Genomic DNA, 67,889 nt, shown 5'->3' on the forward strand with positions numbered 1-67,889 from the left:
TTTAAAAATACATACGATTCGTTTGATGTGACTAAATCCACGGGACTGGATGGAATTAGTGCTAAATTTCTTAAAACTGCTTCATCTGTTATATGTAAACCCTTAAGTACAATTATTAATTAAGTATCCAGACACAAAAATTTCCTTCAAAGTTAAAAGGGTCAAATATCGCACCTTTTTATAAACAAGAGGGTCATGATGACCCTGGGTCGCTCACCTGAGTAATATGAGCTACATGTTTCAAATGTCAAGCTGATGATTTTAAGAAATTTTTTGGAAGATTTTCCGATGAACAATCAAGTAACCCCTGGGGCAGGGCCAATTTTACCCCGGGGGTCATGATTTGAACAAAGTTTGTAGAAGTCTACTAGGCAATGTTACATATCAAATACCTAAGATCTATGCCTTCTGGTTTATTTTTAGCAAATTTGTGAAGATGTACAATCAAGTAACCCCTGGGGCTGGGTCAGTTTGATCCTTGGGGGTCAAGATTTGAATAAATTTTGTAGAGGTCCATTAGGCAATGCTACATGTCAAATATCTAAGCTCTAGGCCTTCTGGTTTATTTTTAGAAAAATTTGAAGTTTTTTTCTATGTACAATCAATTTGACCCCGGGGGCATGATTTTAACAAATTTTGTAGAGGTCTACTAGGCAATGCTACATGTCAAATATCTAAGATCTAGACCTTCTGGTGTAGTTTTAGAATTTTTTTTAAGATTTTCTTATGTAAAATCAAGTGACCCCTGGGGCGGGGTCAATTTTGACCCCAGGGTCATGATTTGAATAAATTTTGTAGAGATCCACCAGGCAATGCTACATGTCAAATATCTAAGCTCTAAGCCTTCTGGTTTATTTTTAAAATATTTTTGAAGATTTTCCTTTAGAAGTCTCTGTAAAATCAAGTGACCCATGGGGCGGGGTTGGTGCTCAGATCAAATACGTTTTTGCCTTGTTTTTATTATATTGTATTGTTTTAATGAATATTGACCAGCAAGCCATTCAGTAAGTGATTTATTACATGACATCAGACATTAAGTTTGATAGTTTTATTTTAAAATTTTCGACAATATACCTTATACCCAGTAAACATTTGTCAAATATGGACTGGTCATGTAGCATGAACTACAAATTGGTGATTAATATAAGGAGTTGTGTAATAATATTTAAAACATAACCCTTATCCTGCTGAATTTCTATAATGTACTTGCCCATCATTCAATTTGGACAGTACCAGTATGATTACCAAAAGAATACTGACTGAATAGCGAACATTGCAGATCATGATCAGACTGCATGGATGTATAGGCTGATCATGATCTACGCTAGACACAACAGATGAATCAATTGTGTCCAGCATGATTGGGGTTAATATTTAAAAACAACAAACAAGCTGCTTATTAATGGTATATCAATATTGTTGCATTATTTCAGTAGTGACCTCTGCTTGGACCTGCTTCCCAGGGATTTTTTACGAAGTCATTGGCTATCAACATGGCATGGAGACAGAGTGCCCTGATCAAACCAAGTTTCTCACCAATTTCTTGCAACCAATGGAAAAGCTAAGAACACTGTCGAGAATTGCCAACACTTGCACCATCAGTGTTGAGTCTTCGAGACTCCGAGCATTGCTTCTCTCTGGTTAGAAACATGCAGAGAGGTAACGGAAGTAACTTATCAACTATTTCCTGTCTGTCAGTAATACATGGACAGTAACTGAATGTTACCATGGATATGCTGAAAGCTTGGAAGTGTAATACAGAGATACATATTATGCTTACTAAACATGACATTAAAGAATGTTGAATTCAGTTGTGACTGTGTGAATAAACATCAAAATAACCATTAAAAATATTCAAATCAATGGTTCAAGTTCAAGATATACGTTAAAACTTACTGAATGTAACATTAAAGGATTTTCAAATGTGACAGTGAAATAGACATACAACATGAAAGATCAAGTTCAATAATGAAAGTTTTACTGAAAAGATCAACGCCAGCATGATATTAAAAATAATTTTAGTTTGTTTTATTTTTTTATGATAAACAAGTAAAATGGAAATTATGTAACATCAGAAAGATATAACATTAAATGTCATATTCATAGATGTGATAATGCAAAATATTGCATGGTCAGCAAAACAAAAACAAACCCTGAGGCATTTTAAATTTGCTGTTAAGTGTAAGATCAAGTACATGTGAGAGTTGATTATATTTAAAAAGGGTTAAATATGTGCATTGGTTATTAAATGTAGTGAGGAAGCCATCCAGCTGGCTTGCGGAAGGTTGGTGGTTCTACCCAGGTGCCCGATTGTAATGAAATAGTGCACGGAGGGGCACCTGGGGTCTTCGTCCACCATCAAAGCTGGAGAGTCGCCATATGACCTATAACTGTGTTTAGTGCGGCGTTAAACCCAGCAAAAAAGTTAAATGGAGGGTATAACATGTGCTTAGGTATTTTTTTAATGTTGTTAAATGACAGAAAAGTTGTTATCCCTTTTGGTAAAAAGAACTCTTTTAGAAGTCTGCAGTCCCCGTTGTGTCCTCTTAAAGGTTTACATGTATGCTCAACTTTGATTACAATATTTATGCAGTTTGCACTATAAGCAGGCAAATCGGTTGACCCATTGTAAATTTATTAACATCTGAAGTTACAGAATTTCTCCAAAAATAGCTATTTTTGTGTGACATGGATTTTTTTTTTAATTATTTAGAAAATATTCTGTATTAACTGTTTTACACATTTATGATATTTATACAATATGTTGATGATAAGTCTATAAATGTAAACCATTGAAAAATTTAGATTTATTCCCCAAACATTTTTGAACATATTTTGAAAAGTCACCCAAATGAAGCCAAACACCTTAATTTATACCTTTCTCATATATTTATGTGTTAAAACGAAATGAGTAAAAACATTACAAAATAAAAGGTTCTTTTTGATAGCTAATAAAATGCATTTTAACACTAAAATTTCAGTTTTTACACACGTGTATGTCACGGCACAGCATGTTCCATTTTAAGCAACCCTTATGGTTAGCTTGTTCCTTTGCATGCAGAATGTTGTTTTAGTGAGTGTTGCATACTCATCTTGTCTCATAATGTTCCTTAAGACTTATGTTTGCACATATATTTCAGGTATGGGTGTGTTTCTACTCGGCCCACCATAACGGCATCCATAATTTTGTCCAAACCTCATTGCCTTTTGTACCAACCCTAACATGTTTTTCTAAACTTGTTTACTATTAATAAAAGAACAGGCCTTCTGGCGTTACTACTTTTTCCTAGTTTTTAAAATGCCTCCTATTTTTTCCTACTTTTTGATGAAAACCTACTTCTCCAAATTTTTGCTTGACAGAAAAAAGGAAAAAAAAATATACAGCCTTTTCGGTAGTTATATTTGCAGATGATGGACTCTTGATGTGTTGCTAGCAGTTTCTTGAGCCATTTCAAGATGAAATACTCTGTATAGATACACTCCTACAAGAACCTCAAAAAAGTATTTGTATGGCTGTGAAATTAGTAGAATTTCGCAGCTTACGCGGCCCTCTGGACCTCTTACTAGGGCTTTGCCCTGGACCAACCAGTCCCCAGCAATATTTTCAGATTTTTCAAACTTTTCTACTTGAACCAAGGCATTTGGTGCCTACTGCAATACATTGCCTCTTATCAACGTACCTATAATAAGCATAGTTGTTTTATACTGTGATGCTCTGCTGAGGGTGCTTGGTAGCATTTGAGTGCTTAAATAGCACAGTTTATTAGTGTTCTGGTTTGGGTTTGGAATGCATTTCATGTTAATATCCTCCTACTTTTCCTACCTTTTTATCCCCGCAAACCTCCTGCTTTTTCCTACTTTTTTGTGTTTTCTCCTACTTTTTGGCAAGGCCATGCTGGAAGGCCTGCGAGAATTTCTGTTAAAGTGTTGTTTAGACATTAAAGCCTTTTCATATAAAATTTCACTACAATGTGTATGTACATGTCCTTCTATTGTTTTGCATCATATAAGCTGAAAATTCCAGGAAATGAAAAGTAAAGTACATGACATGACAAAATAGTGGAAGTTTTCTCCTGAAATTAATCTAAATCTAGTTAAAGTGGGAAACATTAAAAATAAAAATTCATTTTAACAAATGGAGAAAAAGAAACCTTTAAGCTGAGAGCAAATCAAAGGCTTAGCATACAGATGAAATTTAATGACAGTGAAATTGAACTGTGCCGGAAATATGTAGAGTACATTAAATAAAGAAGGATTAGAATTAGGCCAAACAAATACAGTGAAACCCGTTTTTAAGAGACCACTTAATGGAGAGCAAAAATGTGTTCTCATAAGACAGGTGACCTTTTAATACAGACTCAATCTATATGAAATGCACTATAAAGGGACCTAACATTAATGGTCTTATAACACAGGTTTTTAGCTCGACTATTCGAAGAATATGGGAGCTATCCTACTCGCCCCGGCGTCGGCGTGAGCGTGGGCGTCACACAAATGTTAAAGTTTTCGTACCACCCCAAATATTTTCAAAGTCCATTGAGATATTGCTTTCATATTTTGCATACTTGTTTACCATCATGACCCAAGTCTGTAAAAAGGAGGAGGCAACTCTATCAAGCATTTTGGCTGAATTATGGCCTCTGTATTAAAGTATGTTTTAAATGTTGCATTGTTCATTTAATATGTCATGTTGAAATATTTTGTTCTTTTGACAGTTCTTAAAGGTAAAGAAATAATTCTATTTTAAGCTCATCTGATGTTTTGGAAAAAAATGATGAGTTATTGTCATCACTTGATAGGTGTCGGCGTCGGCGTCGGCGTTGCCTGGTTAAGTTTTATGTTTAGGTCAGCTTTTCTCCTAAACTATCAAAGGTGACGAAATGTCCCAGAAATATATAAATTTTATTACACATATCTACTGTGCCATCTTGATTTTGAATACTTTGTCATCTGATGCCACGGTGTTGTTTATATTTGGCATGAACATTAACCTCAGTGAGAGAGTGTCATGGGCAAACCCTAGGTTTCTATCTCAAAGGTCAAAGTCACAGTTGCAGGTCAAATGTCATATCAGATCTTGTCCGGCCCATAACTTTGACATGCATTTTGGATTTTTGTTTATATTTGGCATGAATGTTAACCTCGGTGAGACAGAGTGTCGTAAACCCCAATAATTTTGATATACATGATTTAAATCCAAATCATGTACTTGGTTAAAACTGAAACAGCAAGCAAATGTTTTACCATTATTACTGCTTTTTGAAGCAATTGTGGAAGCGAGATAACAATACCATAAACTGAACAGGATTTTATTCAAAATTGTTGATGCACTAAGCTGTATTCCCTGTGAGGATATATATTCAGTTCAGAATACAGTTAATTTTACTTTGATAACAGTACAAATTTCTTCAGATCTACAGACCAGTTAGGCAATGAATAAGACCAGACTGCTCTGTGATTGATATTTTAGCTCACCTGTCACATTGTGACAAGATGAGCTTTGAAATACTGTTGAAAAACGGCGTTAAACCCAAAAACAAATAAATAAATAAATTTTGGTCGCTGTCGAACGTCCGTCCACAGTTTCTTGTGAAATAAGAGACTACATTTTGCAATCAATTTTAATCAAACTTGGACACAACTTATATTGGCATAATATCTCGGTAACCCGCCCGCTTAGCTCAGTAGGTAGAGCGTTGGTCTACGGATTGCGGGGTCGTGCGTTCGATCCTCGGGCTGGGCGTATGTTCTCCGTGACTATTTGATAAACGACATTGTCTGAAATCATTAGTCCTCCACCTCTAATTCATGTGGGGAAGTTGGCAGTTACTTGCGGAGAACAGGTCTGTACTGGTACAGAATCCAGGAACACTGGTTAGGTTAACTGCCCGCCGTTACATGATGAAATACTGTTGAAAAACGGCGTTAAACCCAAAACAGACAAACAAAACCTTTCCAAACTTGCCTCATCTCATCATGGGTTCCAGAGTTATAGCCCCTTAAAGGGCTAAAATTTGATAGTTTGGCTTTGCAGCCAGATATAGAGACTTTATTCATGGTTTGATTTGATACAAACTTGCAAAATATCTTTAACAACAATATGTCTTGAATTTCAAGATAAAGCCATTACATCCAATCATATATTCCAGAGTTATTGCCCCTGATTGACCCCTGAAAGAGCCCAAAGTTGTTAATTTTTAGCTTGAATATACGAAGTATATGGAGAACTATCCTACTCACCCTGGTGTTGTGACACAAGGGCCATAACTCTCACACTAACATGTCATGACTTATCCCCCTTTTTTATCTAGAATTTCAGGTTAAAATTTTGATGCACTTTCACTCTATCTCAGTTATTCCTAAATGGATTTGATTCAAACTGAAAGTAGTTGTTCCACATCATCTCTCACATCATATGACACAAAGGCCATAACTCTGGTACCAATATTTAATGAATTATTCCCCCTTTTACTTAGAATTTCAGGTAAAAATTTTGATGCACTTTCACTCTTTCTCAGTTATTTATAAATGGATTTGAATCAAACTGAAAGTAGTTGTTCCATTTCATCTCCTACTTCATATGACACAAGGGCCATAACTCTGGTATCAATATTTAATGAATTATCCCCCCTTTTACTTAGAATTTCAGATCAAAGTTTTGATGCACTTTCAATATATCTCAGTTTTTACTAAATTTTAAAAAAGTTGCTGTTTTACACAACTAAAAAATGTAGCATCAGCATTGCCGTCATTGTTGGTGATAAAACAGTTATTTACTATCAAAGTCTGCACCGGGAAAGATAATCCCCATAACTCTGTCTCTGATTGAATTGTGACAGGTATTCCCCTTTATAACTAAAATTGTTTTTGTTAAAAGTTTTTGATAAAGTCAAATATCTCTGTTACTGTCAAAGCTTTTGACTTGAACTAAAAACAGTTATTAACTATCAAAGTCTGCACCAGGAGAAATAATCCCCGTAACTCTTGTTTGAATTTTGACAGAGCTATGACCCGTTCTCACTTAGATTTTTTTGTTGATATTTGATAAAGTATTTACTGGCAAAGCTTTAATTCAGAGTCAAGCACTGAGAAAAGTCGAGTGTACTGTCATAAGGACAGCTCTTGTTTGCCTTACCTCCCTTTGTCATTTTTTCTATATACTAGATAATTCAAGAATTATAAACAGTTATTGATTGAAACATTACATAATAATTTGGGATAATGAGATGAAATACAGAATGTAGAAAACTGTTAAAACGTGTTATTACGTGTTTGTCTCGAAGATCTCTAGGTCAAGTTCGAAACTGGGTCATGTTGGTCAAAAACTAGATAAGTAGGTCAGATCAAATGAAAAGCTTGTGAACACTCTATATGGCCACACTTGTGACTCAATCTTTATGAAACTTGGTCAGAATATTTGTATTGATGATCTCTAGGTCAAGTATGAATCTGGATCATGTGGGGTCAAAACCTAGGTCATCCGGTCAAATCAGTGGAAAAGCATGTGAACACTGTAGAAGCAACAGCTGTGACTCTGTCTTTATGAAACTTGGTCAGAATGTTTGTTTTAATGATTTCTAGGTAAGTTTGAAATTGGATCATAGTGGGTCAAAAACTAGGTCACTAGCCCAGATCAGTGGAAAATCTTGCACTCTGGATTGAAACTCATTAGAATAAGTCAGAATGTTTGTCTTGATAACCTCTAGATCAAATTCCAATCTGGGTCATGTGGGATCAAAAACTAGGCCACCCAGTCAAATCAAAGGAAAACACTAGAGACAACAGTTGTGACCTTATTGTTCTGAAACTTGGTCGAAATGTTTGTCTTTATGATTTCTAAGTCAAGTTTGAAATTGGGTCATGAGGGGACAAAAACTTGGTCAGTAGGCCAGATATAGGGCCATCATGGCCTGCTTGTCTTGTCTTGAGTATTGCTTAATATATATTGAATGAAATAATTAAACTGTATACAAAATACAACCATAACTCAAGCTAGTTCTGATTTTAGCCTGAATATATGGAGAGCTATCCTACTCAACGTGGTGTCAGTGTTTGCATCCACACAATGGTACACCCTGTTTAAAGTTTTGATCTACTTTCTTTTTATCTCTGTTGTGATGTGATGGATTTGCTTCAAGGTTATTCCTCATCATCATCCACATCATATGAAACAAGGGCCATAATTCTGGCACTAATATTAAATTAAGAATGCCCCCTATTTATGTAGAATGTCAGGTTAAAGTTTTGACACAGTTTCACTGTATCTGTATTATTAGGAAATGGATTATTTTAAACTTAAACATATTGTTCCTGATCATCATCCACATCATGACACAAGAGCCATAACTCTGGTATGAATATTGCATGAATTATACCCCCATTTTACTTAGAATTTCTGGTTTTGATGCATTTACACTATTACACATTATTACCAACATCATATGACACAAGGTACATTACTCATTTATGTCCTTTTATACTTAGGAATTTAAGTTAACTTTTTTTGGATAACATTCTGTCTATTTATTTCACATTTCACTGACATTTGACTTAAACTGTTAATCTCTATCAATATCCACATTTTGTGGCATTAATAACTTCAGTGATAACTCTAGTTTTCTCAGATATGCCGTTTTTCAATATCCAGAATCAAAATAGCCAAGCACCTTGTCCCCTCAGACAGCTCCACTGGCACCAGAACAGAAAGAAAATGCCTCTGTACATGTTATACCTTACCCATAGGTATTCTATAAGAACCATGGTCATGAAGGGGAAAATTTACTAACCCATTTCAATCGCGCATTTCATACTTAAAACACGTAGTTCGGTAAATGTGTACTATGGCTATCAAACAAGTGGTAATTTATCTTCCATTGTGTACCGGTCACATTTCTTCAATACATCTTATCTTAGAAAAACAACGCGTAGTTTATAGTTATTTCAACGTTACACAAAAATCTCGCTTGACCTTCCCTACTGAAGTTCCGTTCTAGATTACAGAACCATTCTGATTGGCTGTTGTGAAAATGTGTCAATAGTCATTTTACTACACGTGTTCGCTAAAATGTGAAAATGCAGCATAAATGTGCAAAATGAATAAAACAAGTGAATGACGTATTGCCATGCAATACAAAGTCCCCTACTGGAAGGCACCTTATTGTTTCTACTGCAGTATAACATAATGAATTGATATATTTCAATGATGTTTAAACAATATTGTATTATATATACAACATGTTATAACAAAACACTTGGATTATGATTTGCATATATGAAAAACCTATAGTTGCTTTCATATGTATTTATTTTGGCCAATTATGAAAAAGTTATCATATAAGTTATCTATAGTAACAACAAAGAGAAATCAATAAAAAAAAATATCTATTAGAAAAAAATATATTACAAGTCCACACAAAACTCTTTACCAGGTAGAGAGAGGTCAAAATACATCTAAAAATTCAATGTAACATGCATGTTGTTCCACAGAAAAGTGGTCTCGATTTTTCCCTACGACCAGTAATAAAAAAGTAACAATATAATCTATTTATAGTAACAACAAAGGGAGGTAATTCTTAAAAAAGGGTGCCTCATGGCAATGAACATTTGTGCCAAGTTACATCAAAATCTCTCCATGCATGGAGAAGAAATGCTCTGGACAAAGTCATTCTTAAATTTAACCTTTGACCTCTAAGTATGACCTTGACCTTAAATCTAGAGACCTGGTCCTTGCACAAGACAATCCGTCTCATAGTGGTGAACATTTGTGCCAAGTTTCATCAAAATCCCTCCATGCATGAAGAAGAAATGCTCCAGACATAGTCATTTTTGTATCTGACCTTTGGCCTCTAAGTGTGACCTTGACCTTAGACTTAGGGCCCGGATTTTGCGCATGACATGTTGTCTCATCCAGGAAATATTTGTGCCAACTGATATTTAAATCATGCCTTGAATGACAAAGTTATAGTCCAGACAGGTAAAAAATCCTATTGACCTTTGATCTCAAAGTGTGACCTTGACCTTTAAGCCAGGGTTCTGGATGTTGCGCATGACATGTCATCTCATCATAGGGAACATTTGTGCCAAGTAATATTAAAATCCCTACATGTATGACAGAGTTATGGACCGGACAGGAAAAAAGCCCTGTTGACATTTGACCTTCAATTGTGACCTTGACCTTTGAGCTAGGGGTCCAGGTCTTATGCATGGCACGTCGTCTCCTCATGGGGAACATTTGTACCAAGTGATATTAAAATCCTTTAATGAATGACCGTACACGAAGCAGACCCTGTTCATGCCATGTTAACATAAGACTGCTAAGTGTGACCTTGACCTTTGAGGTGGGTCTGAAAGTTGGGCATGACACATCGCCTTATTATGAGGTACAGTTGTGCCAAGTAATATTAAAATCCCTTCATGGATGGGAGAGTTATGGACCGGCAGAAGAAAAGCCCTGTTGACCTTTGACCTCCAATTGTGACCTTGACCTTTGAGCTAGGGGTCCGGGACTCTGACACGTCGTCGCCTCATGTGGAATATTTGTGCCAAGTGATATTAAAATCCCTTAATGAATGACAGAGTTATGGACCGGACACGAAGCAGACCCTTTTCATGCCATGCTTACATTTGACTGCTAAGTGTGACCTTGACCTTTGAGCTAGGGGTCTGAAAGTTGAACATGACATATCATCTTATTATGAGGTTCATTTGTGCCAAGTAATATTAAAATCCCTTCATGGATGGAAGAGTTATGGACCGGACAGGAGAAAAGCCCTGTTGACCTTTGACCTCCAATTGTGACCTTGACCTTTGAGGTAGGGGTCCGGGTCTTGCACATGACACGTCGACTCATCATGGGGAACATTTTTGCCAAGTAATATTAAAATCCCTTCATGGATGACAGAGTTATTGACCGGACAAGAAATTGCGGACGGACGGACGGAACGGACGGAATGACGGAAAAGCGCATTCCTATAGCCCCCGAAACTGGGTTTCAACCAGTAGGGGACTAATAAACAGAAAATGTACGATTTCAAATTAAAGATCATATACAAGATGAATTTCATTCATCATTTCCAGTTTTAGTGTTAAATTGTATAATTTTCTTTTTAATTCTGTTTTTGTTTGTTTACATTTCGCCAAACATGTGCACACTGCCGTGACCTCTAGACCGGATGTTCATTAGGGAAGGTCAAGCAAGTTTTTTCTGTAACGTTGACGAAAGCATAAAATATGTTGATAATCTCAGCAATATGGAATATTGAGACAAGTTGACTGGTGCACGATGGAAGATAAATTATCGCTTGTTCAATATATTAGGTACCCATTCACCGAACTGCGCGTTTAAGATGAGAAATTTACGAATGAAATGGGTTAGTATATTTTCCCGTTCATGACCATGGTTCTTATAGAATACCTAGGGGTAGGGTATAACATAGGTACAGAGGCATTTTCTTTATGATCTGGCGCCAGTGGACAGCTCTTGTTCAATTACCCCTCTTTTTTCTCGTCCAAATCCTCAAGTGGTAGAGCCTTGATATCTGGCATGTGATATCATCTAATGGTCTTCTATGAAAATGTTTCAAATTATGCCACTGGGGCGAAAAGAGGCCCCACACCGGGTCCCAAGCTTTACATAGATCTATATAGGATTTTTTTTTAAAAAAATCATCTTGTCTGAAACCACAAGACCTAGGCCTTTGATATTTGGTATGTAACATTGCCTTAAGGTCCTCTAGCAAGATTGGTCAAATTATGCCTCTGAGTTGAAAAGATGCCCCACCCGGTGGGTCGCAATTTTACATAGACTTATATATGAAAAAAACTTTAAAAATCTTCTTGTCTGAAACTGAAAGGCCTAGGCTTTTAATAATTGGTATGTTGCATTGTCTTGTGGTCCTCTACCAAAATTGTTCAAATTATACCCCTGGGATGAAAAGAGGCGCTGCACTGGGGGTTCTCAGTTTTACATAGACTTATATAGGAAAAGGTTTTAAAAATATTTTTATCTGAATGTTCAAGAACTTTGGTATTTGGTACGTAGCATTGCCTAGTGGATCTCTTAACAGGATTGTTCAAATTGTACCCCTGGGGTGAAAAGAGGACCCGCCCCATGTGTCACTTGTTATATGAGTTATATAGGAAAAATACTTCAAAAATAATCAAATCATATTTCCTAGAATGTTTGATTATAATTACCTGATGACCGCAATTGATTAAGGGTCACCACCTAATTGTGACCGTGACCTACTGACCTACTTTTTGGCCTTTTAAAGATACAGCCTTGAATGCTTATACGGAATGTCGGTGGTTCTACCCAGGTGCCTTCTCGTGATGAAATAATGCACGGAGGGTCACCAGGGTTCTTCCTCTACTACACAAAGCTGGAAGTCGCCATATGACCTAAAATTGTATCGGTGCAACGCAAACCCACCTCCAAAAAGGAAAAAACGGCCTTGAAATTTGGATGACATGTACAGTTTTGCACACCGATCTTAAAACTGACTTTCAGTGAGCATAAATGTGACATACTGACCTATTTTCTTAACATTTTAGCATCAGTTTGAAATTTGAAACATGTAGCATATATTACTAAGGCGAGCGATTCAGGGTCATCATGACCCTATCGTTAAATTTTTTGAAGTTGTATGAACATCGGCAAACAGTATTCTACCCTGTATTATGAATAGGAGAAACAACTAGTAAATGTAGTCCAAATAATTTGACGTCAAAAGTGATTCTGAGATATTTTCGTGATAGGTCATAATCCCTCTCTTTGGGAGGAAAGATATTGACCTATGCAAAAATTATCACAATATCGTGGTTCACGTACAATTAGTTGGACTACTAGTAAATGTAGATTCATGAAAAATAATGGATGAGACTCGAAGGGTAAATGTGTGTATTGCTTGGGCCGGTGGTCTATTGGTAACACGCTAGATTGTCAATCCAGAGGTCCGGGGTTCGAAATTTCTGAAAGGCTCTTGAGTGTCTCCCACCTAACTACAAGCCTGTACTGGTTTGAACGTGTTTATCATGAAAAGGGCGCTATATAAATCTGGTATAATAATAATGATGATTACGAATGCGTTCTCTGACTTAAACCATTAATGTAATTGTTTGAATTATGAAAAAAAAAACAAAAAAAACAGAAATACTTATGTTAAAAACTGGGCCATACAAACCCATTCATAACACAAACTGTCGACCACTGGAAAATCCGCTTGGTATTTGTTGATTCGTAACAAATAGCTTGTTTACAAAATAATCTGTTTTCAAATTTAAATTTATGTGATGCTGCATTTTTATCATACAAAGTTTTGATCTCTAACCGCCTCGGTAGCCTAGTGGTAGAGCGTCCGCTTCGAGTGCGGGAGGTTGTTGGTTCGATCCCCGGCCGCGTCATATCAAAGACGTAAATAAATGGTACTAGCAGCTTCCTCGCTCGGCGCTCAGCATTAAGGGGATAGTGCTAGGACTGGTCAGCCAGGTGTCAGTATAATGTGACTAGGTGGGGTATCATGCCACGTGTCTACGGCGTGATATTCCAGTGAGGAAGCACTTTAAAGTTCGGCATTGTGCTCACTGCTACAAGTAGACACCGTCGTTTATATGACTGGAAAATTGTTGAAAAAGGCGTTAACCTTGCCCCCTCCCCCCCCCGCTATCCCCACACACACTAACTAATTTTATCTTGATCAGGCCATTGAAACAGATACATTTGGAGCCAATGTCTAGGTCATTATATCGATATTTGTCCAAGAGAAAGGCCTGTACCACCCGTGAAAAATGTCTTATATCTAAACATGTTTAATTTGAAAATAACTGTTTTCGTGAATGTCTGTTTACGTTCAGGTAAAGACATTTTTTGTTTGTTTTATAAACTATTTTGTTTGATATCGCAGTAGCAGATGCTTGTTTTCACACTTGTAGAATGGGATATGTTTACACAGTATCCCAGAAGTTTTTAAATTAAATTCTTAAGTAGACAAGATGACGCCCTAATGTGTTCTTTTTGTTTGTTTTGACCACGTGTTATGTTTGTTTTATTTTGTATATTTATGTATTTTTGTTAACATTATCATTGTATACTCATCCACACATAAATTTTCATATGGTTATGTGTATTTCAAACGCGGTCATTTCTATTTGACGTCTACAAGTAAGTCACGTGAAACATTTCTTTCCATGTGGTCTAAAGACAGTTTTATAAAATTTTATATCGGAAATGCTGAAATTTTATCTTACATATTGAAAGTATATAAAATTTTGTTCTATTCTGAAAATAGTTTTTGTACGACATAAAGGTTGCGGCTAAAATAACAAACTCTACTTTGAAATTTTATATTTATTGAAAACAGGGTAGTTGAGCAACATAGCATTACATTATGTAAGCTCCCTTGTGTTTTTTTACAACTAACCGTTCCATGGCAGTGTCTTAATGTGTTACTTGATTTGTTCGTTTAGTTCTCGTGCGTTTGCTTTGCGAGCGGGTGTGTGTGTGCACGTCCGCGCGCATGGTGGCGGTTGGAAGGGTGCGTTCTTTTTAACGTGGCTTTCCCTGTTGGATATTTATCCATGTTTTTTTAAGTAAACATTTTTTTTTTTCAAATTCTCTGTATTTGTTCATGCTTTGTATAATAAGAATTTATAATAATGTCAATAGCCAAAATGTATGCTGATGGTACAAAGTTTCAAAAACATCAGGAGAGAACTGTTCTATGGTACTCAAAGATGAGGTTAGATTTCTTGAAGATGGGCACTTGTATCTCCGAGGTGGTGCCTATTTGGTAATGCACTCGCATGATCTTAACAGTGGAGAAAAACAATCCTCACATGATTTCAGGTATCAAATAAATCAAATAAAAGTGATGTGCAAAGGATTCAAAGTCTACGACCTCGAGCATTCAGTTCCCCTTTACCAAATAAAGCAGAATTTTGTTCATGCATTATTAAAAACGTATAACGACGAAAAAATACAATATTTTATGAAAACAAATGTTTAACTGTATGTGAACATTTACAAGATCTGCCAAAACCATTCCATTAATTTCTAATTATTTTATACATTTTACCAGGATTTCGCGGTGGTTCAGGGTAATTAAGCGCCATCCGACTCTTAGACTAATCCCCGCGGCAAACGACGGACATTATATTTATGATTACAGATAGCTGCTTCATACAATCAGGACTTTCTTCCTTGACAAATGTAATTGTTTCAATAGGTCGACAAAAAATAACAAAATCCGCCAGCAAGAGACTTTACATATTTAGAGCAAGGTTTATCTATGGACTGTATTTCGGATACACTCTCCTATAAAATTAAAAGACAGACTGCTCCATTTTAATAATGAATTTGTCTTTCAATTTGGACAGTACCATTAACTGTTGGGGGTGCATGCCAAAAAGATACTGACTGTAGTCGCAAAGGCAGAATCAATCGTGTCCAGCATGATAAGGGTTAAAACATTAAAGAGTTAAACAGTATTAAAAAGACACACTTTTACACCACAATGAATGTTGTAATCTACGAAGAGTAGACATAAGTTGTTAAAATATTCTCTAAAATCGATCAGAACGGTCAACACTCATCCGAGAATACAAATATGCTTGTGCGTGTCACAAGTTGTGCGTATCCTGTGTTGTCGATATATCTTCTTTTATTTATTATTTTCTTGTTTACTTATGATAGAACGCTTATTAAAAGTATGTGTAGGAAAAGGTAATGTCCTGTAAAGATACATAAATCCGACTCGAAGTTTTTGTTTTTTATATGAAACATCAGGCACATATTTAAAGGAATCAGTTTGATTTTTCATAGAAACATAATATAAACATTTGATTTATAAACAATAATAGTACATATTATTTGTTTTATACAACCAGTTGTTTATGACCCGATGACTCGCTTGAAAGTCTGGGGAAAAACAAGTTAGACAGGCAAAATTAATATCAAATTTGACTTTACAGAATGCACAATATTTAGCTCGTTCGAAAAAAAACCAACAACACAAAGGATTCAAAAAGGACAAAAATAAACTAGAGTTGTATATAAGTTCCTTGCTTTGCAATTTTAGTTTGGGTCTAGTTGATTTGTCAAGCCTCCGCTAGCGCTGAGTGTGATCCGGCCTGGCAAAATCCACAAGAGCCGAATGCATCATTGCTGATTAAGGTACTGCTTTAATGACCATTTTATTATATACATATACCTATTTCTTGTGATATATAAATCAAAATGGACCACAGTTTTAGACAAGGAAGACCGGAAACTCGTTTGAAACAGCAAACATTTGGACGCATGGAAAGTTGTAACCATATAATTACGTCATTTCTGAAGTCAATTTTGACATCAACCATTTAATATTTTTTTCGTATCCGATGGGAGTTGAATTTAGGGTTTTGTACTCACTACTGAATACAGGCTGTATTTCAGACAGAACATTCGTAGGTCTATAATAAAATCTTATAACATATTAATATACGTGACGTTATGTGAATAATTATTCATTCAGGACGATAATATTTTTAACTATCATACTTAAGATTTGAATAAAAGTCCGTTACGATTATTTGACAAGTTTGTTTTAGGATAAAATTGAAATATCTTTCATGTACTGAATACCAGATGTTGTACTGAATACCGGATGTAAAATGCTATGAATTAGATGGTTATGTACAAGTGATGTATATGATGTTTACTTCTGTAAGAAATATTGTGTAAATTGAATAAATAAGTCTACTGAAGTTCAGTGACAGATCATAAGGTCATTTATAACAGGTGACTGTTCCCTTCAGTTAAATTTATGGTAAAATATAATTGTATATTCAGCCATTGCTATGGGCATGAGAGGTGTTGCACATTTCATTACTTCCCATGAAGAGACTCAATAAAATATAACTGTATATTCAGCCATTGCTATGGGCATGAGAGGTGTTGCACATTTCATTACTTCCCATGAAGAGACTCAATAAAATATAATTGTATATTCAGCCATTGCTATGGGCATGAGAGGTGTTGCACATTTCATTACCTCCCATGAAGAGACTCAGTAAAATATAATTGTATATTCAGCCATTGCTATGGGCATGAGAGGTGTTGCCCATTTCATTACCTCCCATGAAGAGACTCAATAAAATATAATTGTATATTCAGCCATTGCTATGGGCATGAGAGGTGTTGCCCATTTCATTACCTCCTATGAAGAGACTCAATAAAATATAATTGTATATTCAGCCATTGCTATGGGCATGAGAGGTGTTGCACATTTCATTACCTCCTATGAAGAGACTCAAAAACAGAATTCGATGTTATTTTGCTAGGTTCCGTTCATTGAGTCCACAAGATAATCTTACAGCGGACTTTTGAAAAGCGTTAAATAAATTGTTGTTAACACTTTGTGTCATTAAACATTTGATATGTTTTCCTTTGTATAAACAAAAGCCCTGTTGTAGTTCGTACTATGCCCCAACGATAACTTGATATTTACAAACATGACTATAAATAGATTCAAATGGAACATAGGGAATTCAACATTTTTCTAACATGTTACAATCTAAATATTTCAGGATGTTGTACCAATTACAAATTAGCTCAGTGGTAAGGCATACTGTCCATTTTCAACAGATCTTTTGCCGTGTGGGTTCGAAACTCAGCATCCACATTTAATTTTTATTTCACTTTTGCATAAAAATTTAGATTCCTTCTTGAGCTCTGTGACAACACGACACAGAATATCTAAAGCCGGTATGGTAGATCAGAAAAGTTTAGCATTATATCAAAGGTGATATTGATTAAATGCATGCACTTAAGACATGTAAATATTTTGTTATATTGTGTTATATAAATACATATATACAAATTCAAACCATCAAAGAAAGAAACGAAAATACGGGAACAAAAATGAAAACGAATAGGAAAAAAAAAATTGAAAAAAAAATCCTCATCAGGATTCGAACCCACAAAATGATTTGCTTGTAATCAATTGTTATCTGCATTTTACCCGACTGAGCTATTTTGCCATATACTTAGTGGATATTTGAAATGAAAGAAGTACTAATATTTACTTGCCAAGTAATGTGCAAGCATTATGAATAGTTTTTAATCTGTTATCATGAAATGGACTCGTCCTTGCGTTTCCGCGGGAATCACGTTATCATTGGGAATTAGTAGTCAATTTAGTATGTATTCTTCTTCTTTGCCATTGCACGTGAACAAATATTCACTTTCAGTTCCCTTCTTTGTATGTTATCAAAACAATGTTGATAACACGACACAATAGAATTAAACGTGGTGAATATATTTATAATGAATATTGCAAAGATACTTTCTTCAAACACTTTTATGCGGATTTAATTTTGCAATGTATTTACACAACTTGAATACTCGATCAAGTGAAAATTAAGTCTTCGCTAAAAGAATTTTGATTTGGAACATGAGCTTAAGCTTGAGACATGACATTATGTGTTAAAATAGCGTATAACTGTTGACACTTCACACTTAATCTACCAATCTACCATGTTAAATCAGTTGAGTAAGATTGAAATTGGCTTTTAATTAAGACGAATCGTAGACATCTAGAGCAGTGTGTTACCATGGCAACGTCAGGAAAAGAAGGTAGAATTTTAAGAAATATATCCCAAACTGTCATATTTTGCAATGAAACTTTACAGATATCATTATTACATTGGTACCTATAATATAAATTTAACATAATGGAGGTTGTTATCGCATTGGCTAAAATTTTATGCGCTTGTGCAAAATAACATAATTTTATTTTTGAATATTTTTCTTCTTAAAAATCAGATTTTAACAGTTATTTAATACTGTTCTAATTTTTGGGCCAAAATCTCTATTTAAACTGACAGAAAAAAAATCCATATTCATTGTTACCCAGTTCATTTGTTGTTTTTGTTTCGTATATGATCATAGTTCACTTACGAAAAATATTTTTAAAAACATGTTTCAAGGGATGAATGCTTTGTTTGCATTCGATCAGATATTTTCACCACTGATATGTTACCAAGTACACTTCATAGTTTGTCTATAGCCCGAATTGTTGGGAATCAGATGGATATAAACTGTTTTTGAAAAGTGTAGACAAATGAATATTTGTTTATTTACAGGTTTTTAATATTTCTTTCAAATTATCCAACTTTATTTGTTGAATACGTGCGGTTTGAGGTCAAAGAAAATGTTATTAAAGAAAAAGGTGAACAAAGTGATTTCCTGATTGTCTGTATATACTTCATATTTTTAATCGTTAAATATTTTTTTCTGAGAAATGAATCGTCTTTCACCAAGAAACGCTTAGTTCTGCAGATGTGTATAAAGTATAAAGGAAATAGCCTACAAGACCTATGTGAGACCCCTTTTGGAAAATAGTAGCACAGTATGACACCCGTGCCAAAAAAAACAACAACAAAAACTAGTACACAGGATATAGCAAGAGTGCAAAGATCTGTAGCTAGAAATGTCATGACTGACTACTTATACCTGAATAGTGTCACAGTAATGCTTACATCACTTAACTGGTCAACTTTAGAACAACGTAGAATAAATGCTTCTCTTATCCATGCTGTCAAAGATCTCTTATAGCATTGATATAGTAAACCACAAACCATCTAACACTATCTAGAAACAATAAATTCTTTGTGCCATTCTAACGAACACTGTTTTACATCAACTCTTACTTCCTCCGTAAGATCTGATATTGAAATGAACTTCCGTACAACATCAAGCCTAGCTGCTTACATGTTCTAACACAATCATCTTGTTTTTACTTTATACTATATCTAATACCCTTGCATTATAGTAAGATTTTCCTAATGACCCCCGACCTTTCAGTTATAATCAAAGTTGATTGTTGGAAGAAACGCAGTTGAGGCTTACTTACTATTATTTTGTTATTTAGAAATGTGGTACTACCAATGTTGCATTTTGTTACATGTAAGAATTTGTACATGATTTAACTATAATACATCTTACATCAAAAAGACAAATGAAATACATCTTTCAAGTATCTAAATAAAAATATGGAATTTATTTTGCTACATCCTGAAATTGAGAGCAATGTAAATGTATAAAATAATTGAATAGAATTATACCATGCATAATCACTATACTAAATCTTCTGAAATTTGGAATACTTGCATTTATTGTTTTAAACAAACGATTATATTTTGTTTATAGAGAAAATGTAATGTAAAAAGAATTGGTCTGTACCGTGACACGATCACATATTAAAATCATGAATATCATCTACGTATGCAATACTGAAAAACCTCTCGTATATCAACGTATTGAAGACTTCGTCCCGAAACAACGGTTCAAGTAAAAATAAAAACAGGTAAAGTAGTTCCAAATGCTTTCGCACAGTACACTATGTTTTTTGTATAAAATATTACCTAACAATTCTTTAAACATCAATGCATTTTGATGTTGCATATGTTTTCTGACAACACACATATATGTTCATATCCTTCGAAACATCATACGAGATGTGAGAAAGGACTCAAGATTCAAAAAACTGTAATAAATCATTCCACGATAACCACAGATCGTTGTGCCTGGGGTACAATATTGCCCATTAAGATGAACATACATGCAGCTGGTATACCACCACGCCCCTTCATTGAACGAAGCACAGTGTGTAGAAGACTGGTCCATGTCTCGATCAAAGGTACTGAAATACCCATTGTTGTTAAATGACAGACCTTGTGAAGTACTGTCGCCTGTAAAACAAAGGTTTACTTTTCAAACATATTTTTCTGATGAAAATTGCCTATTAAAGATCGTAACTTAAGGTGTCGCCATCAACATCTTTGATTAAATCAGGAATGTAATATGAAATTAATAAATTCTATCAATGTGTTAATTTACAGTGCCCGAATAATACAGTAAGCAACAAATTGATGGATAAAGGTCTTGAAATCCTAAAAACAAAGTCCTGATTAATCACTAAATAATAATCCTACACTAGAACAATAGAACGTTCCATTTGCATTCCAACAACATTTCTAAAGATCAATTTGTCAATATTCTCAGTGTAAATAAACATCACACAGCGATGAAAAATGTCTTATAGCCATTTTACAAAATATTTCCTAGTATTAGAAATATTCGTTAAAATTTATTGTGATTCCAATATCTTTTCTAAACGAATATGTTCATTCAAACGTGGCTATAATTTCCAATCGGAACAACAAAACAACCCTTAAACTAACTAAGGATAAGGACCAACTTCATGGCTACTGTTTGGCACATTGTTGCTTTTTGTCTTGGTATATGACGTAATTGAAACAAACAATGAAATATACTTAAACTTTACCAATGAACTTTCGTTTTCGTTCTTTTCGTGAAACGTGTGAGCGTTATAACCATAAATTAATACGCAGTCAGTCGGATGTCTTTTATATGACGTCATATCCTAATCCTAGAATTTATAAAAAACTTATTTGTTTGGTATAAATGTTCACTGAAGATCAAGTTATGAAGGAAAGTACAGTTGAACTTCAATGGCTCGAACTCGGATCTTTCGAACACCCGGCATAAATGGTTTAAAATTTAATGTTTCATAAATTGAAAAAAAAAAAAAAAAAAAAAAAAAAAACAAAACAAAACAAAACTAAGAATTACATTGTTGGCGTCAGTTTGTCGGTGTAACTGTTTCCGGGTGTTGAGAGTCTCGCAGCGGAAAAATTCTTTTGACTGTTTTCTGCATTAGTAAAGGTAAGTATTGCCCCTCCCACCCCTGTTTGAAATGTAAACAACGTGTGTTATATAATACACACACTTCGTGCACGGCTGAACTTGTTTACATTGGTGAAAAAGTATGGTGGCAGCATAGAAACACAAGAACTTTGAACATTCCTATGCTTTGATAAAGTGTATTTAGTACTGAGACATTTTATTTTATGAACATATATTTATTGTGTGTGACTATTTGTAAACTTTAATGGCAATATATCGCAAAGAGAAAGCAAAAATATCCAGGCGAAAATTTGGGCTGCCCTGGCATGGGCTCATGGTCGTACAAAAGAAATATGAAAAACGAATATATAAAGAAAGAAGAAAAAAACAAAATGTATAGTAATGACAAGAGAACTTTCCGACCCTACCAATAAATTCGTAAACAAGTGTCGAAAAATGGCAAATACATTGCCAATATTACAGTCCGTAGAATTCCTGTACAAAACATGAAAACACCAAGCTTTATCGTTTAGGTTCTACCAGCCTGAAATTTGTTTTAAATAGAGAACCATTGACCGGCAGTAGGATTGTTAACCTTGACATTTTGAAGGAACATGTTGTTGACCTTTCAGCACATGTATGCTATGTCAACAAGCTCAGCAACCTGCCATGGAAGGTAAATCTCCTGTTGTACTGAAGGCCAAAATGAATCAAAGAGGGCTGTTCAGTGACGTTTTATGTCACTGTATTGGCTGCCAGAAACAATTTACTCTGGAAACAAGTAAAGAACAACTCAATAGCCTGAAAACAGACATTTCAAGGCAAAGAAAAACTTACACCTAAAAAAATGGTAAGACTTTCTACTGCAGTCCGTTGTGCCATCAAAATGAGAAGTAAGGAAAAATATGTACGTCGCAAAAAAAGAAAGAAAGTTCAAATAAAAAAGTGAACATGATTATGGTAGCCCACTCAATGACAGTGAAGATGTATCTGCAGACAAACTTAAACAAATTCGTGAATTATATTATGAAAAAAGTGAAAATAAATGAAGATGAAATAATAACAGTATAGAAAAAATAAATTAAGTGCATAAATGTTTGTGCAACCAGTTTGACCCGCATGTTTTTAAAATATATTGTTTGGCAATATAAGACTATGTTTGCATAGAAAAATTTTGCCAGTTTCTAAAAAAAGTAATTAAGTTGAGTTATTGCTGCATCAGTCTCATCCAGCATAAATTAATACGCATAATAAAATAAACTGGGGAAATCATACTGTCAGTTTTCCATCATCATCACTACAGTTTACACATTTTATCCACGTTTACACCTGAGTTAACTGTAATAAATTATTACTTGCTTGTCTGTTTCTTTTTTCTTTTAAAAATATATTGGCTGCTTAAAGATGGTAAATGGTTTGAAATATATTATTCGACAGTGCTATTTACAGCTAATGGTTAATCATGCAACGCAGAAGGTCATGTTTCCTTATAATACTTAGTCCATTACTACAATTTAATTACATTTTACCTTCAATTGAAAGGAACTGTAATCTTTAACATCATAATTTTATATTTCAGACTGTACCACCTTCGGCAAGTGCTGCAGTTGCCCAACCATCAAGAAACGAGCAGACTTTGGCAGTGGACAAAGATATTACTCCATGCAGTTCCACAGAAACAAATCACCTCCAAGTAGGTTATGTAGTGTTTATATTGTACATTATTTGTAAGTAAGAAGTTACTGCGTTTGAGAACTAAGTTGGCAATTTCTTTGTAGAAAATTACATATTTTTGTTATTTAAAGTGACCATCATTTGCAGTAATAGTTTGGTCCGTTTACCAGTAGCGAGAACATGATGTTCCATGGTAAATTTCAGTATTTTATTCTGCTTTAAATTTAAATTTAGCATAAACTTATGACATATAATAAATACAGTAAACATATGTGCCTTAAAAACAAAATCATAAAAATACAGCCATATTATGTTTCGGCTATTACATTTTTGAATTCAGATTTAATTTACTACATTAACACACAGATGATGACTTAATCATTCATATTTTAATATGTATGAACAACTGAGCCTGTTATTTCAAGGTATGAAATTTGGAATATGTGGTCTTCATAATAGTAAAGGTAAAGGTAAATTTTATTTACCGTCACTCTGTGAAACAATGAACATAAGCTCTGTAGAGCTTTTGAGCGATCCTATTTTAAGAACAAAAAAAAATATACCTTATCCCCAGCAATTTGCTGGTACCCATTTACAGCTGGGTCGACGGAGGCAATCGTGCCTGGCCCAATGACACACCGCAATGGGAGTAGCCAGAAATCGAACCCGAGGCCTTCACCTTCCTAGGAAAGCGTCTTAGCCCTCTCGACCAATGCGTATATTATGACTTATTTTATTTATTATTATTGATATACACGTAGTCAGATAAAGAAAAACATGGAATCCGTCGATCAAAGCGACAGAGGAAGTCTAGTGTTAAATCTGTTAACACTGCTGAAACTACCTGAAAACCTGTTTGCACTGCTAGAACTTCTCAAGCATTGAGTTTGGAAAGAAAACAGACATTCATTGGTAAGCGTATTCGGCATGAATGGGTTCTGAATGAGGATAAAGGGGAAAAGCAGTGGTACAATGTTATCAGAATAGTTAAAGGTAATGGTTGAATGTAAAAAATGCCACATATATAATATGTTATAATGCACTTTTTTCTGACTCAAATCAAATCACAAGCAGATGTTGGCAGTTAAGTTATGGAAGTGTGCAAGCTGTAATTTATATAATTATAACTAAGTCCGTATGCACCTATTTAATCAATGTCTGGTTCGGAGTAACACATCAAGTTGGATAAATTATGTTTTAAGCCTTGACTAGAATTATGCAAAACTGGTTGCATTGTATATAAAACAATAGCTTTTTATGTAAAATAAGTAAATAATGGGCAAAACAGAAATCTAAAAACACCAGTATTGTAAATATTTTTTGCTTAAAAAATTACGTTTACAGGAAAAGATGGATCAGCAAAGGCTGTGTATTTTAAGAAGTACGACAATTAGATGACTGCGACTGAAGTAGACAATTTGATAAGGATGTTTTTTTTAAAGTTTTGGGGAGGTAACTATCTAATTTAACTTAATTACAAAGCAAACCCTTTGTATCTTCTTTATCTGTATGTACTAACAACATCCTGTCAAGTTATAACTGAATTATTCTGCTAGTTTTGTGGGAAACAAACAATGCACCTAAATGTGTTATACAGTTACAATGCTAACATTAGACCTTGCAAAAGTGAGTTCAATACTATTTGTATATACTTCACAGTTAAGGTCATACAGCTACTTCTAGCTTGTTTCTGTAGAAGAGGGCTCCATAATGACCCTTTAGACATATCTCCTACAAGATTGAGCACTTTAGTAGTGCCACTATCATTCAGCAGTCAGTTAAATAACTTCCACACACACAAACATCGATTAGCAGGGCTCAACCACACAGCCTTGAGGGAAAAAGGATTCTTGACTCAGCGTAAACCACTTTGCTAGATTCCTCTTTTATAAAAGTAACACATCTTCTGTAAAAGACAGGACAGTTGCAGATTTGTTTAAATTTGAATTTCTCATGTATAAAGCAAGCAAAAGAGCGACTCTCTTTCATACAAGAGAGTGACTCTCTTTCATACGTCAAGTTTTTCCAATCTTAAACATTAAATTTTATAAATAATAGCAATAATATGTATTATTATTTATTTAAACAAAAAATTTAGAAACTGTTGACATTTAAAATGCCCAGTTTTTATAAACCACAAAGACCAATAATGAATACAGACCAATAGTGAATGTCAGATATGTTCTCATTATTGATACTTGAGATTTTTACTGAAATAGTGAATGAATCACCTGGAAGATGTCATCTAGCACTATTTTCTGTATCTGCAGAAGTATATCAAGTAAGTCTGCAGTAGTTTTTATTTATTTCATATATTATTTTTTATCTACTTATTAGATAATCTTTAAAAGTTTTATTATCATTTTCTGATAATTTCATGTGTTCAGAATTTCCATTAAAAATAATTTCATGGTTAAAATATACAGGTATAATCCTACAACAAACTTGTGCTTATTATTTATGACAACATTCTTTCGTAAAAATATTCAACATTATGTATATTTTCACTTTCGTTTAAGATACTTTGTAGGTAAGAAGAAGGCTGTTACAATAAAACTGATATTTTTCCTCAGTCTGAAAGCTCAGAATATTTTTGTTTGAAAATTAAAAGTAAGGTAATTACAATACCATACTAAATTTTAATATCTTACAGTTTCCAACCAGAACATCATTTTTTATTAACTTTTATGAACAGTACAGTTAAAAGTCTATCAAAAGTACTTACGTTCTCTATGTAAATATTTTTATCCTGTTACATGTGACATTCAAAATTTTATCTTGGAGCAATAGGAAACATTTGGATTAAACATTGTATCACCTGATTTTTTATACACTATGCTTCAAGCTCAATATTAATTCCATCCTTTAAATTTTACAAAATCAGAATGACAAACTTTAAAAGTTCAAAAGTTGGAAGTAATTTCCCATTAGTAAACTGTAAATTGATGATTACTAGAAATAATGCAGGTGTCTGTTCCCATTTTAAGTAAAGGCATTTACATTCATGTTTTAAAAGTGCATAATTTCAGCAATTTATTTGCCATGGTGGCACATTCTGCCCACCATACCTAAACTTACTACTTTCTTTTACACAATGTTATATATTTATTTTATGTTTTCCAGTGAATTATAGAGTTTTCTCAGTGAAATAAAAGTGATAATCCACAGTTTTGAAACAGTAGATTATCATTTTTATTTTTCACTGTTTTTGCCGAACTAGTACCGGTCCTCCGTCGCGATTGAAGTCAAATTGTATACCGAGCGTTATGAATACCGGGGACCATAATGACGATGACGTCGTTAAAATGACATCATTTGTGTTTTGCTTTCTTTTGATCTTTCCCGCGATTTTCGACATTTTATAAATTACGTAACAAAAGTAGAGTTTTACACATGAAATAAAAAGAAAATTTGTTTGGGTCAGTGAAATATCAATTTTATTTCACTCGTGAGCACCAAAAAAGTCATTTTCACTCGTGGCTACGCCACTCGTAAAAATATCAGTTTTTGATGCTCACTTGTGAAATAAAATTGATATTTCACTGAAACAAACAAATATCCTCTATATATTTTTCTATTTTTGGATGGTATTAGCATTAGTAAGTGTTTTCTATCTAGTGGTTGTTATTTTGTTTAACTTCTCTTTTTAATGTTGTCTATTAATGCATTGAGTATGTATTTCCTTTCAGACAAGACAACATGCAGTGTTGGATGTGACACATACAAGATGAAGATGTGAAAAGTAACTTTTTACATTATGTGATGCCGAATTACATCAAAAAGTGTTCCAGCATAGCTGAGATACAGCCATGGACCAAGGAATCTGCCTTGGGGCACACTGTATTCAAGATAGTGGTCTGATAAATATCGTTGTTGATATTAATTTTACAAGTACGAGGCCTTAAGTAGGAGTCTACTCATTAAAGAGCTGTTTCACAGACACTTTACTGTGCTTTTAGGACATCTAGCAGAATGTTGTGGTCGACAGTGTCAAATGCTTAAGTCAATTGCAATAAGGACCGTGACTTCTGTTTCTCCATACCACATAGAAGATCATTAACCAAACCGATGCAGCGCAGATTCACAGGAGTGATATTTCCAATATGCAGACTGGTTCTTAGGCAAAGGACTGTTTTTATTTATATGTTTGTTTAATCTGTAAAGAACAGCTTTTTCAATAATAAAATTTGTAAAAAGATCCTTTAGAAGTATAGAATGCAACCCAGCAGAATTATAGCCAGCTCGGTTTGATTGAACCTGTTCATGAGAGTTAATGTAATGTGCAACACCTCTCACGCCCCCTAGCACCGGCATAAGCGGAACTCTATTACGCATCTATTGAATTAACTCATGATCCCAAAGGACCAGAAAATATTACAACACTGAATCCAAGTACCGGGAGACCTTTTACAGCGCTACACGGCACTTAAAGATTGCTGTTGTGATAGTTAATAAAATCTGTAAAAAGATCCTTTGGAAGCAATAAGTTTTGACAGAAATGATAAATTACTCACAGGACGATATTTGGAAAGCTCTAGTTCAATATTTGTCTTTCAAAGGTCTAACAAATGCTTGTTTGGAACTTTAAGTTTCGTTATTTTTCCTTCAGAGGATTGTATTTTCGTGTTTTCGCCCCGACACGTGAACTTTTAAGGCCAAAAGACACAACAAATCCTAAAGTCGTGCAATATATAGCTGCATATCACAAACTTGAAAAATACTTTTGCTTCAAGCCGTACGATACTAGTATATGAGAAATCACGTAATCACCATCACATCTAATTAATTTTCATAGTGGTGAATATGAATGAAATTAAGAAAAATAAGCGGAATAGCATATTCGATGGTAAATTTAAGGTTATATCACGGTTGGACGATTTCTCATGTATTGTATTTCCAACGGATAAACTTACTATAAGTATTATCGTTATTTACTCTTTCTACTGATGAACGTATGAAATAGCTCTATTTTGCCTTACCTATTTTATAAAAGAAAACTGAAAACACACAAGTTAAACTACACATATGATATGAAGGTAGGCTATTTCTTGTTATTACAAACCTATTGTTCCAATTCCCAGTGCAATGTTCAGCGTGTAGCCTGGACCTGGTGATATGGAAAAATCCTGGAACGTCTCATAACCTTCAGACCCACCCAGGGACGAAACATCAATTCGAAGTTCTGATGGTCCTAGTGCTACCAGTTCTTGGAGATTGCCCAGTCCTAAAATTAAATCACACATGTATTCCCTATTCTTCGTCAAAATCAATATTTCAAAATCTTATGTATTACAATAGAATTAAATTAAACACAGTCTTACTCTCTGTCAAAAAGTTTTCGACATGTTATGAACAAGTATGCCGCATTATCAGTTGTATTCTTTATCTCTATCAAACAATATAAAAGATATTTGTTTGCTTAAGTGTAAGATTGAATTATCTTTCATGAGTGACACCATAGCCTCGACTGATCGAGGCAATATTTTCATAGCCTCGAATGATACTCTTGGATATAGTGTTCATGAGTGAAAGATATTTTGATCTTACGTATAAAATAAATTATCTATTTATTTTATGTTTTGTCTAAATTTACTTACTTTATAGTTGCTTTCAAGTGCAAAGTATATTTGATATTTTTGACAGAGTAAAAACCAGATATACATGTATTTCACTTAAATATTTCGATATGTTACTGAAAAATATGTAGTAAATTTCAAGATCAAACGGACTACAATTAAATTAAATTTGTATTTTCAAAAAATCATTCAAAATCAAATGGATTACAATTAGATTGTATATGCAAAATCCCCTTCAAACAATATTTCAAGATCTAATTGATTACAATGAAATATAATTAAACAACTGTACATCCAATCTCCGTCAAAAATATTTGAGGATCTAATTTATGCAAATGAAGTTACGGGACCATGAGCTGTATCTTCAAGAGATATGATTTGTCTTTTAATGCATACAATCACAGACATAACAACATACTAAGTACTTTTAGTATTTTAACTGTAATATATGGTTCAGTTGATACTTGTTTACTTGGCAAATCAATATGTATTTAACTATGAATTGCAATGACTTGATTTAACTGGCCCATAACTGCACATGTTCAAGGTAATTAAGGTCTATGTCTAATGCTCTAAGAAATGCACGATATCTATAATACTATGCCAAAGGCGTTTTGAAGATACACATTGGCAAAACAGAAAAAAATATTTTTATAAAGTGTTGTATAGTTATACTCTTTCGTTGCTTTTAGATATAATTTGTAAAATTATATTCAGACTTACTGTTACTATTGAAATAACCACAGTGTTACTTACCTAGCCAGAATTCTCCATTTATATCTCCAAACCCTTTTATATATTCTGACAAATTCCTGTAAAATTCGACAGACCCATCAAATCTGTTTTGGAACACCTGAAAGTTAAAACTGATGATTCAAAACATATTAAGTCATTTATAATAATCAGAATCAGTATTATAATGTAGTGTTCCGATGTTGTAGTGGTTATATACTTTACTATCAATACAGAGGTCCGGAGTTTGAGTCCCGGTCCGGGCATAGAAACTTCTGTGACGTTCTTTGGTGTAAAACTAAGAGACAACATTAAATTTATATTGTTTTATTTATTTTAAGTGTTAATGAAAGTGTACATTTTCACAGACCAAAAAGCAAGGCAATCACAAGCCTTATGACTTTTCAGTCTAGGCACGTACTCAGTGCATATTTCACTGTGCAATCGTAACTTTAGACTTGCCGTCCATTTGCGGTTCACTCGATACCAGCTGTTATCAAATCATTTCATATACCTACCGTCCATCTCCCGCCATCTGTTACCATGTCACAGTATACAGTCAATGTTTTAGCAGACTGCCAAAGTAGTATTTCATATATCCCACTAGTTGCCGAGGTTACGCTATCAGCAATGTCTTTACAATCCAAAAAACCTGAATCATGAAGTGCACCTTAAATGACGTTTCAATTTTGCAGAAATCCCCCCAACTGTTTCGTGTCATGAATTAAAGAAACACACAAGTGAACTAAAGGTTTTTATATATCCTGACATAGGATAAAGTAAATAGAACAGATTGTTTTGAAGAAATAATGTAAGGTAGGTAACAGGTAAAAGGTAAATTTACATTGATTTGCATATGTGGTACTCCTTTGAGTATAATTTATTCATTTGTTTATCTAAGATATTCTGTAAACATGATAGCTATTGCAGCGGTTGAAAAAAAGCTAATAAATACTACGCCGGTATGGGTTTATATTGAAACTTACCGTCACATGAGCTTTTATATAAATATCTTAAACACTTTGTCTAAAATAATGCTGGTAGTGACTTAAATGCTCACTGTTTCTTATATCTCAAATTTTCATTCGGTCCGGACGAGGTTCTATTGTAATTCAGGAGCATTCAACAAGCTTGACACATGAAAGGGAAGAATTGAAATAACTGGTGTAGATGATCCCGTCTAAGCTTGTTTGTCCTTTTCACATGCAAAGCCCCACTCTATGTATTTTAGTACTTTCACAGTATATAACACATTGACGCCAAAAACAATTTCAATTGTTTTATAAGCTGACAGAGTTGATTTACCAAACGAGTGCTTTTGTTGAGATAAACATCTCTATAAATTCCATGCATGATAATGTCAGAGCCAGGACAAACTTTGGCATGACCTTCAACCCAATAAGATAAAGACCAAATATTTCCAGCACTATCCCATCTCATTAAAAGAAAAATGCATGCATTTTTAACAGCTTGGGTTTCAGTTTTTTACGCAAAACAATTTATTTCTTTTTACCAATAATTAACGCGAGTTCTTTCTATATTTGCTCGTAGATACGCCGATGTATATCTGTAGTTACGTAGAGTAAAATATTTTACAAGTCTCTTGAAATTATCGTGGTTAGAATACACAATAGTCAGCATATTTGGCTACGCAATAATTACAATTTACTCCGCCCTCTTGTGATTAATCTTTTAATAATAGTTAAGACTTTGAGAACAAGCTATACCTTGATAGCAGTTTAATCCAACAGTCCCTTCTGAACAGTTGCACGAATATCCATTAAGTAGGTCAACACACGTTCCACCATTTTGACAAGGGAAACTTGCACATTCATCAATATCTGAAATATTTTATTGGTTTCAGGAAGCAATATTGTGTCTCCATCTAAGGCTGGAATGTCGCCATATGGCACATTATTGTGTCGGCGCGACGTTAAATCCCACAAAAACAAAAACAATTGATTTAAATAATAAACATACTGTGTGTCAAATCCTTTTAAGAATTTTAAAAAAAGATGTGTGTAAAATATTATCATTTTACTTGGGAAACTTGTAGAATTTTGCATTACCTCTAGGATGGTGCTGCTTATTAGTTCTGATTTTTCAAAGAGGTAATTTGATTTGATAATGTGTTCTGTTCACTTAAATTGCCTTTGGGTTTACAAACAAATAGCGGCTTCTTTCTAGACTGGCATTGTATATGGGCAGAATTATATCATTAGTGTCGTATGGTGAAATATTTTGCTTCTTGTACCTATTGCACACATAAAGAATTCTCACGTTAGTAATTCACTAATATTTATTCACGCAATAACGACCAACTTAGTGTTATTGCGTTGTCCAGCGATATATCTATACCTAAGATTTTAAGAACAAGTTATACCTTGCTCACAGTTTAATCCGCCAGTTCCTTCTGAACAATTGCACGAATATCCATTAAGCATGTCAACACATGTTCCACCATTTTGACAAGGAAAACTCGCGCATTCATCGATGTCTGAAATTTATCTTAATTATTATTGGAAGCAATATTTTGACCGTAATGAAAATGCTTATCAGTTATTTAAAGTATCTTTGATAATCTGATCCACTATTTATTTGAAGCATATTCGATGTTTCTTTCATAATTAAGGACTGAATTTCATACCCATCTACAGTTAATCTAAATCAGATGTATATAATGTTAATAGAATTTATATAAAATATGCGGTAAACTGTAAAATCAAATGTATATAATGTTAATAGAATTGATATAAAAATGCAGTAAACTGTAAGGACATGACGCAAAGGCTGTTTTATTGTGTTGCTGTGTTGTTTTTTTCACTTGCACTTGTGTTGCCCCTTTAATGATTTTTTTGAGAATTTAGTTTGAGGCAGGGCTTTTTCCTCATTTACTCTTCATATTCATTTTCTTACTTTAATCATGTAACGGAGAGGCGTACTCTAATGGTATGTCTGTACCTAAGATTTTAAGAACAAATTATAGCTTGCTCACAGTTTAATCCGCCAGTTCCTTCTGAACAATTGCACGAATATCCATTAAGCATGTCAACACACGTTCCACCATTTTGACAAGGAAAACTCGCGCATTCATCGATGTCTGAAATTTATCTTAATTATTATTGGAAGCAATATTTTGACCGTAATGAAAATGCTTATCAGTTATTCAAAATATGTTTGATAATCTGAGACACTATTTAGAAGCATATTCGTGGTTTTTTTATAATTAAGGACTGAATTTCATACCCATCTACAGTTAATCTAAATCAGATGTATATAATGTTAATAGAATTTATATAAAAAATGCGGTAAACTGTAAAATCAAATGTATATAATGTTAATAGAATTGATATAAAAATGCGGTAAACTGTAAAATCAAATGTATATAATGTTAATAGAATTGATATAAAAATGCGGTAAACTGTAAAATCAAATGTATATAATGTTAATAGAATTGATATAAAAATGCGGTAAAATGTAAGGACATGACGCAAAAGCTGTTTTATTGTGTTGCTGTGTTGTTTTTTTCACTTGCACTTGTGTTGCCCCTTTAATGATTTTTTTGAGAATTTAGTTTGAGGCAAGGCTTTTTCCTCATTTATTCTTCATATTCATTTTCTTACTTTAATCATGTAACGGAGAGACGTACTCTAATGGTATGTCTGTACCTAAGATTTTAAGAACAAATTATACCTTGCTCGCAGTTTAATCCGACAGTTCCTTCTGGACAATTGCACGAATATCCATTTAGCAGGTCAACATACGTTCCGCCATTTTGACACACCTAACTCGTACATTCATCAACGACTGAAAAATATTGTAATTGAATATTTGAAGCAATGTTTATGTAATGAAATGTTTATCATCTATTAGAATTATGCTTGATAATCGGAAGCGCTAAATCATTTGTAGGCTACATCTTGCCTATAATGTTGGACTAGATTTGATGACCATCTTTGTACAGGTATATCTAAAACTAAGCCCATATCATTATCATAAAATCATTATTAAAATTGAGGTAAAGGTAATTCTGTACGTTCTGATCAAATTTTTTCTGCAGTGTAGAATTTGATTAAACTCTGTCTTTTTAAAACTTCACAGTATACTTAGCAACTGGCCAAACAAAAAGATAGGGGGGGGGGGGGATGTGCTTGAGGTTTTGCTAGACTGATTGGAAAATTTCAACCTCACACAAGTTCCGTAATGGGCGTTTAATGGAAAATCACAATTTTGATAACATTTTCGCGGATAGAAAGAGCTCCGCACATTATACCCTAATTTTAATACATTATTGAAATCATTTAACGTATCAAACGCTTTCATATTATATTTTATCTTTAAAAAGTGGTGACAATGTCGTTTTGATAAATTTACTCACGGGCTGCCATTTATTAAAAAAACAAACAAACGATTTTCATTTCAGTATAGCAAGTCAAGGCTTTATTCTACGTTACGTCGATTTATCAAACGTGCAGAACTACTTTCATTCGAAGGACATACGAACAGCAGAAAAATAACACACGAAACGGTACGGTAAGAGAATATCAAAATGAGAAAACACAGCCTTTCTGTGGTCAGTAACCACGGACAACGGGAAAATTCACGACATTTGACGAGACAATGATCTAATATATAACAACTGTCATAAACTACTCGGTTGTATAACAAAAGCCTAATGTACGAGTAAAACAATTCATTTCTTTAAGTACATTTGATAAGGATTTTCTACATTTGAAGTATATACCTAAAGATAAAATATCTAAGTGCACCATGACCATCGGATATATGTTCAAGTATCTGGAGCTAAATCAAATAGAAATAGATTAATCATGTACAAGTACAGTGCATTAAGTTGCTAACATTGTATCCTTTGAACATGTTTTGTGAATTATTAAAATAAATACTGCTAGTTATGAAATTCTTAGTATCTTGGTTTTGCAAAAAATAGTCTTCAGAATCACAGTATCATACTTGTTTTGAAATATTATAATATTTGTGAGAGGCCTCCGTAGTTTCTGGCGGTAGTAATTTGTAAACTGTAGAGCAGTAGGGGTATTTTTGCGAAATGTAGACCCGTCGAGGTACATTTTCTGCTGAACGTGGATAACTGAAAAGGTCAAAGCTGAAATTGTCTATTTTATTTTAAAGTTTGTTTCTGAATTGCACTAAAAGTAGTTAAATAGTTCAAAACCACAGTTTCGAAATGATGCTAACTGCTTGTTGATGAATGTACATGTATTTCACTATGTTAATAAAAAAACGTGATAAAATTTAAGTAAATTATATCAAACAGGAAACGCAACTCTCAGCATATGTGATAAAAATTCCATAACTTTTGTGAAAATAGACATTTATAAAATGCGAAATTTCCCCTTAAATATGAAATGTTCTCTAAAAGGAATATTTTCAAGCATAGTTTGTGTAAAGGAGTGAGATATCGAATACATTGTATTTTTAATATTTATGATAAACACTTTGTGTAATATCTCCGAAAATTTATAGACCGAAAATACTTTTGAACATATGAGCAAATAAAGCTTCTTACCATTTGAAACTTTGAAAACTACTACATTTGAATCAGAGGTTTGATTTAGATTAGCGTCGCCTCCTTCTCCTAGCCGGCATAACCTTGAACCACTATTATACTCTGCAAGTGTGCACGAACCGTCCATACACTGAACCAAACAGTCCATTTCATTCCTTGTAGTAACACTTTTTATTATCACGGCAATGAATTGTCCCGTTTTCTTTTCAAAATAATTTTGAATGAATTCCCCGTAAGATATTTCAAAAAGCAAAAATATACAAAATAAAGTTTTCAGAAACATTTTACCAACGACATGCAGCACGACGTCAAAGTAAGAAATAATTTATCACGTTGAACTATGTATGTCTATCCTATGTGAGAAATATCGTAAAAATTATTATTAGAGGAATTTATTTTTTTTTTTCGTCCCCATACACCTCTTCTGTATCCCCTTAAATTTGAAGTGAAATACTGATTGTTTCTTTCCGGCGTTTCGGCGGTAAACTGGAAATCCAGGTACAGTCCATTTGTTTTATACCCAGATGCCCACTGAATTAGCCAATTAACCTATTAATGTTCAAAGTTAAGAATAACTTATTTATATATATATTTGTCCGAGAAACAGGCTTATACCACCTGTGAAAGAAAAATTGAGCCGTGCCATGAAAAAACCAACATAGTGGCTTTGCGACCAGCAAGGATCCAGACCAGCCTGCGCATCCGCGCAGTCTGGTCAGAATCCATGCTGTTCGCTAACGGATTCTCTAAATGCAATAGACTTTGAAAGCGAACAGCATGGATCCTGACCAGACTGCGCGGATGCGCAGGCTGGTCTGGATCCATGCTGGTCGCAAAGCCCACTATGTTGGTTTTTTCATGGCACGGCTCAAATTATATTATAACATGACGGTTTTCGACAATAACTAGTAACGTTCAGGCAAAGACAGCTTGATATCGCTATAACAGATGCTTGTTCTCACAATTGTAGAATGGGATATGCTTACACAGTATCCCTGTAGCTTTTTAATTTTAAAAACATGTTTTAAAAAAAACTCTTAAGTAGACTAGATGACGCTCTAATGTGTTCTTTTTGTTTGTTTTGACCCCGTGTTATGTTTGTTTTACTCTGTATATCTATCTATATATATAAACGATCATGTTTTAACATATCGAAACAATATGATAAGGATGAACGCTTGCAAAATAGTTTCACGAGGGCGTAGCCCGAGTAAATCATAAACGCGGCGCACATAGATATAAGTTAAAAACTGGTTGTGCTATCTGATATGATTGTGTTTATATAAACAGAAGCATTATTTTGAGGCGCATTTGTGGCGCAAAGTATGTTAAGTCGACCTGACGTTAACGTGTAGTATGGTCTTAAGTAACTGAAACATACCACTCCCAAGTGCTTTAAATATTCGATAAATATTTGCATTCAACCAGCATCTATTTCAGCCTTGGAAATAGAAAATGGCACAATGGCTAAGATTTAATGAATAAGCTAGATGATTGATTTGTACCATGTTTTCTTCTTGCAGAAACTTTTGAACGATGCATTTTTGTGACCCGTTGCGTTGTCATGGACCAATTAAAGGCCACGAAGACCAGTCCTTGGAAGCATTTTTTGTATTTTCATTTAGCAGCTTTCAGTACTCGTCTTTATAACACTTTCCAGTGACTAACATTCCTAATGGTATAGAAATGTCTGCAACAGTACCCGTTGACCTAAAGAAAATGGACTGCAAAACGTTTTGACATTTTTTGCAATTTCCAGTCTACGGTCGCCTTTTTGATTCAACTGTCTATTGTAAACGCGATGCTGTGGCTCATAAAAGTATATACAAATCTCATTCCGTGTTAGGAGCTGTGACATTGTGCGATCATCTAAATTTTAGATTTTTTTTCAGTCTATCTTTAGCACATTTGACTTTACTAGCAATTCGGGAACAAACCTTCCTTTAACCCAAGTGCTTATCAGGGACACCGTTTACTTGGAGTCTTCATCAATCAGACGTATTACAGCAGTAATGTTCTTTGACGTGTTTTTGGCTTGCCAGGACGAGCCCTGTCTTTAAGGACTGCCTGACCATTTTTTTTGAATTCTCGTACCCACTTGAAAAAAGTTTTCTCTTCCATACGAGTTATAAAGTTCACTGCGAATCGACCTTGCACGATTGTAAAGGAGTGATTAACGTATCAGCCATGTAAAACATGAGTTTCTTGCGTGTCAAACGTCTACGGAAGCGGGCGATTGTCTTTACTTTATTTTCAGAATGACTCTAGTTTAATTTTACGAATAAAACTTACGTTACATCATTTATCATTAATGATTCATGTCCTAACAGACAAATTGGTTTAAAACCTAATATCAGTCGGTCGTATTAAATATTGTTGCTTCGACCAAATACGTCTGCTTAATATATATACCTCCTAACTTTGAATTTAATTTGGAAAAGCCTTGACATATTACTTAAGTGTTTCGACTGGTTGGTATTATGATAGGAATTTTGTTTAAAAACAACGAACAAATTAAAAAAGTCTTAGAGTGCCATGAAGACTTCTTTACCTTGCTTTCTGTGCGAGCAATTACAGATGTGTTGGCAAGGTGAAAGGCTTTCTCTGGAAACACAATGATACTGTAGCTGGCCCTAACCGAATATCCATTACCAACTCTAAAAACCCATGCCAAGAGAATCATTGGAGCTCATCAAAGAAATTTACAATATTTTACGGAAAACTGTCAAAAATCCTTGAGTGACACTATTTATTCTAGCACCCGAGAAAGACGACGCAAACCCCAGTAATTACTGACAGATTGCCCTTACGAGTTATTTATATAAAACACCAGAACGCGTGCTTAATTCAAGATTAGTAAACACTCATATACAGTGGCTATATTTCAATGACAAAATGAAATAGAAATCATAGCTTGCGGTTGAGACTCGATCTCTTCGCGAATACTTACAAATTTCTGAAATGCGTCGTATCCATGAGAGTTTTGTAGTGACGTGTACAATTTTTCGTTTGGTCAAAATTTCCAGCGGGTTAAAAATTCTTCAAGACAGTAACCGTCCAGGTAGATCTGTTGTTGCAGCAAGAAAGAAAATCATTGCTGCGATTTGGGTATAAAAGAAGAGGATGTTCGATATATTATTTCCTAAATAGCTTACACTCTAGGTATTCAAAAGTACCCGCCAATCTAGTCCAAATCCGTGACTCTTGTTACCTCCCCTGACGGTCCGTCCACAGAGTCACAAACAACGACTATTTAAAATCGGCATAACTGAGGTACTTCAATCTTTCAGACATGATTGCAAGCATAATGGTGATTTAATGGCGAAAAGATTAATATTTCTGAATAGCAAATTTATTCTTGTGTTTGTTTGTGTAAAGCGTGATATGTCATGTCATGAACACTTCGCAGTACCTGAAGAAAGTCACCGTTTGAACTATATTATTAATCTGTTTTTCGCCATTTGTGACGTTAAAACTTTATTACGTCGATGTTGGCGCATTTCATTCACCGTCATGTACCGGTACCGGATAGCAGCTAATGGGGAGCACAACGTTTCAGGCTAATTCTAAGTGTATCAATTAGCGCAATATTTTTTGTCTATTTAAAAGGATCTCAAGTTTAATTAATTGAAAACAAAACAGAGCTTGAGAGAGATATATTCATATTTATTCTCATGTGCTTGTTCCTTCATGAACACACGGAATTAAGTTTGGGTAACAAATCGAGCACGACTTCACTCTGTGCTAAATGCCGTATATTCATACATATGTTTGATAGCTGTTTTCCTACAGGTTTTATGCAGAAAAATGTCAAATAACATTTCTGTTAACGAGTTAAATGTATTACCTATAGCAAATCAAAATATTTCTTTCGTTCTTCATACTATGACTGAGTTGGACGTACTGCCAGACTGAAATGAAATGAAATCACGAGTTGGACTACCGTCAGTCATACTCCGTAACCGTTTGATATTAAAGGTTCGTGCTAGATTGGTATCCCGTTTGTTGTCATCAGTCCAAAAGTTAAAACGTTTAGTAAGCGCCAAAAATGCTGAAAGAATATGAAACTTGTAATTCCAAGAATATTTCTGAGTTGCTAACTGGGAATGAAACTGAGTTTGTTATTCTTACGCATAAATGATAAACAATGACAGAGTAAAACTAAGACAAAGCAGGTCATTGTAAAAGGAATGAAAAAGTGACAAGAAATTTTATTTACGCCATCTTCTACAACTCTAGTGGCCCCGTTGTACAAACTTTTCAAAAAGGGTAAAACTATCACAGGCAAGTAGTACAAAAATAATGTACTTACAGCCGTCAAAAATGCTGCGGTTGAACGCACTTCTTTATGTTCATATAGGGAGTCAGTGGCGCAGTGGTTAGCAGGATGGACTACAACGCCAGCGGTCCGGGTTCGATTCCCGGTCGCGACTGATATCTCGTCAAGTCTTCAGTGCTGGATGATTTACTTCAGTTGGTACTGTTTCCAGCAGTATCGACCTAGACTGGATGCTGGGGAGATAAATTTGACGCCTGCCGTGCGCTCGGCTTGAAAAAAGTTGTTCCATTCATTCCAGGTGGGGACATTTGTTTAACAAGAAACTTTACTTTACTTTTATGTAGATATTTATATACATGTACTTATGTTGAAGTTTATATTGCAAAGGATTTCCGATAATTTATTATCAGGCCCGGATCCAGGGCCGGGTCCAGGGTCCCGTGCCCTCGCCCCCGACCTCAGTTGGCTGAGAAGTGAACTATACTCATCTACAGGGCCTACGTGGCCGAGTGGTTAAGGTCACTGACTTCAAATCACTTGCCCCTCATCGATGTACGTTCGAGCCTCACTTGGGGCGTTAAATTCTTAAGTATGGAAGCCATCCAGCTGGCTTACGGAAGGTCGGTGGTTATACCCAGGCGCCCGACCGTGATAAAATTATGCATGGAGGGGCACCTGAGGTCTTTCTCTGCCATTAAAGCTGGAAAGCCGCCATATGACCTATAATTATGACGGGGCGACGTTAAACCCAACAAAACAAACAAACATATACACATTTACTTTTTAAAATTTTCCACTGGAGAACCCTTCTCCCCACTAAAACGATGGGAGTATCCTCTCCCGTACCTCAAAATTAAGACAAAAATGCACCAGCGGCCACGATTTCATAACTGTATTTCAATATTTTCCAGGGCGAGACCACTGCCCCGCCTAAAATGATGGGAGTACCAATACCGTACCTCAGAATTTAGACAAAATGCACCAAAGGCCACCATTTCATACATACATTTCAAACTTTTCCAGGGAGAGACCCTCTGACTAAAGTCAAGGTCATTGTTACTAAAAATAGGGTTAGGGTTAGGGTTGTGCTTTAAAGTGGTGCACTGTGATTCAGTATACTTTTTTATTCTTATGAAAAGTGTTGAAAACCTGGTTTCGTGGCATTGCCGCGTTTCTTGTTTATGATTTGATTTTAGCCAAACTTGCACACAACTTGTATCACCACAAAATCTCAGTTCCTTTCTTGAACTGGCTAGTTTCTATCATGGGTGGCAGAGTTATGGCCCCTTAAAGGTCCAAAATTTGCTATTTTGGCTTTTGCAGCCATATAGAGACTTCCTTTATGGTTTGATTTGATACAAACTTCCAAAATATCTTCAACAACAATAAATCTTGGATTGCATGACGAATCTGTCAGATCCAATCATAGGTTCCAGAGTTATTTTATATCTGATTACCTCCCCTGATTGTAATCAAAATGGATTTATATCAGTAAATACGTATAGGACTTATTATGCCCCCCTTGGAAGAAGGAGGGGTATATTGTTTTGCAGATGTCGGTCGGTCGGAATGTAGACCAGTCCGTTTCCGGATGATAACTCAAGAACGCTTGGGCCTAGGGTCATGAAAGTTGATAGGGAGGTTGGTCATCACCAGCAGATGACCCCTATCGATTTTGAGGTCTGTATGTCAAAGTTCAAGGTCACAGTGTCCCTGAATAGTAAAACGGTTTCCGGATGATAACTCAAGAACGCTTGGGCCTAGGATCATGAAAGTTGATAGGGAGGTTGGTCATCACCAGCAGATGACCCCTATTGATTTTGAGGTCAGTATGTTAAAGGTCAAGGTCACAGTGACCCTGAACAATTAAACGGTTTCCGAGCAATAACTCCAGAACGCTTGGGCCTAGTTTCAGGAAAATTGATAGTTAGGTTGGCCATGACCAGCAGATGACCCCTATTGATTTTGAGGTCATTAGGTCAAAGGTCAAGGTTGCATTGGCCAGGAACAGTTAAACAGTTTCTGATCTTCTTGTCCAAAACCATAGGGCCTAGGGCTTTGATATTGGGTATGTAGCAAAATCTAGTGGTCCTCTACCAAGAGTGTACAGATTATTTCCCTGGGGTCAAATATGGCCCCATCCCAGGGGTCACATGGTTTATATAGACTTATATAGGAAAAAAATTTGAAAAACCTCTTGTCCAAAACCACAGGGCCTAGGGCTTTGATATTTTGTATATGACATCATCTAGTGGTCCTCTACTAAGAGTGTTCAAATTTTTCCCCAAGGGTCAAATGGCCCCGCCCTGGGGGTCACATGGTTTACATAGACTTATATAGGGAAAAACTTCGAAAATCTTCTTGTCCAAACCACAAAGACTATGGCTTTGATATTTTGTAATGTAGCATCATCTAGTGGTTCTCTACCAAGGTTGTTCAAATTATCCCTCTAGGGTCAAATAGGCCCCGTCTCAGGGGTCACATGGTTCATATAGACATATAGGGAAAAACTTAGAATATTCATGTCCATAACTTACATCATTCAAATTTGGACCACATGTATAGTTTTGAGTGGCAAGATGAACCTTGACATGAGTTGACCTTGATCTTGACCTAGTGACCTACTTTCACATTTCTTTAGCTACAGCCTTCAAATTTGGACCACATGCATAGGTTTGTGTACTGAAACAAACTTTGACCTTGTTATTGACCTAGTGACCTACTTTCACATTTTTGAAGGTACAGACTTCAAATTTGGACCACATGCATAGTTTTTTGTACCAAAATAAAATTTGACCTTGATTTTGACCTAGTGACCTACTTTCACATTTCTCAAGCTACAGCCTTCAAATTTGAACCACAAGCATAGTTTTGTGTACTGAAATTAACTTTGATCTTGAGCTTGACCTAGTGACCTACTTTCACATTTCTGAAGGTACAGGCTTCAAATTTGGATCACTTGCATAGTTTTGTGTTCCGAAATAAAATTTGACCTTGATTTTGACCTAGTGACCTACTTTCACATTTTTCAAGCTGCAGCCTTCAAATTTGAACCACATGCATAAGTGAGCATATAATTTGTTCCTTGTGCAATTACTAAATGCATCAAGGGGGGCATTTCGTGTTCGGCGAGCTCTTGTTTGAAATTTCATTATTGTCATGAGTTGGACTCGGACAATCAGGGTAGATAACTATGGACTGATTTTATTTCAAATTACCTCCCTTTATTTTAAATGAAAATAGGTATATCTCCATAACTAATGAAGATACTGATCTGAAATTTCATTTATGTCAACAGATGGACTTGGACAATCAGTGAAGATATATATTGACTGAATTTGTGACAAATTACCTCCCTTTATTGTACCCCCCGACAACAAAGTTGTAAGTGGGGGTATACTGGTTTCAGGTTGTCTGTCTGTCTGTCTGTCCGTAGACACAATTTTGTGCGCACCATCTCTCCTCATCCCCTTGACACAATTTAATAAAACTTCACACAAGTGATCAGTAACAACAGTAGTTGTGCATGGGGCATGTTAGGTTCTTTCCGAAAAAATAATTGCAGAGTTATGGGACTTTGTTTTTTGTTACTATACTATATACATAGACACAATGTTGTGCACACCATCTCTCCTGATCCCCTTGACACAATTTAATGAAGCTTCACACAAGTGATCAGTAACAATAGTAGTTGTGCATGGGGCATGTTTGGTTCTTTCAGAATTTTTTTTTGCAGAGTTACGGGACTTTGTTTTTTTTTTACTATACTATATACATAGACACAATCTTGTGCGCACCATCTCTCCTCATCCCCTTGACACAGTTTAATAAAACTTCACACAAGTGATTAGTAACAATAGTAGTTGTGCATGGGGCATGTTAGTTTCTTTCAGAAAAAAAAATTGCAGAGTTACGGGACTTTGTTTTTTTGTTACTATACTATATACATAGACACAATTTTGTGCGCACCATCTCTCCTCATCCCCTTGACACAATTTAATGAAACTTCACACAAGTGTTCAGTAACAACATTAGTTGTGCATCGGGCATGTCATGTTCTTTCAACAACAAAAATTGCAGAGTTTTGGGACTTCGTTTCTTGTTAACATACTATGTACATACAGTCTGCATATGCAATCTTGTGCGCGCCTAATCTTTCAAACCCTTGCACACAACTTAATGAAATTTCACACAAGTGATCAGTGCCAACCCTAGTTGTGCATGGTGCATGTTACGTTCTTTTAGATAAATATTCTGCATAGTTATGGGACTTTGTTTTTTGTTACTATACTGTATACATACAGTCTATATACATAAAGTCCACATAATTATGCAATCTTGTGTGCATCAAATTGCAATGTACTGTGTCAGTGCATGCGGGGGGTACATTCATCACCTTTAGTGATAGCTCTAGTTTTTTATCAAAATGAATACACCTTAGCAGCTTCTAATGGGATTGGTTTGAAACGATCATGTCATTTTGAGCAATGGTACTCAGGTGAGCGATACAGGGCCATCATGGCCCTTTTGTTGCTTTTGGGGTCACTCTGCTTAAGGTCAAGATCACAGGGGCCTGAACATGGAAAACCATTTCCGATCATTAACTTGAGAACCACTTGACCCAGAATGTTGAAACTATACTAGGATGATTGGACATGCAGCGTAGATGACCCTTATTGATTTTTGAGTCACTCTATTAAAGGTGGAGGTCATAGCAGACAGAACATGGAAAACCATTTCCAGTCAATAGCATGAGGCCCATTTGACCTAGAACCTTCAAACTTCATAGGATGATAGGACTCACAGACTAGATGACCCCTAATGGTTTTGGAGTCAATCCATGAAAGGTCAAGGTCACAGGGGGGTGAACATGGAAATCTCTTTCCAGTCAGTAACTTGAGAACCACTTGACCCAGAGTGTTGAAACTTTATAGGATGATTGGACATGCAGAGTAGATGACCCCAATTGATTTTGCGGCCACTCTGTTAAAGGTCAAGGTCACATGGGCCTGAACATGGAAAACCATTTCTGATCAATAATTTGAGAACCACTTGACCCAGAATGTTGAAACCCTATAGGATGATTGGTCATACAAATTAGATGACCCCTTTTGCTTTTGGGGTCACTCTGCTTAAGGTCAAGATCACAGGGGCCTGAACATGGAAAACTATTTCCGATCATTAACTCGAGAACAACTTGACCTAGAATGTTGAAACATTAGGATTATTGGACATGCAGAGTAGATGTTTATGTCTCCCCCAGGAGACATATTGTTTTTGCCCTGTCCGTCCGTCCGTACGTACGTACGTCACACTTCATTTCCGAGCAATAACTGGAGAACCATTTGACCTAGAACGTTCAAACTTCATAGGGTTGTAGGGCTGCTTGAGTAGACGACCCCTATTGTTTTTGGGGTCACTACGTCAAAGGTCAAGGTTACAGGGGCCTGAACATTGAAAACCATTTCCGATCAATAACTAGAGAACCACTTGACCCAGAATGTTGAAACTTCATAGGATGATTGGTCATGAAGAGTAGATGACCCCTTTTGATTTTGGGGTCATTCCGTCAAAGGTCAAGGTCACAGGGGCCTGAACATTGAAAACCATTTCCGATCAATAACTAGAGAACCACTTGACCCAGAATGTTGAAACTTCATAGGATGATTGGTCATGAAGAGTAGATGACCCCTATTGATTTTGGGGTTACTCCGTCAAAGGTCAAGGTCACAGGGGCCTGAACGTTGAAAACCATTTCCGATAATAACTAGAGAACCACTTGACCCGGAATGTTGAAACTTCATAGGATGATTGGTCATGAAGAGTAGATGACCCCTATTGATTTTGGGGTCACTCCGTCAAAGGTCAAGGTCACAGGGGCCTGAACATTGAAAACCATTTCCGATCAATAACTAGAGAACCACGCGACCCAGAATGTTGAAACTTTATAGGATGATTGGTCATAAAGAGTAGATGACCCCTATTGATTTTGGGGTCACTCTGTCAAAGTTCAAGGTCACAGGGGCCTGAACATTGAAAACCATTTCCGATCAATAACTAGAGAACCACTTGACCCAGAATGTTGAAACTTCATAGGATGATTGGTCATAAAGAGTAGATGACCCCTATTGATTTTGGGGTCACTCCATCAAAGGTCAAAGTTACAGGGGCCTGAACATGGAAAACCATTTCCGATCAGTAACTAGAGAACCACTTGACCCAGAATGTTGAAACTTCATAAGATGATTGTACATGCAAAGTAGATGACCCCTATCGATTTTGGGGTCACTCCATTAAAGGTCAAGGTCACAGGGGCCTGAACATTGATAACCATTTCTGGTCAGTAACTTGAGAACCACTTTACCCAGAATGTTGAAACTTAATAGGATGATTGGTCATAAAGAGTAGATGACCCCTAACAATTTTGGGATCACTCTGAAAGGTCAAGGTCCCAGGGGCCTGAACATTGAAAACCATTTCCGGTCAGTAACTTGAGAACCACTTGACCCAGAATGATGAAACTTCATAGGATGATTGGTCATGCAGAGTAGATGACCCTAATGATTTTAGGGTCACTCTGTTAAAGGTCAAGGCCACAGGGCCCTGAACATGGAAAACTATTTCCAATCAATAACTTGAGAACCTCTCGACCCAGAATGTTGAAACTTCATAGGATGATTGTTCATGCAGAGTAAATGACACCTATTGTTTTTGGGGTCACTCCTTTAAAGGTCAAGTTCACAGGGGCCTGAACATTGATAACCAGTTCCGATCAATAACTTGAGAACCACTTGACCCAGAATGTTGAAACTTCATAGGATGATTGAACATGCAGAGTAGATGACCCCTATTGATTTTGGGGTCAGTCTATTAAAGGTCAAGGTCACAGTGGCCTGTTCATGTAAAATCATTTTTTGGAAATAACTTGAGAACCACTTGACCTACAATGTTGAAACTTAATAGGATGATTGGACATGCAGAGTAGATGACCCCTATTTATTTTGAGGTCACTTGATCAAAGGTCAAGGTCACAGGAGCCTGAACAGTGACTTGAGAACCACTAGGCCAAGAGTGTTGAAATTTAGCGGGACGACTGGACATGCCAAGTAGATGATCCCTATTGCAGCCAACCATCAGTGTCTCTTTGACTTTCGCTCCTGACCCCTATTGACTTCTTGCCTATAGGACTTTGCATTGGGGGAGACATGCGCTTTTTTACAAAAGCATTTTCTAGTTGATTTTGGGGTCACTCTGTTAAAGGTTGAGGTCATAGCCGACAGAACATGGAAATCCATTTCCAGTCAATAGCATGAGAACCATTTGACCTAGAACCTTCAAACTTCATAGGGTGATAGGATTTACAGACTAGATAACCCCTTATGTTAAAGGTCAAGGTAACAGGGGCCTGAACATGGAAAACCATTTCGGATCAATAATTTGAGAACCGCTTGACCCAGAATGTTAAACTTCATAGGATGATTGGACATGCAGAGTAGATGACCCTTATTGTCATTGATTTTGGGATCACTCTATCAAAGGTCAAGGTTACAACGGACAGAACATGGAAATTAGAGCCGTCATCGATAGAAAGGATATTGATTTATCAACGATTTTTTGAAAAAAAATGATGAGTTATTGTCATCACATGATAGGCGTTGGCGTTGCCTGGTTAAGTTTTATGTTAAGGTCAACTTTTCTCCTAAACTATCAAAGGTATTGCTTTGAAACTTGCAACACATGTTCACCATCATAAGCTGACCCTGTACATCAAGAAACATACCAGAACTCCATCCAGCTTTTTGCATAAATTATTGCCCCTTTTGCACTTAGAAAATCAGATTTCTTGGTTAAGTTTTATGTTTAGGTCAACTTTTCTCCTAAACTTGCAACACTTGTTCACCATCATAAGCTGACCCTGTACATCAAGAAACATAACTCCATCCTGCTTTTTGCAAGAATGATTGCCCCTTTTGGACTTAGAAAATCAGATTTCTTGGTAAAGTTTTATGTTTAGGTCAGCTTTTCTCATAAATTATCAAAGCTATTGCTTTAAAACTTGCAACACTTGTTCACCATCATAAGCTGACCCTGTACAGCAAGAAACATAACTTTGTCCTGTTTTTTGCAAGAATTATGGCCCCTTTTGGACATAGAAAATATCAGATTTATTGGTTAAGTTTTATGTTTAGGTAAACTTTTCTCCTAAACTATCAAAGCTATTGCTTTGAAACTTGCAACACTTGTTCACCATCATATGAAGCTGACTCAGTACATCAAGAAACATAACTCCATCCTGCTTTTTGCAAGAATTATGGCCCTTTTTGGACTTAGAAAATCATGGGTAGGACAATATTTCTATATATAAAAAAATCAGATGAGCGTCAGCACCCACAAGGCGGTGCTCTTGTGTTCAAATGGGGGCACTAATGGCTCATTTTAAGGGCTCCAAGAGCTGAAAATAGATATACATATAAACAACCATTCCATGGATCTTCCTCTTGGCCTGTAGCATCATTAATTTTTAAGATTCTCTGTTCATTTTAGGCACTTACCCCTTTTAGGGGCCACTAGAGCTAAAGATAGAAATACTTTAAAAATAACTTCTCATGAAGCTCTTGATGAATTATTATGAAATTGGTTAAAGCATTTTTGTATTTAGTCCTAAATTAGATCACATGTGCTCTTGAAAGGGAAAATTATTGGGCGACCTTTTTCTCTCTCTGGAACTCGGGTAAATCACCACCAGTTTGTGAATAAAACAGGTTATTTGTTCCTTCTATAATAAGGGCTGTTAACAGACCCCTTCCCCCAGAAAATTTCTTTTAAATCATGCATTTTCCCCCAAAAATTGACATTACATAAGGTTTTTTATTCCCATTTTCCAAAATACCAAGCTATTTTTTCCCAAATCGCTGGCCTGGGCCCATTCCATCCTTGGTAAAAAAAAACAAAGTAAAAATAACCAATGAGAAACTGGTTTGTTTTAATTTACATGTGCCATGTTGCATTTGTGGACAGGTGTCTTTGAAGCTAGCAGTCAAAACAAAACACACATTGTCTGATGTAAAGTATTAGTAAAATATATGCAGTCAGTCTTGCAGAAATATTCTGAAATGACGATCAGAAAAGATTACAACAGATATTTTAACCAATGCAACAATGTTTGATATGATTTATCATTCAAACCTATATTAACCCTTATTACAAACTAGTTTCTGTTCCCAGTTGAGTTACAATGGTACCGGAAACATCAGTATTTTTCCATACACTGACGCCTGAATTTCATAAAGGGTGCATGACATAATTAATGTGTGTCGTTGCTTTAATTATTTTATTTAGTTCAGTATTGTCAATCTTATTCAGGCTATTGAACAAATTTATGATATTTTCATTACATTTACAGGTTTAGATACTTATGTAATAAAAAGGTTATTATCTTTTTGCACTGGGAAATATGCACTAGTTCTTTAGCTCCTAAAGTTACGCAATATTTCCACTGCAGAACATGTGCATATTTCCCAATACAAAGCTAATAACCTTTACGTATTTGATTTGTATACACCTTTGTTTAGTACATATATTTAAATTTCTTAAATACTATTTCTCTTGCAGGCTGTAGTAATGGCTGCTGCATTCCTGTTGGAGGAGAAAGGCTTCGTGTCTCAAAAGAAATCTGTACAAATGTATGTGCCAGACTTGTGTCATTACACAATAAGGAAACAGCCCGGAGTAGTGAAATCATTTGATGAAGTTTTGGCAAATGACAAAAAGTTTTGTTGTAAACCAAAAAGCAGACTTCTAACCAATTCACTGCTGATACCTGCAGCTGTTTCAGCCAGTGCTCCAATATATATATTTAGATACCAATTTTGATTTGTCATTTTGGTATCATTGTATGAAATTACTACTTCAGGAAGAAACAAAGTTATGAATTAGACAGTATAAGGGAAGAAGCAGCTACAGAACTAACAACAGAATATAAAAAGATGCGAGTAGAAGGGTTGGAGCAAAAAAGTTGTAAACATGTTGGAAACAGAAAATACAGAAAAATAAGGGACTGATGGCTTTGAAACCTGGAATACTGAAGAGGATAATTATATCAGGTAAATTTTATGAAACTGTGGAAAAGAATAATTTTAAAGAAAAGTCTGATCACTCAAAATGAAGAATTTACCCTATTTGGCAGATTAGGACTGTGAACAGATCCAGCTCATAAAACAGACAAGAAAGAAAGTGGATCTGAAGAGCTGCATGTTGTTACTGAAAATGCCAAAGTTGAATCTGATGATTCTTTGACCAAAAAAGGCACCTTGACTTCACCTGTCGAATGAAACTTTACCATGTATATGTGGACTTGAAAGCTCAGATGCTTCTAGAATAATATTTCAGATCTGAAACAGGTAGTGCTTATCAAAAAAAAAATAGAAGCGGGGAAAAAGGTTCTTAAAGAAACAAATCAAGGTTGAAAAAGTCCATGATGATGTCAGAGGTGATCATATCGAGAAACTAAATAATTGTCTGATTTAAGATTTTGGACATATGTTAAAAAAAAAGGTTGAATGCAAATTTTGCAGACAAAGGATCTGACTCGGAAGAAACATAGATAAAGCGAGAATAAAATCCTGTGAAGAAAGATACATATACAGATGATTTTGTATGCTGGCTGTTATGCACCTGTTAAAAGTTAATAATTTGACCAACATAAAAAGAGAAAGAAGACTATTAAGTTGCCTGTAACTTCCAAGAAACAGAAACATGGAGAACAGAAAACTAGTTGAACATCTTGGTCTTAAAGCATAGGCAAACATAAAGCAACAAGGAAATTTGAAACAAAATTTATGCTAATTCCAAAAAAATGGATTTTTGAGAGTTGTGAAAAGGGAAGAGAAAGGAAAAATACTTGGACAATGCCTAGCAATGATACATTGTAGGTTTATTCCACCTTGACTGAAAATGCATTTCAAGAAACTTGAAGATAATTTAATAAATTTGAGAAACTGTTTGATTTTGTAGTTTGTGAAAGGGACATATATATATATCAGGAGTAGCAGTGAATTTGACATTATACATTGTTGCATCTCTGCAACCTGGTTGCTTGGAAACTTCGTTTTTAAAATATGGAACTCTGAAGAAAATGTAATGTGTTGGAAAAGTATTGTTGGAGACATACGGTCAACCAAGGTATTCTTCATTCATTTACAAAGTGGTAAGTTAGTAGATGTATAGAGAATTTTCAGTTGTTTTTTTATCAATTTATGATTAAATACATGTATCACTCACCAAGTGAACGCAAAATGCAATATTTTAATGAGTGGAGTATCCAATCAAAATGTACAGTATGGTTCTTTAGGTTAAAAGATCAGATTAACTGAACTAGTGAGACCTTTTTGATCAGTTAAGGAAAACTAAAAAAGTAATACCATGTATGTTGGTGCTGTTATTCAGTTCATGGAAATAGTGTTTTTTAGTAAGATAGCAGTTGCAACAATGTAACTTTTTATGTCTCTGCTATTAAACAATATTTAAAATTACTAGACATGCAGCAACATTTTTTGATGTCTGCTCTTATGCACACTACAGAACAATTAACCTGAGTGGCTCAGTTACATAGTTGCAGTTGTAGTTTTAAAATTATACCATATATACAGTTATACACCCATTTTAGACTTATTGTTCAACCACTTTGTTGTTTTGTTAACTTGCCTGAAAGTAATAATGGGCTTATCAACAAAGCTACATGTTGACCTCAACATAATTATGTCAGTTATTGTATTAATATACAGTCTAACCTGTAAATATGGAGCTGAAAAGTAATATTGAATTTTGTCATTATTTAAATGTAAAATGTAAATGGAAAATGAAACCAGTGAATGGCGATCTTTATACATGTAAAGGTAATCTTTAACAAGAAAAGTGATATCTCTGTACACACATATACATGATATAGGTAACCTTTAATGCAGGTTTGACTGTAAAAGGGTATTTTTGCTTTGTATATTGTTTAGCTGGTTTTAAACATCTTAAAATTATTAGATAACTTATCCCATTTTTGTATACTCTTTGAAGAGTTGAGTGTTCAAAGACTGAATACACAAAACTTACTATACATTGTATTTGTAAAAAGAACATACAATGTAGATTCGGTTTATTTATAACTAATGCAGATTACATTGAAAATGAGATTAACTTGAGTAATAATTGAGAAGTGAGCAAAGGCAATATTCAATGCCTGAATATATATACTTGGTTGTGTCTCTTTAATACTCGTGGTATGGGGTGATAGGAATGGTCTCCATCCGTCATTCCGTCCTTTCGTCTTCCGTCCGTCCGTCCTTCTGTAACATTTTGTGTCAACTCTGTATCTCCTAAACCCCTTGAAGGATTTTCATGAAACTTGGGTCAAATGATAACCTCATCAAGACAATGTGCAGAACCCATGAGTCAGCCATGCCGGTTCAAGGTCAAGGTCACAACTCAAGGTTTGAGCCTTCCATTTCATGTCTGCTCTGTATCTCCTAAACCTCTTAAAGGATAATCATGAAACTTGGGTCAAATGATCACCTCATCAAGACGATGTGCAGAAACCATGAGTCAGCCATGTCAGCACAAGGTCAAGGTCACAACTCAAGGTCAAAGGTTTGAGCCTTCCATTTCATGTCCGCTATGAATCTCCTAAACTTCTTAAAGCATAATCATGAAACTTGGATCAAATGATCACCTCATCAAGACAATGTGCAAAACTCATGAGTCAGCCATGTCAGCTCAAGGTCAAGGTCATAACTCTGTGTCAAATTTTGGTGCCTTCCATTTTGTGTCCGCTCTATATCTCCTAAAGCCCTTGAAGGATTTTCTTCAAACTTAGGTTAAATGATCACCTCGATGTGCAGAACCCATGAGTCAGTCATGTTTGCTCAAGGTCAAAGTCACAACACCGGGTCAAAGGTTTGAGCTTCCATTTTGTGTCCGCTCTTTATCTCCTAATTCCCTTGAAGGATTCATACGAAACCTGGGTCAAATGCTCACCTATTCAAGATGATGTGCAGAACTCATGAGTCAGCCATGCCGGCTCAAGGTCAAGGTCACAACTCAAGGTCAAATGTTTATAGCCTTCCATTTTGTGTCTGCTCTATATCTCGTAAACCCCGTGAAGGAATTTTATAAAACTGAGGTCAAATGATCACGATGTGCTGTACTGATCAATCAGCCATGCCGGCTCAAGGTCAAGGTCACTTCTTAGGGTCAGAAATTTGAGCCTTCCATTTTGTGTCCACTCTCCTAAACCCCTTGAAGGATTTTCATCAAACTTTGGTCAAGTGATCACCTCATCAAGAACTCATGTGTCAGCCATGTCAACTCAAGGTCAAGGTCACAACTAAAGGTCAAAGGTTTGAGCTCTGTATCTCCTAAACCTTTTGAAGGATTTTCATGAAACTTTAGTCAAAGGATCACCTCATCAAGACTATGTGCAGAATTCATGGGTCAGCCATATCAGTTCAAGGTCAAGGTCACAGCTCAAGGTCAAATGTTTACCCTTTCACTATCCATAACAGTGGCGGGGGATTTAGCTGTCTTTCAGACTGCCATGTTTTAGATCTAAATATTGCCTTGTCATCTAAATGTTTGATACTATAACTGTTTGAGTATTTGAAAATAGTTGTAAGAAAGGTTCCATAGACTAAGGGTAAACTAACAATAATTGTGATAATTTCATGAAAAGAATGGCTGTTCTTTTAGAAAATAAAAGGGTTGGGCTTTCATTTATTAGACATGCTAGATGTGGAAAGTAACATATCAGGTAAAATAGTATAATTACTAAGTAGCCAATGCCTTCTCCTGTATGTTTCAGAATCACTTAAAGCTACATTTGAATACAAGGGTTCATCATCGTGAGTCTACATCAAACAATTCTTCATCATTCATAGTTTCTTCCTCAGAGTCTTCAGATGAACTGTCTGAACTTTGTGAATCTTTTTCATTTTCAGTATCTTCTTCATTTTCATAAGGAGTGTTATAAAATGCCATATTGTTCAAAGTGAATCAATTCCTAGGAACCAAATTTTATGGCCTTATTCATAAATAGATTCATTTCAGATTTTCTGATATAATTTTGACCTGAACGGTTCATTGTTACCACATTGGAAACTGAATATTCCTTTTAATAGGAGTCATAGCCATTTGATTCTGGGTAAATTATGGTAAAACAACGTTCTTTTTATTTAATTCAAGTTAACATGTCAAAATAATATATAAACCAAAAATTGATTCTCATTTTTCTTCTAATGATTTTTCATAAACCAGACTGCATGAAACTAAATTAGAATAGAATGCTAACATGTGTGACCTATGTAGGTCAGGACGGACTTTTATTTATTTTGTCCTTCAGGTCAGTATCTTGGAAAAACATGGCCAGTTAAAACATCAAGACACACCAACAGAAATAGGTTGAGCGTATTTTGCCAATTACATATTATAGAGTGTGAAGAATACTACAGATATATAGTTCTAATTGCCCAAAAAATACTTTCTACTTTTCTAAAATCTCGAGGTTATAGTCTTTAATAAACCTTCGCATGATCATGTGTATAATGAAATAAAACACTGTAGTATACAAAAACTTAAGTATATGTATACAAAAGTCACCGAATGCTTATACATTTTTTATATCATAACAAAATATACATCACAGTTCTCAAAACAATCTAGACTAAGTATAAAGTTCATAATTATGTGACTTGTTTGGCATGTTTTGATCCTAGAAAATTATGTCGAAGTTGTTCTAAATTCTGTTTGTTCTATACCATTACTATCTATAATATGATTTACAACTTCTCTACTCATGTGCTGCTCCAGCTCATAGATTGTTGCATCACTGAGTCTCACCTTTAATAGATGAAACATTTTCTTTGATTTGCCATTGATCTTTGTTGTCTGATTTGGCATGCGTAACGCCCATACGTAGTACTCCCTCATTATCCTTGATGATTTTTGGATCGATAGCCAGAACAGTTTTCTTTTTGATTCACACTAAGCAGTCAGATGTGGATCTTTCTTTCTGACAGCCTGCAGAAGACTGGTACTTTCTATGACTCAGGTCTTTGTAAGGGTGCTAGTTGGAGCTGGGTTCGATAGTATGGCACCATGATGTTTTTCACATACACCAGCACATGCGTTATGAAGTATCTTCCAACTAGGTTGAGGACTTTTCTAGTGATCAGTAATTTCAGGGCGATTCCTTCCAGAATTCTGATGTCGCAACTGAGTTGTTGCTCAAGCATTCCCGTCTCCCTTTTCACGTCTTCTGTTGAAGCTTCCTCTGCGGCTTTCTCAAGTCTCCCTGCCTGTCCTGTTTCGTTTTAAGCTCACCGGAGCCAAAGACTCAAGGTGAGCTATTAGGATCACTCACCGTCCGGCGTCCGTAAACTTTTACTTTAAACAACATCTCCTCATAAACCGCTAGGCCAATTTCATCAAAACTTCACGGAATGTTCCTTGGGTGAAGCTCTACAAAAATTGTTCAAAGAATCGAATTCCATGCAGAACTCTAGTTGCCATGGCAACCGAAAGGAAAAACTTCAAAAATCTTCTTCTAAAAAACCAGAAGCCCTAGAGCTTAGATATTTGGTGTGAAAGATTGCCTAGTGGACCTCTACCAAGTTTATTCAAATCATGACCCCAGGGTCAAAATTGACCCCGTCCCATGGGACACTTGATTTTACATAGGAAAATCTTAAAAATCATCTACAAAACCAGAAGCCCTAGAGCTTAGATATTTGACATGTAGCATTGCCTAGTGGACCTCTACTAAAGTTGTTCAAATCATGACCCCGAGGTCAAAATTGACCCCGCCCCAGGGGTCACTTGATTTTGCATAGATTTCTATAGGTAAATCTTCAATAAAAAAGATAAAATAAACCAAAAGGCCTAGAGCTTAGATATTTGACATGTAGCATTGCCTAGTGGACCTCTACAAAATTTGTTCAAATCATCACCCACGGGGTCAAATTGACCCCGCCCCAGGGGTCACTTGATTTTACATAGGAAAATCTTCAAAAATTTTCTAAAAATAAACCAGAAGGCCTAGATCTTATATATTTGAGGTGTATCATTTCCTAGTGGACCTCTACAAAATTTGTTCAAATCATGACCCCTGGGTCAAATGGACCCCCGCCCTTTGGGGTTACTTGATTGTACATAGAAAAATCTTCAAAAATTTTCTAAAAAAGCAACAGAAGGCCTAGAGCTTAGATATTTGACATGTAGGATTGCCTAGCGGACCTCTACAAAATTTGTTCAAATCATGACCCCCGGGATCAAAATTGACCCCCGCCCCAGGGGTCACTTGATTTTACATAGGAAAATCTTCAAAAAATTTCTAAAAATAAACCTCAAGAAAGGAATTTTATAAAACTTGGGTCAAATGATCACCTCATCAAGAGGATGTGCAGAATTCATTAGTCAACCGTGCCAGCTCAAAATCAAGGTCACAACAGGGTTACAGGTTTGAGCCGTCCATTTTGTGTCCGCTCTGTATCTTCTAAACCCCTGGAAGGATTGTCAGTTCAAGGTCAAGGTCACTGCTCAAGGTCAAAGGTTTACCCTTTCCCTATACATAACAGTAGCGGGGCATTTAGCTGTCTTTCAGACTGCCTTGTTTAAACTGTTTTCTGTTCCTTTGACTTGTGAGTCTGGTGAGAGTATGAGATTGTTTTCTAAAATTCTGTTCTGTATACCCTCCCGCTTAGCTCAGTAGGTAAGAGCGTTGGTCTACGGATCTCGGGGTCGCGAGTTCGATCCTCGGGCGGGGCGTATGTTCTCCACGACTATTTGATAAACGACATTGTGTCTGAAATCATTAGTCCTCCACCTCTGATTCATGTGGGGAAGTTGGCAGTTACTTGCGGAGAACAGGTTTGTACTGGTACAGAATCCAGGAACACTGATTAGGTTAACTGCCCGCCGTTACATGACTGAAATACTGTTGAAAAACGGCGTTAAACCCAAAACAAACAAACAAACAACCTTACAATATCTGATGACACTGTTTTTATGTCTCCCCCCACTAGGGGAAACATATTGATTTTGCCCTGTCTGTCCGTCCGTCACACTTCATTTCTGATCAATAACTGCGGAGAACCATTTGACCTAGAACCTTCAATTTTCATAGGTTAGCAGGGCTTATGGAGAAAACTAAAACGAAAAATTTATATACGCTCTAGAGGCCACTTTTTTGCTCGAAACATTGTCAGAATGTTTGTTGTTTGGTAAAAAAAACTAGGTCACCAGGTCAAATCAAAGAAAATACTTCTTTACACTCGAGGCCACGTTTTATTTTTGTTCCAGTCTTAATGAAAATTGGTCAGATAATTTGTCTCCATGAAATCTCTAGGTAAAACATGATATGGTGTGTTACTCAGGTGAGAGACCTAGGACCATCTGGGCCCTCTTGTTAACATTTCTTTTGCTTAGTAGAGGCATTTCTTGCTCTTCTATCAAAGGCACTAGAGGCATAGTATTCTATCAAAGGTGATAGAGGCAGAGTATGATATTGATGCCTGTAAAAAGTAATCAAATCTTCCTTCAGGTCTGGAATATAAACAAACACCTGTCACAAGGGACAAGATGGTTTGGTAGACCACACAAACAATTTTTAGCTCGACTATTCGAAGAATAAGTAGAGCTATCCTACTCACCACGGCGCCGGCGTCGGCGTCACACCTTGGTTACGTTTTTCGTACCAGTCCACATTTTGACAAAGTCTTTTGAGATAAAGCTTTGAACCTTTCAACACTTGTTTACCATCAGCATGGCCAGTTATAGGCAAGAGCACATAACTCCATCAAGGATTTTGGCTGAATTATGGCCCCTTTTGACTTAGAAATCATGGTTAAGTTTTCCGTACCAGTTCATATTTTGACAAAGTCTTTTAAGATAAAGCTTTGAAACTTTCAACACTTGTTTACCATCACCATGGCCAGTTATAGGCAAGAGTACATAACTCCATCAAGGATTTTGGCTGAATTATGGCCCCTTTCGACTTAGAAATCTTGGTTAAGTTTTTCGTACCAGTTCGTATTTAGACAAATACTTTTGAGATAAAGCTTTGAAACTTTCAACACTTGTTTACCATCACCATGTTCAGTTATAGACAAGAGCACATAACTCCATCAAGGATTTTGGCTGAATTATGGCCCTTTTTGACTTAGAGATCTGGGTTAATATTTCGTACCACTTCATATTTTGACAAAGTCTTTTGAGATAAAGCTTTGAAACTTTCAACACCTGTTTACCATCACCATATCCAGTTATAGGCAAGAGTACATAACTCCATCAAGGATTTTGGCTGAATTATGGCCCCTTTTGACTTAGAAATCTTGATTAAGTTTTCCGTACCAGTTCATATTTTTTGTAAACTGTTTGACATATGGCTTTGAAACTTTTATCACTTGTTTAGTATAATAGTCTCTATCTGTAGGAAAGAGTACATAACTCTGTCATCTATTTTGGCTGAATTATGGCCAGTTTTGGACTTTGAAATTGGTTCTATTTTCATACAAGTCCATGTTTTGTCAAAACTATTTGACATATGGCTTTTAAACTTTGAACTCTTGTTTATCATTATGATTTTCATCTGTAGGCAAAAGTACATAACTATTTTGACTGAATTATGGCACTTTTTGGACTTTGAAATTGGTCCATACATTGCCATTTAGTGCAAGACTAACCGAAATCAAAGAAATACAGGAACATTGTTTGTCTAATCTATTTATTTCTTTTGTGTGAATATCTGTGGAAATATTTTGACCCCATTCTTCAATCAATTCTTCGAATAGTCGAGCGCGCTGTCATCAGACAGCTCTTGTTAAGTATCTGGTATAGTGACTTCCAAGCTTCATGACACACGGCGATCATCGAGCAGAGTACTTAAGTATTGGCTAACAATCCATACCCTCTTCTTTTGTCTAGGGTGTTGAAGACAGTGACGTTACACTGTTGTGACGTTACACTGTTGTGGATAATTACAACCACTTCTGTTATTTTGACATGGTCTCCAGGCCTTACTGCTGTTGCGGGAATTGATCTCCACAATGCCACCTTTGACATGCCTGTACTGTCTTCATCCATTACATTTTTAGCTTGACTATACGAAGTATTTGGAGAGTATCCTACTCACCCCTGTGTCAGTGCCGGCCTTTTTTCGCATCCCCACCTTGGTTAAAAAAATTCACACTTTTTTAGCTCTGAGCACAAAGTGCTCAAAGGTGAGCTTTTGTGATCGCCCTGTGTCCGTCCGTCCGTCTGTCGTCCGTCGTCAACAATTTGACTGTTAACACTCTAGAGGTCACAATTTTAACCCAATCTTAATGAAACTCGAGCAGAATGTTACCCTTAATAAAATCTTGGACGAGTTTGATATTGGGTCATCTGGGATCAAAAACTAGGTCACCAGGTCAAATCAAAGGAAAAACTTGTTAACACTTTAGAGGTCACAATTTTGGCCCAACCTTAATGAAACTTGATCAGAATGTTACCCTCAATAAAATCTTGGACAAGTTTGATATTGGGTTATCTGGGGTCAAAAACTAGGTCACCAGGTTAGATTAAAGGAAAAGCTTGTTAACACTCTAGAGGTCACAATTTTGGCCTAATCTTAATGCAACTTGGTCAGAATGTTACCCTCAATAAAATCTTGGACGAGTTTGATATTGGGTTATCTGGGGTCAAAAACTAGGTCACCAGGTCAAATGGAAGGAAAAGCTTGTGAGGTCACAATTTTGGTCCAATCTTAATGAAACTTGGTCAGAATGTTACCTTCAATAAAATCTTGGATGATTTAGATATTGGGTCATCTGGGGTCAAAAACAAGGTGACTAGGTAAAATAAAAGGAAAAGCTTGTTAAAACTGTAGAGGCCACATTTATGGCTATCTTCATGAGTCTTGGTCAGAATGTTAATCTTAATAATCTCAATATCCAGTTTGAATCTGGGTCATGTAGGATCAAAATCTAGGTCACCAGGTCAAATCAAAGGAAAAGCTAGGTAACACTGTAGAGGCCACATTTATGACCATATCTTAATGAAACTTGGTCAGAATGTTGATCTTGATGATCAATAGGTCAAGTTCAGATCTGGGCCAGGTAGGGTCTAAAACTAGATCACTAGGTCAGATAAAAGGAAAAGCTTGTTAACACTCCAGTGGCCACATTTAAGAATGTATCTTCATGAAACTTAGTCAGAGTGTTACTTCTGATGATCATTAGGTCAAGTTCGAATCTGGGTCATGTGGGGTCAAAAACTAGGTCACAAGGTCAAATCAAAGGAAAAGGTAGTTAACACTTTAGAGACCACATTTATTACCATATCTTAATGAAACCTCGTCAGAATGTTAACCTAGGTGATCTTTAGGCCAGTAGGTGAGGTGAGCGATACAGGGCCTTCATGGCCCTCTTGTTTTTTCTCCTTATCTCAGATTTGCTTTAAACTTGAACTAGTTATTCCTCATCTTCACCCATATCATTAAATTTTGGCACAAACTTGAAGCTTACCTTTTATAAAACCTCCACTCTCCTCTCCCTCTTCGTATTGGTCCCAGAGGGAGCTCAGGTCTTTGAAGTCCTCTGACATTCCTGGCCACATCACCAGCTGCATGGATTGCCAAATCAACGTCATCAGCCTCAGAGTGCAGTTGTGGAACCAACCTATAGAACTGAAGTCCCATGTTCCCCCTTTGCTTTCAGCCAGTGATGCCAGCTGGAAACTTTAAAACATGTTACTTTGTAAAAATTAGAAGACAACTCTTGATCTTTTCGAATCTGCATGAATAATGATAAATAACAAGAACTATTAACTATTTTTAGCTCATCTGATTTTTAGCTCACCTGTCACAAAGTGAGAAGGTGAGCTTTTGTGATCGCGTGGCGTCCGTCGTCCATGCGTCCGTCTGTCCGTAAACTTTTGCTTGTGACCACTCTAGAGGTCACATTTTTCATGGGATCTTTATGAAAGTTGGTCTGAATGTTCATCTTGATGATATCTAGATCAGATTCGAAACTGGGTCAAGTGTGTTCCAAAACTAGGTCAGTAGGTCTAAAAATAGAAAAACCTTGTGACCTCCCTAGAGGCCATATTTTTCAATGGATCTTCATGAAAATTGGTCAGAATGTTCATCTTGATGATATCTTGGTCAAGTTCGAAACTGGGTCGCGTGCGGTCCAAAACCAGGTCAGTAGGTCTAAAAATAGAAAATCCTTGTGACCTCCTTTGAGGCCATATTTTTAAAGGATCTTCATGAAAGTTGGTGTGAATGTTCATCTTGATGATATCTAGGTCAAGTTCGAAAGTGGGTCGCGTGCGGTCAAAAACTAGGTCATTAGGTCTAAAAATAGAAAAACCTTGTGACCTCCCTAGAGGCCATATTTTTCAATGGATCTTCATGGAAATTGGTCAGAATGTTCACCTTGATGATATCTAGGTCAAGTTTGAAAGTCGGTCACGTGCGGTCAAAACCTAGGTCATTAGGTCTGAAAATAGAAAAACCTTGTGACCTCCCTAGAAGCCATATTTTTCAATGGATCTTCATGAAAATTGGTCAGAATGTTTACCTTGATAATATCTAGGTCAATTTCGAAACTGGGTCACGTGCGGTCCAAAATTAGGTCAGTAGGTCTAAAAATAGAAAATCCTTGTGACCTATCTAAAGGTCATATTTTTCAGTGGATCTTCATGAAAATTGGTCAGAATGTTCACCTTGATGATATCTAGGTCAGGTTCGAAAGTGGGTCACGTGCGGTCAGAAACTAGGTCAGTAGGTATAAAGATAGAAAAACCATGTGACCTCTCTAGAGGCCATATTTTTCAATGGATCTTCATGCAAGTTGGTGTGAATGTTCACTTTGATGGTATCTAGGTCAAGTTCGAAAGTGGGTCACGTGCGGTCAAAAACTAGGTCAGTAGGTCTAAAAAATGCAAACCTTGTGACCTCTCTAGAGGCCATACTTTTCAAGAGATCTTCATGAAAATTGGTGAGAATGTTCACCTTGATGATACCTAGATCAAGTTCGAAACTGGGTCACGTGCGATCGAAAACTAGGTCATTAGGTCAAATAATAGAAAAATCATATGACCTCTCTAGAGGCCATACTTTTCATGAGATCTTCATGAAAATTGGTGAGAATGTTCACCTTGATGATATCTAGGTCAAGTTCGAAAGTGGGTCACCTGCGGTCAGAAACTAGGTCAGTAGGTCTAAAAAAGGCAAACCTTGTGACCTCTCTAGGCCATACTGTTCAGGAGATCTTCATGAAAATTGGTGAGAATGTTCATCTTGATGATATCTAGATCAAGTTCGAAACTGGGTCACGTGCCTTCAAAAACTAGGTCATTAGGTCAAATAATAGAAAAACCTTGTGACCTCTCTAGAGGCCATATTTTTGAAATGATCTTCATGAAAATTGGTCAGAATTTTTATCTCGATGATGTCTAGGTCAAATTCAAAACTGGTTCACATGAGCTGTAAAACTAGGTCACTCTTTCCACATTTTCCTAGGTTATTTGAAAACTATATAGTTCAGCACCTAAATATTCACACTTGATCCATTTATTTGCTTTTATTTCTGACCCACAATGGTGATCTAAATGGAAGGTCTGTCGCGTGCTTGCTGACAAAAAGAAACAGCAACAACAAAATACTATTACCACTGCAAACGTCATATTTCTGATGGGTTTTTTTTCTGATGGTGTTTTTCCCAGTCATAAGACACAATGCACATGATGGCATAGTTAATTCTGATTGGATAAAAATATTCTTTACACAGCAAACTCCAACACAGCGTTACCAGTCGAGTGATATTTTTCCATTTGTGTGTTTTTATTTTTGTACAAAGATTACACGCCAATAAATATATATTAAATATTTTACTTATATTAATATCTCACCTTTAACGAAAGGTTAAAAACTAAAATAGGTGGCAATTTTTCAAATGGCTCGGTGGCTCAGTGGGCAGAGCGGTAGGGAAATGCCTTGAAACCGAAGGGTCACCGGTTCGAGACTCACTCTGGTTGAAGATTTTTTTTCCCTTAACACAATTTAATGAAACTTCACACAAGTGTTCAGTAACAACTGTAGTTGTGCATGATGCATGTTCTGTTCTTTCAGAATTTTTTTTTGCAGAGTTATGGGACTTTGTTTTTTTTTGTTACTATTCTATATACATAGACACAATCTTGTGCGCACCAACTCTCTTCATTCTTTTGACACAATTTAATGAAACTTCACACAAGTCTTCAGTAACAACTGTAGTTGTGCATGGTGCATGTTAGGTTCTTTCAGAAAAAAAAAATTGCAGAGCTACGGGACTTTGATTTTTGTTACTATACTATATACATACAATCTGCATAATGCAATCTTAGTAGTATAAGAAATATCGATATTGGGCCACTCTGACCTCATTTGACCCCTTGCCGCTGGTTAAAAATGACCAATACCGCCAATTAAAAAACACAGGTTTTTAACTTTACTTTCGTTTTCTCGTATTTTCGGAAAACCTGGTTATAAATAGCTGACATATTTTCTGAAAATGTTATATTAGGGATTTACGTGACATTTCCTGAAAATGGTCGTGTAGGAAACCACAAATTCAACCAATCAAAAGCCTTCTTTTTCTGCCACGAAGACAGCAATGTGGCAGTTGCTGCCACAATGACAAAACTTTGGCAGAAATTTGGCAGAAGTGTTATATTAAAATTTTAAACACATTATGTTTTATATATTGTTTTATTAGCTCACCTGTCACAAAGTGACAAGGTGAGCTTTTCTGATCGTGCGGTGTCCGTCGTCCGTCCATACGTGCTTCCGTGCGTACGTCCGTAAACTTTTGCTTGTGACCACTTTAGAGGTCACATTTTTCATGGGATCTTTATGAAAGTTGGTCAGAATGTTCAACTTGATGATATCTAGGCCAAGTTCGAAACTGGGTCACGTGCCATCAAAAACAAGGTCAGTAGGTCTAAAAATAGAAAATCCTTGTGACCTCTCTAGAGGCCATATATTTCACAAGATCTTCATGGAAATTCATCAGAATGTACACCTTGATGATATCTAGAAAATGTTCGAAACTGGGTCACGTGTCTTCAAAAACTAGGTCAATAGGTCTAAAAATAGAAAAACCTTGTGACCTCTATAGAGGCCATAAATTTCACAAGATCTTCATGAAAATTGGTCAGAATGTTCATCTTGATGATATCTAGGTCAAGTTCAAAACTGGGTCACGCGCCTTCAAAAACTAGGTCAGTAGGTCTAAAAATAGAAAAACCTTGTGACCTCTCTAGAGGCCATATATTTCACAAGATCTTCATGGAAATTCATCAGAATGTTCACCTTGATGATATCTAGGTCAAGTTCGAAACTGGGTCACGTGCCTTCAAAAACTAGGTCAGTAGGTCTAAAAATAGAAAAACATTGTGACCTCTCTAGAGGCCATATATTTCATGAGATCGTCATGAAAATTGGTCAGAACGTTCACCTTGATGATATCTGGGTCAAGTTCGAAACTGGGTCACGTGCCGTCAAAAACTAGGTCAGATGGTCAAATAATAGAAAAACCTTGTGACCTCTCTAAAGGCCATATTTTTCATGGGATCTGTATGAAAGTTGGTCTGAATATTCATCTTGATGATATCTAGGTCAAGTTCGAAAGTGGGTCACGTGCCGTCAGAAACTAGGTCAGTAGGTCAAATAATAGAAAAACCTTGTGACCTCTCTAGAGGCCATATATTTCATGAGATCTTCATGAAAATTGGTCAGAATGTTCATCTTGATGATATCTAGGTCAAGTTCGAAACTGGGTCACGTGCCATCAAAAACTAGGTCAGTAGGTCAAATAATAGAAAAACCTTGTGACCTCTCTAGAGGCCATATTTTTCATGGGATCTGTATGAAAGTTAGTCTGAATGTTCATCTTGATGATATCTAGGTCAAGTTCGAAACTGGATCATGTGCCTTGAAAAACTAGGTCAGTAGGTCAAATAATAGAAAAACATTGACCTCTCTAAAGGCCATATTTTTCATGGGATCTATATGAAAATTGGTCTGAATGTTCATCTTGATGATATCTAGGTCAAGTTTTAAACAGGGTTATGTGCGGTCAAAAACTAGGTCAGTAGGTCTAAAAATAGAAAAACCTTGTGACCTCTCTAGAGGCCATACTTGTGAATGGATCTCCATAAAAATTGGTCAGAATGTCCATCTTGATGATATCTAGGTCAAGTTTGAAACTGGGTCACGTGCCTTAAAAAACTAGGTCAGTAGGTCAAATAATAAAAAAACGTTGTGACCTCTCTAGAGGCCATACTTTTCATGGGATCTGTATGAAAGTTTGTCTGAATGTTCATCATGATGATATCTAGTTCAAGTTTGAAACTGGGTCAACTGCGGTCAAAAACTAGGTCAGTAGGTTTAAAATTATTAAAATCTTTTAACCTCTCTAGAGGCCATATTTTTCAATGGATGTTCATGAAAATTGATCTGAATGTTCACCTTGATGATATCTAGGTCAGTTTCGAAACTGGGTCACATGCAGTCAAAAACTAGGCCAGTAGGTATAAAAATAGAAAAACCTTGTGACCTCTCTAGAGGCCATATTTTTCATGAGATCTTCATGAAAATTAGTGAGAATGTTCACGTTGATGATATCTAGGTAAAGTTCAAAACAGGGTCACGTACCTTCGAAAACTAGGTCAATAGGTCAGATAATAGAAAAACCTTGTGACCTCTCTAGAGACCATATTTTTCGATGGATCTTCATGAAAATTGGTCAGAATTTTTATCTTGATAATATCTAGGTCAAATTCAAAACTGGGTCACATGAGCTAAAAAACTAGGTCAGTATGTCAAATAATAGAAAAAACGACGTCATACTCAAAACTGGGTCATGTGGGAAGAGGTGAGCGATTCAGGACCCTCATGGTCCTCTTGTTAGTATAGTCTTACAACAAAATCACAGTATTTCTGTTCGTTTCTTCTACTCAAGGCCTTGTGGAGGGGTACTTCTCAAGTCTGAAAAATAATTAAAGGCTATTTTAAATGAAATAAATAAATCTTAAGAAGTACGGCAGTAGTATCAAATAAAGAAACACAAATAAAAATTATACATTCAAAGCAACTAACAATATGGATTTTTCACTTCTCTTTCAAGAGATTCTTCTGCCTCCGTTTCAAGTTTTCTTTTTCTTTCTTGAAATGACATTTTTTCTTTTGAGGGCATCAAATTGTTGCAACCAATTTCGTCTGCTTCTTTCAAGTTTTAATATCTTTTCAAATTCTTTTAAAAATTCCAATCCCCGTTCACTGTCATGTATTGCTGATCCGATATCTACTATTCCAGTCTTTTCTGCTACTGTGTTTAAACCTGCTTGGTCTATAAACATTCCACATGGGATTGTCATTAAATGCTCCAACGAAATTTTAATTTCATTATTAGTTTTTTCTTATCTTCTTCTTATTTCAAATTTTGAAGGCATTTTGTAGTATTAATGCGTACGATGTAAAATTCGATTTTGAAATGTTTTCTGTTGGTAGAAGAGTATAAGATTAATACTAACAGAAACTCGATAATTTATTGACTTGATAGGATATTGTGCAATGTTTGTTTACATTTTCACATAGCAACTACCTTTTTACCTGAAAGCGGTATTTACTGCTTCATTCATAAAGTTGGCATTGGAAACTAATATGACGGGGTTTTATCCCTTAGATATAAAAAATCATACTTGTTCTTTCATTACGTTTTACATTGTTTACTTTCAGTATTTTATACAACAAATCATAAATGCTTTTACCGTCGTTTTTAACATTTTTATGAAAAATAAACAGTAATAACCACAGAGTATACTTGTTATGTTTCCCACCACAGAGTGGTGTGGGAGACATATTGATTTACTCCAGTCTGTGTGTGTGTGTCTGTCTGTGTGTGTCTGTCACAAAGCTTGCCCGCACTCTAAGTCGAACATTTCTCATCCGATTTTCACCAAACTTGCACAAAATGTCTTTGACCATAAGACCTCGGCCAAGTTCGATAACTAGCCAAATCGGTCCAGGCGTCTTGGAGTTATGGCCCTTGAATTACCAAAAATCGGTCTTTTTACTCTTGTCCGCACTCTAATTGGAATATTTCTCATCCATTCTTCACCAAACGTAAACAAAATGTGTTTGACCATGAGACCTCGGCCAGGTTCGATAACTAGCCAAATCGGTCCAGGCATTTTGGAGTTACGGCCCTTGAATTATCGAAAAATTGGCCTTTTTACTCATGTCAGCACTCTTAATCAAACATTTCTCATCCGATCTTCACCAAACTTGAACAAAATGTGTTTGACTATGAGACCTCAGCCAAGTTCCGTAACTAGCCAAACCGGTCCAGGCATTTTGGAGTTACGGCCCTTGAATTATCGAAAAATCGGCCTTTTTACTCTTGTCCGCACTCTAAGTCGAACATTTCTCATCCGATCTTCACCAAACTTGAACAGAATGTGTTTGACCAAGAGACCTCGGCCAAGTTTGATAACTAGCCAAATCGGTCCAGGCATTTTACAGTTACGGCCCTTGAATTACCGCAAAAATCCGTCTGTTTACTCTTGTCCGCTCTCTAAGTCGAACATTTCTCATCCAATCTTCACCAAACTTGAACAAAATGTGTTTGGCCATAAGAACTTACCAAAGTTCGATAAGTAGCCAAATCCGCCCAAGCACTTTTGATTTATGGCCCTTGAATTACTGATTGGATCCACTCATCCAGACCATCTAATTGGATCCACTCGTCTAAAACATCTAGAGAAACTAACATTTTTCATAGGGGCTGTTGTGGGAGACATGCGCTTTTCTCAAAAGCATATCTAGTTTTGTTTTGATATTGTATGATTTAAATTTAAATACATATAATATAAATGAGTTTACAGAATAAAATATATTGTTTGAAAGAAAGAAGATTTACTAATAATATAAATCCTCATTATGTTACAGCAAAAAACGGGAGAAAAATGATAATGGCTACCTGTTCATCTTGTTGAAGAATGAAATCAAAGTTTGTTAAAAGTACAGGGGGTAATTTAGATATTCACAAAGCAATGTTACCTTTATTACTTAAGAAAGGTTTGTAACTTCCGGGATATAACTATTGCGGGCCCGGAAATGCTTTAGATAACGGGCCTCCTGTCAATGAACTGGATGCAGTATGCAAAACCCATGATTTTTGCTGTGACAGCGGTGTTAAAAAGGGTATATGCGATAAGCAAATGCTTTCCGACTTAAATAACACTAAATCAAAAAACATTTGGGGAAAAGATTGCAAAACATTTAGTTGTAAAACCTGCAATTAAAACGAAATACAAACTTGGGCTAGGAAATAA

At 35.8% G+C, this 67,889-nt stretch overlaps 1 protein-coding gene and 1 long non-coding RNA gene across 2 annotated transcripts; both read right to left on the bottom strand.

The window, feature by feature from the left end:
• Nucleotides 1–20,002: 20,002 nt before the first annotated feature.
• Nucleotides 20,003–32,160, bottom strand: LOC123544123 (microfibril-associated glycoprotein 4-like). The gene is made up of 6 exons (XM_045330191.2): nt 32,051–32,160; nt 31,395–31,508; nt 30,186–30,319; nt 29,692–29,788; nt 28,422–28,583; nt 20,003–20,727 (listed from the first exon to the last, which is right to left on the bottom strand). The coding sequence occupies exons 1-6, from the start codon at nt 32,109–32,111 to the stop codon at nt 20,468–20,470; spliced, it is 828 nt and encodes a 275-aa protein (XP_045186126.2). The 5' UTR covers nt 32,112–32,160; the 3' UTR covers nt 20,003–20,467.
• Nucleotides 32,161–32,653: 493 nt separating this feature from the next.
• Nucleotides 32,654–35,846, bottom strand: LOC128549724 (uncharacterized). Its single transcript, XR_008367895.1, has 3 exons — nt 35,213–35,846; nt 33,361–33,474; nt 32,654–32,767 (listed from the first exon to the last, which is right to left on the bottom strand). It is a non-coding gene; the product is annotated as an uncharacterized LOC128549724 (long non-coding RNA).
• Nucleotides 35,847–67,889: the final 32,043 nt, after the last annotated feature.

The sequence above is a fragment of the Mercenaria mercenaria genome, chromosome 16 (genome assembly GCF_021730395.1).
Source record: "Mercenaria mercenaria strain notata chromosome 16, MADL_Memer_1, whole genome shotgun sequence".
Lineage (NCBI taxonomy): Eukaryota > Metazoa > Mollusca > Bivalvia > Venerida > Veneridae > Mercenaria > Mercenaria mercenaria.

What these genes read in the sequence shown, in the direction of transcription:
- LOC123544123 (XM_045330191.2), bottom strand. Translation starts at nt 32,111, where the DNA reads ATGCTTAATGGATATTCGTGCAATTGTTCAGAAGGAACTGGCGGATTA. An exon ending in TGGATTAAACTGCTATCAAG is followed by an intron (nt 30,320 to 31,394) that starts GTATAGCTTGTT and finishes TTCATGATTCAG; the next exon opens with GTTTTTTGGATTGTAAAGAC. An exon ending in AAATGGAGAATTCTGGCTAG is followed by an intron (nt 28,584 to 29,691) that starts GTAAGTAACACT and finishes ATTTAATTTTAG; the next exon opens with GACTGGGCAATCTCCAAGAA.